We start from the raw sequence: 70174 nt of genomic DNA, 5'->3' as shown, positions 1-70174 counted from the left end.
CTCTTCTCCGCTCCTCTCCGCCCAGCTCCGCGTCAGTGGAAACGCGGCCAAAGTCCAGGGCACGCGCCGGTTGCCGCTGCGTAGGGTGATGTCTCGAAGATCTAACAGGTTAGGCTTTCACATGCTTCATGCATAAAACCATTACACAACCGAAGTGATTCAGAAGTATTTCGCAAATTACATAAAAAATACAATGTTATAATATAACCTAACTTTTACTATAATTCAGATAACTTGGTTTCTGGGTAGCCAAAATTCACCAAATTTTTAGTGAAGCCTTGTTATTATATCCTCTTACAAATAAGGCTACTTTGATTCAGTTAACACCTGGGCCCAGGAACCTATGGAGCCATTCCCTTCTCCTTTACAACTTTTAAATTCATAATAGGATTATGTACCTGCGTTGCGTTATATCAATATGCCAAGCTTTGACGGAACTCAGCTGACAAGTGGACTATGCGCTTGTTTTGTCACACTTATCAAAAGTCAACATTTTGTTAAAATGTTGACGTCCCATCTTGAGCATACTTGCTCAATTTATCATACTTAGTCCAATTTAAACGTCTAGATAAACGATGACTAATTAGGCCCATAATTTACTCTAAATGAGCAAATATCTTTGAATTTCTATGACGCACGGAAGAAAGTTGGACTGAAGTGTCGCGTATGTTTTACAGCCAAACAACACTAAGCACTACATAATGAGATGTCGCCTGACGCATGCACGGTACACACACAAATATTACCTAATACCTAATGAAATCTAGATTCAAAATATGATGATGTAAAAATCGGTCATTTTTTAAGTTGTCGTCCTAAACCTCAAGTGAGGACAAGGTACCTTAAATGCACCAGCGATGTCTTCGAAGAAGTTTTCATTACACGAATACTTAATGCGCACAGTTTACATACGAAATAGGAATAGCACGTAGAATGCTAACATTACCTTACTTGCATGCACGTTGCTACTTTATAGTAGAAACACGCTTTAAATAAAAACAGCTGGGGTTGATAAGATCTGGGGTCTTAAACGGTGACATTGTTATCCTAATGTGACCTGAGAGTGTGGATCAAAAACCTCTAGCCTCGGTGTCGTGGATATAAAACCTAATTGTAGTTTACTGCCTGGTAAAATACTGAAAAGGAATTCGTTTTTGGGAAGTTACCCAACCAAACCATAATGTTTTCTACGTTTACTTCCAAATGTTCTTTTTTCAATTTCAATTTGAGCTAAATGGCAAGGGCTGTAACGGGGGAAATTGGCGGTTCGCTGCAGTGTACTTACATTACCTAACCGCTCGCCGTTTATGGAGGCTATATAACTTATTTCGGTGACTTTACAGATGTCATAGCGTACCTAGGTGCTTGTCTATATTGTTAGCGTTGTGAGAGCAATCACGTGAGATGACACGGCACTATTAGCAAACAACAAGATTATACTTCGCCGCAGTGCCGTTTATGCGGTTATAAGCCTATTTATAACAAGACAATGCACTATAAAATTAACTAAATGTTCTAAACCTTTTATAGAATCATGAAACATTGTTTAGGGCCTTGTACTTGTTATAGGTTTCTAATGATTGTTCATTATGTGGGGGGCACGTATATGGAGTTGTAAGTATCTTCGTTAATAACATGTGTCAGCACGTGGGTTTAGCTTCAGGTGTAGAAGGGACATCATCAGCATAGGTACTTATGTCAGCTCACGTTTTTAGAGCGGAAAATGTACTGAAAACTCATTCACTTTATTTTCTGACCGATATTCGTGGAATTTTCAATAAATCTTCATCTCAGATCGTAAGACGACAATAGCCAGTAAAAACCGAAGAATTTCATCTCATAAATACGCATGCATTATTTTAATCTTGTTGATTTCTCGTTTACTTTAATTTATTACCTGCATGGTAACATAAACGCTCATCAGGATAGGGGTAAGCGTTTTACGATGCTTTAATATATGGCTTATATATTTTAAAAACAAAATACCTATTTGTTTCATGTACAAAGTACAAAGAAGAATTCTATTTTTGTATATACAATGGGATTATGAAGAATTGCGTTGTTTTCTTAATTTTCAAAGACTCTCAAATCTCGTTAGTCTCACGCCTGAGTGAGCCTTGGCCCAAAAATATTGGCTGGTATTCAGGAACTAAATCTCAGCACAATATAAACTGATAAGTTGATAAGCTAAGCCGTGGAAATGACGATTTTCCGTATGACGAAGCACTTTATCAATTTTATCTTAAACCGCAAACAATGGATGGAAAATATCTGGGAAACTTACCGGCGGCGCCATCTACCACGTGAGATGGGCACTACGAAGCAATACGGTAAGAAACCGTGTAACCATTCTACGGCCGCTAACATTCCACGTACCTATTGATCCGATGGAGTGACGCTTTACCTTTATTGGCCGAGCGAGGGCGTACTGAACACCGTAGGAACCGAGTGAGTCAAGCTACTTATATCCACTTATAACTACTATAGCAACTGTTGCTAGGACCGGGGTTAGGACAAAATGAACAAAGCCGCCCGGTACATTTAGTCTGACGTTGCTTTAGGATTAACGATTTAGATACAAGTGCGTACAGAGAGTGAGAGATTGTTTTGATATTACAAATCGCATTATTATCTTGGGGTCATGCGTTTACGCTCAATATCTACTTACAATTAATAATCGACACGCAATTAATAACTTCTAGAATTATACAATATAGTTAGATAATCTTCACGAATAAGAGACTGTTCCATTTATATTAGGTAACCTTAATGGCTTAACACTCATACGTTATTTGCCGATGATGCCAGCCGGTTTTTTAAATTGAGAATAAGCATTACCAAGGTAACAAGAACTTTTTTCTGGAATGACATAATTATGGTATCGGCCGGTTTTTGAATTAAGAATTAACACTTTTTCTATCATACTTAATGGTAGTATTATGCTTAATGCCAGTTTTGAATTGCCAATTATTATTTTTCTTTGAAGTAAGTCGTTGGTCACTTCATCAAAGTATGTTGAAGCGTGATTTTTCTTTTTTAAATCAATGATTGCTCACCTCAGGGAGACAATGATGTTGCAGGCAGTAGTAATCCTGACTGCCGTCATTGTGACACCACGTGCCGTCCGGGAAGTAGGGGTCTTTGCCCTTATCGTTGAGCTCGACTCGCGGCGCGTAGAAACCTCCCCCAGAAGCGCGACGACAGAACACAGCACACCCCATCCACATGCGAGCTGTGAAAATAAATCAATGTGGGTTAATGGGAGAAGATTGGTAAGAATTAAAATGCCTAATTTTGAGGTAGAAAACATAATCCTTATTAAGCTTTTTCGCAATCTGGTAAAATTTGCGTATATTTTTAATTAGCACGCTTAGATATATATTAGCTTCACTTGTAACTAGGTAACTGTGTATCTAAGAAAATCTTGGAATCCTAATTTGACCCACTTCCCGGTCTTCGATTGATAAGCAAAGGTGTGTTCTTTAAGTTTTTTGTTACTTCGTATTTCTTTCCCAACTTTAATATGTGCAAGTTTCTCGTCAGTAACTCACTAGGGTCGTGCGGCGCTTGCAGACCCCCTCCGCGAGAGTCCAGCTCCGGCAGTAGAGCAGCGAACTCAGCGCATTTGCGTGACGCCAACTCACTCGCTCCTACTCGGGTTTTTTTGCCGCAAACCTGTTCATGAAAAAAAATTTGGTATAAGGATTTATTACGTCTAGTAAGTTATGGGTGTCCATAAATATTGCCATAACGTAAAATATATGCCTGAGTGTTTATTTATTTTATATTAAAGTGCCTCTATTTAGACTACATATTATAGTGCAGGTCCAGATCAGTTACGTGTTATATTTCATTTAATATGACAATAGGTTAACAGAAATCATGAATAATTTACGACGCCTGCAATATACCCTGCGAAAATCAAAACTGCTTCTTAGCAGTACATAATGTTCTATACTAATATAATAAAGAGGAAATTTCGCATATGAATGGATAGGAGAACCTTAGTATCATCACACAGGAGCACGTCATAGGCTGATCCCTGGCAGGCGTCGCTCGTGGTGGTACAGACGCGGCGTCGCTCGCGGAAGCCGCGGCTTCGCTCGGAACAGCCGGAGCGACACGAGGCCTCTTGCCACGGGCCCCAGCCGCCCGTATTACCGGCCGAGCTTGGGGGTGGCGCGGGGCTGCTGGCCGGAGAGGCACTCGCGGGTACACACTCGCCTCCTTGACACCACTGAAGTATTAGTTAGATTTTTACTTTTTGTCAGATATTTTAATATACATGTGTGCAAGAATGCAGACTACGTTAACGAGCTCCATAAGTTCGGTCGTTGTGTCGTACTGGTATTCGACGACTCATGTTCGAAAAAAATATTTTAGGAGAACCACGTTGGGCGCCAATATAAAAAAAAATGTTTCCATTCGGCATTAGACAGTGATTTAGACTTAAGAACAAAATAATCGGACCATATTCGTGCCGCAGGAAGTGCCAGGTAACGCGGGCCCAGCGTAGTAGTAACCAGCTCTGTGCGGCGTGCGACACGCCAGCTGAGTGCAGTGTTCGCTCGTAGGCCCGGTTGGAGAAGGCGCAGCGTCAGCATCACGCAGCAGGATCTGACGGACAAGGAAAAAATAGAACTTCAGACGGGTGCCACATCTCGAGGGGTGTGCCATCTCGGTCGGCACATACCGGGTGCCGGGTGCCACCCGATGCTGCGCCGCCACTGTATCAAAGCATAGCGGATAGGTATACCTACTTAATACATGCAGTTCTGTGACACATGATCAAATAATGAAGAACCTCCAGGGGCCCGATTCTCCTAAGTTAATAATGTCAAAATCGAATAGAAATCGAATCGCAATATGATCGCAATAGCAGTTTTAATCATATCGGGCATTCTGCTACTAATATAAGACCAATCGTATTCCAACGACATTCGATTGGTTTGCGATTGGTCTGCTATTTTGGTGATTTTGGTCTATACGGTAGGTTGCTCTACAATCATATTGCAATAGTTAATCATTTGCAGACAAAATGATTCATTATTGAATGACAGAAAAGGATAATAAAAAATCGGTAAAAAAACTTTTAAGTTAAACGGTTTTATATCTTATGTGCACTGAAAAATAAAAAATAAAAAAACAGTTACTTACCTATAAACCTACGTAGGTGGTCCCGGTCATATTAGACTAAAATAAAAACGTGGGGCCCATTCCGTAACTATTGCTGTAATACTTTCTTCTAGCTAGAGGTATAATAGGTGTGGATTGCATCGACTTACTATAATCATAACTGGAGATTTTGACAATCAATAATCAGCCGTAGCGGCTTCATCAGCGAACGCCGAGCTCACGATCTACCAAAGTATAAAGATATGCTTTGCCATAAGTAGGATTTCAGAGGGCCCCACGTTTTTATTTTAGTCTAATATGACCGGGACCACCTACGTAGGTTTATAGGTAAGTAACTGTTTTTTTATTTTTTATTTTTCAGTGCACATAAGATATAAAACCGTTTAACTTAAAAGTTTTTTTACCGATTTTTTATTATCTAGTTTTTAGTATTTAATGAAAATGCCTACCGAATATTCTTCATTCTATACATGGGTCAGCAGCGGTGAGGGAGTGCCAGACTCTTACTGACTAAAAACCGTTCTTTTTCGTCGTAGGCCTTTTATGTACCACGACCACGGTAACTCTTTAGGACAATCCCGCAGCCCAGGCAGGCCTTGGCCCTGTTGGGCCCCGTTGGGGTTGCTGACAGTATTCTACTTGAGTAGCCCTTTCATTTGATACCCATATTGAGGGGGTTGTGGAAAAATATGTAATCCGCCATTTTGTACCGGCGGCCATCTTGGATTTACAATATTATTGATATTACTATATTGTATTGTCATCGGAATTAAAGGTGTGTACCAAATTTCAGATCAATCTGACAACAGGAAGGCACTGAAATTTCAATTTCTAAATTTGACCCAAGAAAGAATGAATAAATAATAAAACAAACGGGGTGAGCTAAATAAAACCGTTTAAAAACGTTTATTTCAACGAAAAAATAGCGGAATGCCACATACGTTTCAATCGTAATCGAGTCGGGATTGGATCGCAGTCGAACGTGAATCGTATGTTGCTTAGGTAAAATTAGGAGAATCGGGCCCCTGAAAATACAACTTTGATTGAAACATAGCTGATTGTATGTTTAAATCATGCTTCTTTTCAATATTATAACTAGCTACATTACACAGTTATCTTAAACTTAAATCATCTCGCGGGTACACCTCTCTAAGGTGAGGTATGTACCTATGTATGAACATAATACTAAATACATCTTGTGTGATTTAGGTCAGCGTATTAGTGTAGACTTCTAATTCGTATCCAATTTGCACTCACTTTCTAAAGTGTATATATTTGTACTTAGTTGTTTCGAAATCTCTTCATGTCGTGACTCACCTCACATTGCTTCTTCGCACTCCAGACGGTGCCGGGAACACCTCCGAACCTCTCGTGTTGAAGTTCTGTAGGAGCGTCCAGGTCATCAGAACCATCGAATAGACAGGTCGCCCATCTACAGAAATAATAAATATAGATGAAGATGAAGTTTGATGAGCTTATCTTCTCTTAGTAGATGCTGTAAATTATTGTTAAATACGTACTGAAATTCCATGAAAATACTGTTCCAATATAGCACAAGTTATCATTAACATTAATTAGTAATTAAACGCAATGAGGAAACATCCATGCCATGCCATATGCATACGAATTCGCTTGTTATACAACTGCCCAAAAATGCTCGTCGTAATAAACGCAACGTTTTCTTATTACTACGACAATCACGTCCGATTAATCAGTTTCAGTGAAAATAAAAATTACGAAACAATATTGTAAGTCTTCAATAAACACTTCAATAAACTGTGTAAAGAGTACTCTTTTGACCCATTCAATACCAAGAGTAGCGTAGCTCGTAGACAGCTAAACCTTGACTTTTTCAAAAATTAATATCAATTAAATACTACATTTCTCAGTGTACTAATAGTAGATCTGCTGATTAGCTATAAGTGTGTTACACTACTGCTATCCGTGAAAACCTGTAATTGGCTTTTTGTCTTTTTATCCATGGTCTATTCTTTTTTTGTATAGCTGTTGGTTTTCCTAAAAAAAAAAAATAAAAAAAAAAGTCACAGTCACAGTCGTTAATCGTCCTTAGGAGATCAACTATTACCCCCATAGACATAATATTAGTAAACAGGACTGCGCATATAAACCCAAAAAACGAGCCGAGTGAAACAGTAAGTACGGAGGCTGTCTGTCCCTTTCTAATAGGGTGACTATGAGATTAAGCTATGTAGACAAATCCGAATTTGCTAAGATTATTAAACGCAGATTGGTATTGAACTTACGCAGTTTGTGACCTTAAGATACTTATAAAGGCTTTTAATAATTAGCGGGAATTAGCAGTATAAAAGCAGGAAGATTCGAAGTGAAGACTGATTTTTTTTGTATTTCTACTTCATATATAGACTGCTGAGCCATTTATGTCGCCTTTCTTCATTTTTTGGGAAGCTATAACAATAGTACAACAGTTTTAAAATCCATCACTCATTACAAGAATTCATGGGCACCCTAGTTGTTTGATTTACGAAAATGTTATTATTAGCTAACCTGTGGAACGATATATTGCAACCACCATAGGATTCACTTTTACAAGTATAAACGCAACACTTTTTCACCATTTAAATAGTTTAAATTTATTTAATACAAAAAATATAAACAAAATTTTAAATGCTGATTACGCGCCAAGAATGTTCAGGGTTACCGCTAGAAAAAAAAAAAAATATTTATGTTGTTTATGTTTTAAGAATAATAATTTATATAAATAATTTATTCGTATAATAAATTAATGCGATTTTTATTAATTTGTTGACTTACAATTGTTAAAATAAGATAAAAATATATGTGATTCAATTGTTTTTTTGGGAAGACAAAACTGTTGATCACAATATTTTTTTATGCTGGCAAGGTGTTAGAAAGAGACAAACGGCCTCCGTTCTAACTATCCCTCTCGGCTCGGATTTGCCTCTGTGTATTATGCAACAAAGGAGATTGGGCAAGAATGTATGAAGTTTGGTCCAAATGTCCACCACGAACGAGACCTATATAATTAAATAGTCCACTTAATTTAGAGTAACTTTTACTAAGAAAATAAAAAAAAAACAATGCCAAAAAAAAGTTATAGCCAAAAATGTATTCTTCATTTTCGGTAGTTTTTTATGTTATCATTATTATTTTTTATTTTATTCCACTTCCATTTCCGCATTTTATCTAAAACTAAGATGAGTAAGACACATTTACATGTAAACAGCCCATATTTTTTTGCCCGATGGATGTACGAATCACTAACCAATAGAGGCGCCAGAAGTGCTTGAATATACTCAGCGGTTCCTGGATCTAAGAAAGTTCGATGTAACTGGTGGTGTCTTCTCTCTAATAATGAACATTTCTATTTGTCAGAAGTTACAGAAGTATGAAAATTAAACATCACGAAAAGTAATTGAAAAAATGAAATTGAAAAAATCTATAAAATGTTTTATTTGATTTTGCTATAACTTTTTTCTGGCATTATATTTTTTTTTACTTTCATAACAAAAAATGTTCTATATTTAATGGGCTATCTAGCCATATACGTCTCGTTCGTGGTGGACATTTGGACCGGAATTGCCCATTGTCCTTTAGTACCTTATTGCGTTGGAATAGAGTTCATTTTCGTAAATATATATTTCGAGCGTGCGCAATCTTCTTTATTATATTACATCTATGATTACCCCTCTCTCTGCGAAAGAGGACTCCGACAGGGACAAACTGATAGAACGAAATAGTTTAGGAGACATTTAAAGTATTCCACTCTGTTATCATGAAACTACTAAGATTGTATAGCTATATAGTTTCTCGCGAACATGACTGACTAAAATGAGAACAGACAGAAGATAAAGGAACTATACTGCAAGTCAGCCACAACGCGAGCACTGCACGTCGACCAGGACGCCTCGCCATTGGTGCCGCGGGAGGGCGACATGATGTAGCCGTCGCGTGCGCAACTGTTGCCCGTGCCGTCGTGGTGCATGCCCAGGCTGGAACAAGTTCACAATCAAATTCAATATAACCATAATCGGTTGAGCAAAAATACAGAGATACTCCTTAACATACAAGTCATTCTACCAAGTAACTTGAGTAAATGAACTTTACATTTTAGCTATCATCACCCGCATAAAAGCAATATGTTTAGGTTAACGACTTCACAAAATGTCAGTGGCCGGTTTTGGTACCCTTGCCAAAGCCTGCTTATGATTAAAATGGACGATGTAAGTATGACATTCCTTGAAGAAAGTATGCACTGATTGATGATGAGGACACAAGGTGTTTTTTTCAGGTAATAAAACGATATAGGGAAAATATGAACAAGCTGTGACCGACTTGTGTCCGATCTCGTGAGCGAGGATATAGACGGAGGTGAAGCCAGCAGACGGGTAGGGTCGTCCCAGCAGGTCGGCCGTGCCAAACTCCGAGACTACGCAGGCATGCGCCGGCAGACACACGCCGCCCACTGGCGCCAAGCCCATTGTCACGCCGTTGCGACGCCCGCCTTCCATAGAGTAGAAGTCCAACCTGAAAACACGACCGCCGATTTAATCCTTACCATTATACTACGAATATACCTAACATACACTGGGGGGTAGCCGTCAAGATCCTGCCGTTGAGTTCCTGTGTCCAATCTTATTAATTTGTACATAACCCTCGACTCCTTGGCGGCGGGGGTAAAAATGAATTATCTTCTGTTAGTAGCCTAAGAGAACATTGCGCAAAAGTGCTCGTACATTGTATACATGCGTTACCTTTGAGCAAAATAAATAATGTTGCCGGAGTCGATCCTTAATGCCAACAACCCAATGGAATGTGATAAATATTTGCCAGGTTAGGAGTTTACTCAAAATCTCACAGGATACAAACAGTTCTTGCATTTAACTGATTATTGCACAATATTTTAGCGGTATGAATCACCAGGCTTTTAGCAATCATTGAATACAAACCAAACCGCAAGAAATTTTAAAACCACGGTTCATATTTGCATTTTTCAGCGATGCGTGCATGTTTGATTCAAGAACATTATTTAAATACAATGGTAGCCTCGACAGTTTTTTTAAGCACTTCATGGTTAGGAAGTAGGCTAACCGATTTTTAAACGGTTTCGAAAAAGGGGGGTCAACAATGTTTACACTTGTGCGATTTGAATAATCATTATTAAAATATTTAGACAAAGCTGAGATGATCATAACTGAGTCATAGTTACCCTGAGAGCAGCAAGGCCATATCCCAATGTTGTGGATCGTCGTCATCGTCTACGTTCAGCGACTTTTGGTATGCGCAGAAGGAGTCCAGCAGCCGGCCGCGCTCCGCATGCGCGGGGAGGCCTGGCGGCTGCGAGCGTAGTAGTGTCAGCCGCACTAGCGACAACTGAATGTGCGTGCCCAGGGAAGAGTGCTGGTACAAGGCTTGCACCTGGAACAGTTACGAAAAATTTGACAGTAGCTATATTTTTAAGCATTATTAAGAAATAAAGAAACTGATTAGTTATGGACAACTATCAATATTAAATAACTTACACCATTTATGTATGCCAAAAGCATATCACGCAGATCCGTCTCGCTATAGTTGAGATAAGGGTAGAAAATTTTGTATGCAGCTTCGTCAAGAAACAACGCTATCTCGATGGTATAGTTGGGCGGGCCTGGCTTGAGGCGCGGCGCGTGAGCACGCGGGCGGCGCACGCGCGGCCGCAGAGGACGTGCATCGTCGCCAGGCGGCGCGGGCGGTGGAGCGCGACGGATCACATGCGCGGTGCGACCGCGACCGTTCTCCGCCCGCCCATTGCCGGTACCCAGGGGACGGACTTCGTACGTAGAGTTGTCCACAACAATCAACCCGTGCTGAAAGGCAGGGACCAAACGTTTATGCATCAGACAACTTATGGAACTTTGATATAAAATTTGCTTATTTCAGTTTCGTATTCTGAGTAAAATAAACCGGTACGTCGTTGCTACGCAAATTACTATCAGTAATGGTTGTACTCACAAGAGCATGATCTCTGCAAGCTGAAAATGCAGCAACTGCATTGGGGCCAGTGTGCTGGAAGTGGCATGAGGGGTCCACAGATGAGAGAGTTGCCTCGTGGCCCACGTCTGACCACACTCGGAATTCAGGGGAAATCAGTCGACGGTTTGGAACCAACTGTAGCTCAAAATTTCTAGAAACAAATTAAAATTAGATACATACACAGAAATTGCGTTCGTGAAACCCCCAAAAGCTATATTCACTTAGTCATCTAATGTCTCAAATGCATTTACATACGCTTTCTCCTGTGCGACATGATTGATCGATCGTATGAGCATTACAAGCCAATTCAACACACTTAAAACAATCAGTTATCTCAAGGTCAGTTGGTTATCCATTCGATCAAACCGGTTTTTCTCTAATAGGCGTCTAGGTTGCCAGCCCGATTTTTTTTCAAGTTCTTAGTCACATTCATGTCTGAGACTGGCTTACGCAGATATAAAACGAAAAAATACAGGAATAAAAAAAGTTATTGGGTAAATATAACAAAGAGAATGTGCTTTTCATATTCATGAATTTGCAATGCTGTTGGACGCGCAATTGGGCATGAAGGAATAAAAAGTCAGCTATCTACATACCTCCCAAAAGCGTCGAAACTGTAGGGGAGCGGCACGTCATCGGCAGGCTTGTCGGAGGAGAGCTGTGCTTCCCTGGGCAGCAGCGCCGGCAGGTACACCACCTGCACGTCCGAACCTTCCTGGACGCGCTCCGGATTCGTCCACCAGCCGTAAAGCGGCAGTAAATCCTGCAGTACAAAGGAAAGCTTTAGCATTATCATCGAGACCCGCTTATCTGCTCATTATTTCGATGATTTTGCCAACTTTTTTTCCCAAGGATCCAAATCTGCAATTCTTGAATACAAGTATAGTCGAGTTCAAAAAAAAACTTGAATTCGAAGTAGTCAATGATGATTAATACAACTACTTGTTGATTGAAAGGCCCAAAGCGCCATATTGAAAGGCCCTACTGGCGGTGCGTTGCTTGTAAAGCTTATTTAGCTTATATTATATTCTCCACTTGTATGCCCCAAGCTAAGCCACAGGCGCCCTAATTCTTAAAGATTTTCTTTGCTAGTTGGGGAATTCAAAATAAAACTATTATTTTCCTCATGTAGAGTAAGCAACTGAATGAGCGAGCGCAATTCATCTACCCGACGTCAACCCACTTCGCATGAATTTTGAAATTGTATTACTTTTATATGTTTTTTTTTCTCTGTTGCCTCCCCCGAGTCTCCCTAGAGGGCAACTCCCTACTCTTTCTAGCAATTGCCTAAATAGCTTATATCCTTATCCAGGTCTGGCTGTTACATCAAATACAAAAATGATACTTATAGCTTTAATATCAAAGAAATTTTAGCGAAGCACGAAAACTACTACTACATTTTTCTCGTAGCACACTGCTACGCAATAAAGTGTGATGGATAGATTATTATGTTCTGCATCAGTTAACTTACATACTTCGTTTGTCTTTGAGGTTTCGGTATTTTAAAGGTGTATTGTCAACACACTTTCAAAGTGTACAGAAAGTTTATTTTTAAAAAGGGTCCTGAACCGAGCGGTACGTAGCAAGCAGGTATATGGAGGTACATATGGTACCTACATATATGTATATGCTAAGTATACTGCTAGCGACCTCCGACATTCTTTCTCGTCTCGCTTGCATGTTTCATTGAAACTACATTCTTTCGCAGATTCAACCGGGTTCAAGCTCAAGTCTGTTTGTTTTTCTTTGTACCTAATAAAAAGATGACAGTCCGATTTTAATTTTAATTGCAACTTGGTCTATGAAACAGCAGGAAAAAAACGTTTAATATAATAAAAACCGACACGTAAGTTTTTTCTTTAATCCCATTGTCTGACTGAGTTTTAAATATTTATGACAAATTCTAGTTAGGTATTACTTTATCTATACATATCTGCAGAAATATAAAATTCTATGCTGAAATAAAAATATTAAAAACTTTTTAGTACCGTAATGAAAAATGCTCGTCGTCGTCGTCGTCGTCGTGAGCAAGACTTCTAATAAATGCTGTTTGGCAGAATATAAAAAAATATGTTCAAGCATGCAAATATGTTCAAGCTTTCCTTTTACAAAATAAATTATTTTTTTAATTATGTTCGTTATTATAATGTCATGTAATGACACCGCATCCACGATATGGGTACTTATGGTTTCAGTCTAAACCATCTCGTACGTTATTTATTGGTTTCTTGTAACTAAATGAGACCTGTAACAAGGTTTCAGCTCGTAGCAGTCGTAGCAGCCTGTAAAATGCCCGAGAATACGAAAATAGTTCATAATATAAAACGAGCATTATAAACCTAAATGCCAAACGAGATGAACAATGACTGACTACCGCAGGGGTCCAGGAGCGATCACTCGCATGAGTGGACAGGCCTCATACTGCCGAGCTTGGCTTCACTAACCGGGTTGTCACAAATAAACACGTGTTATAAATCAATATCTTCCACACGTAAATAATTATAGTACGTGGCTCAAACCATTATAAATAGATAATAACTACTTGTGCTAGCATGGAGGCGATCAACAACTACTTGTTAGTTATGTAATTTGATCATAAAAATAGTAACGATAATCAGTTATTATCTGTTATGGCATAACTTATGCAACAGATATAGGTAAGGTACCTAATTTAAGTGTCTACTGTTATATATTCTACTTAGAATTTTCATCATATAAATTAAGCTAGAATTTAATAATGCTACAAGCATTCTCTGCTCATTATGCAATTTATATGAGCTAAATGTCTGTCGCATAGAGCTATCGATTTTATGCATGCGTCGCGTCGGGAACCCTTCGTAGTCGGGAGAGCACGGTGAACTGTCTGATTCCTTTCGGTCAGGGAAATCAATATTGTTACAGCGAGGTAACTTTACAAATACACCCAACCAACCGAGAGAGAATAGCGCTGCGAGGCATATTGTTGTTAAATTAAATTACATCTACCTATTAACTTCGATGAACTGCAATGACCGTATAAATTGATTCGTAGAATTTGTTATAAGCGAAAACTCTTAATCACCCAAATGAATTCATGCAATTTCTTACAATAAATGATATCTAGGTCCCGCTCGCCGGAATGACTAAAGCTATCATTCATGAAGATTATTCAGCTTCCGTACAATATTTAACAATACAATCAATGTGGGTATCAGGAACATCGAAATAATCCGAACAAGGCGGTGATAAATGTGTCTAATAAAGTAGGACAAGAAGGCGACAAGGAGCGCGTCTGGTGGGCGCGCGGCATTGTCACGGACGTGTCGCCTGCTACACATTCTCACACTACTTTTATTGCTCTCATTAATGCCCAGACCACATACTTTTATTAGCAATAATTGTAACTACCATGCCTCAAACAAAGAACGTGTTTTGCCAGTCTCTACATAGGCCTGCGCCTAAAATATTCTGTCACTCAACTTCAGCAGCTCATGATACGTTATGGTTAATCAGTTACATGGTACTCGTTTTCAATACGTATGTATATTAATCCGGCAGTTCACACTAACTAGGTCAATGATCTCTACTAATGCTATCGTTGACACTTATTGCCTGCGGCTTATGATGACCGCACGAAGATCTTTGTACTAGAAATAATAATGACATTAAATATTTTAACAAAATATCAATATAATATCTGCTTCTTTTTAAACAATTTCCGGATTCCTGACACTACCAGGAAAACATTTTTGTAAGTCACGACAAGATAAGTTATCGGCGAAAAGCTTTTGTGAAGTATTTGATGTTCTGGTTTCATTGTTTTCTCAATTCGAATGATTGATGATCTCGCAGCGGTGTAACAAACGGCCGGCCCAATGAAACTGTAAGTTGTTATTACAGTAGTTCATTGTTGTTGTAATTATGTATATGAAGAGTATTTTAGCATGTCAGTCAAACTGATGGAGAGCAGTGAAAATGAAATCAAGTCCACATGAGTCAGCTAAGTGTAGGCTCTATATTAGCGGATGCGAGCGAAGTAAAGGGGAAAGTAAAATTATTTGTTTTTCCTTTTCTTCTACGCGAGACAATGCGCCTTCCAGTGAATTATTAGCGGCTTTGAATAAGTGCCAGGGCATAATGGAGCCGGTAATTACTTTAATTTTGGCATTCAATTGCGAGTGTTACGTCGGTATGTGCCGATGATGAAAGTTACTGGTATCGATCTCAATTATACGGAGGCTGCGAGCACGTCGCGTCTCCGAGCGCCACAATAAAGCCTCGCTATGATTCATCGAGACCGATTGAAAAACTCTACTTGACGTTAGCGTTGTGTAACTTTGTACGTGATCCAGTACGCGAAACACCTGCATTTTTATTACGTAATTTAATTGTCAAAATAAAATCGTATCGTAAGGCGTTGTTAATGTACTGTAATTTGGTGAAAGTTTAAATAGTTTCGGAAAATGTGCTTTGTAGGTAACCTGTTATCGAATTCATGTTATATAACCCACGTCCAAAAAGTAGCGTAAAAATTATGAGCACAGATTGCGTCCTACATGGACAAATAAGTAAGTAAATCTTACTTATTAAAGAAAAACATTCACTTAACCACTGCTTGTTATGTTAAAAACATTAAGCTTCTTCAGAAATTTATTTACTTACCGGTTTACCAACAAAACAAATATTGATTCCATACGTTATTGGTTCTTCGATATTTTCAGAAATATTAGGAGTATCTATGTTATCCGAATACGTGATCCGAATATGTGTAAAAAACTCGAAATCTCGTGTCGTATAAAGTAATATGAGGTTTCTGCTGTCATATTATGAAGAATTGTAGTCCATTAATCAATTTGAAATCCATTCAGCCCTTACCGGCTTCGCACATATAAATCAAGACCGTATGGCGAACCCGGGGGAATATTAATATTGAGAATTTTCCCTCGTGTGTGTACCTAATAATATTATGTACAAGGTACGGGTTGTTAGGATCAATTTACATCCGTAACACAAAAATAATGAACTTAGTTTATTCTACTGCGAACTGAAAAGGTAGGTTTCCCTTTTTAGTAGATTCTACTACCTTTAGTTGCTGTAATCGGATTAATTACTCTAATTTAATTTATAGCATGGAACTACTTATATCCAGGCACAATACTTCTTACTTTGTGACATCCTAAAACACCCTTTGTATAAAATTGTTTAATGTGTGTTCTTAAGTCTGCGTAGCAAGTCTCAATAAATAAGTTAATCTTGAGAGAGTAATTTAACAAATAAAACTTTATCTTATGACCTATTTAAATAATTTAGGTCACAAATACTATATTAATATATGTACGTAAAGGGAGAGTTTTAACATCAAAAAGGTTCCAAATACATTTAAGTAGTAAGCTCTTAAACAGAATTTATGCGTGCTCTTAACATCCACTCCGCAGTTATTAGTTTTTAATGCCCGTCATTGAAACAATAAAAATACCTATCGATTTTTATTTTAATTCTAAGAAATTTTAACTTCTCAAAGCCGTTTTATTTGCTTTTAGTTGTTCAGATTTGTCAAATACGTAATTGGCTTTCAAGTCAATATGGCTTGGACAACCCAAGGAGGTTTAATAACAAGAACTAACAAAAGCGTGTCAAGCCTCTAACAGACAGACAGTAGGACAGTTATTAGACGGCCACACGCAACTTGTTGTGTATTTCCAAAACTCATATTATTATCTTAGCCCGTAATAATAGTTGAAAGTGACCAGTGTAGCAATTTCTCCAATTTTCACGTGTTACCAACAATCACACATTCGTTTTGGCAAATAAACACTTAACACCATTATTTACAAAATAGAACATACTTTTGTGTTTGTTATTGTAGAGAAAACTTTAATTGTCTTCTATTGTTTATAACTAAACGTAAGTTAAAGTTAGTACTTAGCTGTTTCTTTAAAATACTCTAGACTTCTTTTTTTAGTTTCGAAAAAATATTATTCCCGATATTTTTATTTCATTTCATTGAATATTAAGATTTAAAGTACCTTACTAAGATACCTACCTACCTAAATGAAATAGCAAACAGTTTAAAATAAGTTATCTAAATATTTAATGAGCATAAATATTAAATGTACCTAGCTGCCATAAAATCGTAGCACATTGTCTACGCGTAATCTGCCCTTAAAACCTTTTTGATGTTACGGTCTATTAGCTACTGAAGGTTACTGTGTCTTCATATCATATTACTCTTAAATGATTTTTTAAATACGAATCAAGCACAGTTTTATATTAGGTATTTTATTCACATTTACTTTGTTTAAGTATAGGTATAGGTACCTATTCTATAAATGGGCATGGTACACATTGCACGTAGACGAACGTTAATAAATAAATCAGTAACCCTTTGGAAATTTAATTTATCAAAAAGGCAGAGTGAGCTTGCGCCACTGCACTTTGCTGTTAATTTATTTATTTTTAACTTTATTTACCTTTTTTTATTTTACATTGGAAAATTTTCACCCATTCCATTAACATTATATTTAAAATACTTATATTTATAGAAACACAACTGTATAGATTGCTAGCATCTATATCATACATAATAAAGGAAAAAATAAGTACACAGCAGTGTAATAAATCAATAAATAAGAAATGAACGCGCCGCCCGCCCTAGCAGCGGAGCTTACTCACGGGAAACCGCGCAGGCGCACCGCCGCGGACCACGCACAACAGCGCTACTAGCACTATGTCACTTGTCAGCGCCATGGCCGCCTCACATTGCTGTCCAGACACACCACGACGAGTTACTTGCTAACACTTGCCACACTGTTTATAAAGGCTAACTCGGAAGTCGCATGCAGGTGCTTTGAATATCTGAAGCTGCCGCGATGCACCGTGTGCCGCGAGGGACCGACCGTCGTTGCGCACGATTAGAACGCGTACACTTATGAGGCGCCAGCTACCGAATAAGCATTGCGAGCCCCCGAATGAAGTGAACAGAACACCTTTCGCACCTCCAAGAGAAAGTCGAAGGAAAGTGTAGATTTTGGCTGTCAAGGCACCGCCCACACGCGTCCCCTGAGGAGCATTGTCGCGAGTCATCCATCACTCGACCTCGCCGACAGTCATCGGCTTCTGCTAATCACAACAAATGAACAATATCGAGCGAGGGACGCCGCTAGGCGGTCGTGGCGTGACGCTCGTCGCTGACACTCGCGCCCTTCCGACACTCACTACCATGACACATTGTGCCCATTGATGTCTCACTAACCTATTGCATAGCATGTGCAATGAGTTAATGAGTAGCTACTGTAACTAATAAAATTGTCCTCTCATTATTCAAATAAATGAAAACCAACTTGTCAGTTAATTTCTTAATTTATGTCCTAATTGAAATGTTGTACCGGCTTGTACCCTTAAGTTTAAAACTACATAACATAAGTACTATCTTATCACGGTTTTGCAGATATGTGGGAGACAGACCCGCATTCATATAATCAGAAAGGGTCTTCTGAGTCATGAAATTATTGATTGACGTGTGAGTTCATTCATGTCTGTGCCACAATTAGACCACAATAATAAAGAACAAACTCTATATTGTGTCTGTACCATATCAGTATTTCAAAGAGTTGCAGATTTTTTTTAAACCACTTTTAAATAAAATTTGCTCACTTATTCTTAAATAAATATATGTAATTTATTAACTTGTACATGCAAGATGTTTTTTTTCACCTTTATTCCTTCTCCATAGATATTTTTCTGTCCTCTCTGGACTAGAGCATATTTTATTCTGAACTTATACGCCAGAAGAGTACGAAGTGCCATGCCGGACCCTCGTCTCCGTTATCATCGAGGGCTTGGACGATGCCTACTTGACGTCCAGTGCTCTGCAGTTTAAACTCCTTAGCCTGATAATGGTATTACCTTTAACATAGATCATAATCATGCCACCATAATATCTGCGCACTCTCCTGTACAATGAGTTTGGGTCAGCTACTTTAAACAACAGTAAACTGTCCATTACATTTTTCTCTTCGATGAGAATTTTGAGGTACCTATGTATGCTTCGCAGTTTCTTTGTCAGCTTTACCGACTCTTCATGGAGATATCGACTGTACGTACATGTATGCCTTTAAAGTGGTATGTAACCTTAGCCTATTTAGAACTTGATGTTCTGCTTGAACCTAAATGCTTAACATAGATATTATAGGTAAAGTTCCTGTCCCTTAGGTACATGAAATACCTTATTACTTGTTAATTGTTTAAAGTCATTATGTTGATTAATAAAAACCTTTCATAAAGAATGAATTACAAATTACATTGATGTCCTATTGATGTGGTTGATCATTCATCCGCGCATATAACTAACACCCTCTATCAATCAGCAAATGCCAAGAATATACTTGAGTGTAAGTAGATATGCTCAAGTTAGGAGGAGTGACTCCTCGATGCGGGCGCCGTCGCCGGTAGTTGTTTGCGAACGCAGAATAATAATGAACTTACAGCACGCGCACACAGCCCTTTTACGAGTATTACGTTATTTGCACACTTGGTCGGCGAGAATAACATACGACAAGTTGACGACTTGCTGTGCAGGCTAGTTAGATAAACTTATATTAAGAAATTGTGCGTCGCAGTAAGGGCAAGAAATAGGTACCTCACACCGTTAGCAATTTCGCGCGCCCTAGTGTGGTGCACATGTTCGGACAGCGGTGAATCACTACTGAAAAAAAAAACTGAGGGACGGCGGAGAACGCGGGTGACGCAGCGGCCCCGAGGCGCGAGTCATTGATCCCGATACAGTCCCGGACAGCCGACGCCATGTCGGAGCGCGCGCACTCGGCCGAGCCGCTCCTCCCGCCGCTCGCGCTCGCCGCGTACGTCGCGTGCGTCGCCGGCGCTGCCGCTCTCGCCAACTGCTCGGTGCTCGCTGCGCTCTTCAAAACCTCGCGGACTGGTAAACAAACTTGTTTGATAATACTTTAATAACAGTCCCCTGGTCCGCAGACATGCATATCTTCTCAATAGTGTATGTAGTATTCATTACTTTGATATAATATGACGTTAAGTATTTATTATCCACGAAGTATCTACAAGTTACTGAAGTTACATAGTTAAACAGCTGAAGTAATGGTGGCCCCTCAATTCTATTTCAGTGTCGTTTCTCCAGTTGTCTGTATCTAAATCTTATCATTTGTACTAACAACACCAATGTTTTTACATAGGAATTTAAAACTGCAATTAATTAATACCGTCAATCGGGAATATGAACTCTCTTCCAAGATTATGAAGGTCTTGCAGAAGGTTCAACTATAAGATTTTTTTAATACGCAATAGGTACATAAAGGAAACAAATTAGGTTCCTTTCAGAAAATTTCTAAATATAAGGTACAGAAAAGGATTTTCCCTAAGTATGTGGTATACCATTACTTATTTACATAGGAAATTATATATGGTCTTAGATACTTTCACATGATTATGGGTAACACATTGTTTGACGTTTTATTGTTTTTTTTGTGTTTCAGGTTTGCTTACCATCATTCTACAATTGGCTATAGCTGACTTTATACTCGGAGCATCAATAGGACCTGAGCTATGGTCTTACAATAGCAGATCATGGGACTTCGGTTACCATGGCTGTGTTGCCTATCGAGGACTGAACGTGTTTGCATCGACGGCAGCATCCTATCTAGTAGCAACTATTGCTCTACATTCGCTGGCCACCATAAACATTGAAGAAAAGGCAATTGCAAAACGAATGAAACGAAACGCACAGGATGAAGATGAAGAAATAAGGTGTTCACGCCATAGTTTGGTGACAAGCAGTGACTCTTCAACTCCACCAAGAACTATGAACCTAGATTACAGACTCTCTGATCGTAGAATCTCAGTAACTCAACCATCAGTATTTGTTTGGGTACTGGCTATTTCATTAAGCGTTCCAGAATTTGTATTGGCCACTACAGTGCACCTAGAAAGGGATGCTGTGCTATGCACCATAGTCGACACCAGTCAACGTCTGCATATGTACTCGATGTTAGCTATGTTTAATATTTTTTTACCCCTAATCATTATGGGTACTGCTGCTGTTCTAGTCATCATTAAATTAAAGAATGAAAAAATAATGTCTCGAATTGAATACTTTGAATCTATTGCAGCTCTTAAGTTATCTTTGTGGCTTATTGTCGTTTACATGGTATTGTGTAGTCCTCGGTCGATTGTCACTGCTTTCAATATATACACGAAATCATTGCAAGGTAACGAGACATCCTTGGCTCATACTGCAGACATGACATCTGTAAACGTAGCAGCCAGCAGTACGTACATACTCGCCACATTAGTCCGTCCATTGCTCAGCATAGTGCTACTGCCGCGTGTCAGGAAGTCGTTTTCTTTCGGATCCTATACGAGTGCAGATAATGTGTGATTATGAAAACGTTTCTCAAGTTGCAAACTCTACTGAGGTGATATATTATTCACGGTGTAGTGTACGCAGCATTTAAACAAGGTTGAATTTGAAAGTTTGTGAAATGTAGTGGTATTAAAGGAAACCAAGGATTAACATAACAAACGCTATGTTGCATATGCTTAGTGCGAGTAAAAAGGACTTAGTTGTATAAGTGCCATTGAGTAAAAAAACTACTTAGATCTAAGAACGAACCTTTATAAACCTACCTACTTTACCAAAGTTCACCCTTAGTGCCTGACCTTACGCCTACATATCAAATGTTACCCTATAAGATCCACAGGATACCTATGTCTAAATCAGGAACACTGTTTTTGTAAAATACTTTTTATTTTGTAATAATCAATGCTATTATTAAATTCTGCTTGATAAGGCTTGATTACAGAAAGGAGAATATTTCGATTTTAAAATATACTTATAATGTAGGCTACTTGTATTTTTTTTAAATCTGTCTATTTTATACCGATTTTCAATAAAAATCATAAAAATAAAGTTCTTTACTTTTTTTAAACAGGAGGACCTAAGCTTACTGTGTATGTGTACTATAACCTAAAGGTGCAGTAAGTAGGTAGTATCTACTTCATGTTTTGTATGTAGTATCCAGACAATGTAATGCACTCCGCAAATAAACGCAACTCGAGGTAAACGGGGGTGGGTCTGTCTCGCTCCCCCGAACCACCCCAGACCCGGGTGATGTCATGCAACAAGCACTAATATACCAACTGCTACCAAGTGCCAAATAACTATTTTGGAGTTCACGGTTTTATTGATTTTAATAACCGCAGTATCAACATAGCAACCTGCCTTATAGATTTGCCAGATTATTCGTCAAGGGTTTTACTTAGGGACTTACTGAAATAAACTCGATCATAAGAAATAGACACGGTTCTTTGTAGGCACTTAGGGAAAGAATATAAAACGTTAAAATTAAAAACAGCACTTATAGCAACTATTCAACTATTACTTTGAAAAATTTGCTTATCAAGGGGTCTTTAAAGTACATTATTTCGAGAATGTATTTATGAAAGTATTTATCCAGTTAAACCTTATTCTGTTCCATAAGACCCCATAAAGTTTTGGAAGAATCAAACTTCTAATTGTACCTAAATGAAATTTTAGAGGGAAGGGACATCCATTTATTCTGTAAAAATGCATTCCGATTCTCTCAAAATCCGCAATGGAATCTAAACACTCGTTGACCTAGAACTATGTTTTGCAAATCATTTGCGACGACGTCATTTGTTAAGACTCAGCAGGACGAGCCCGCCCGCTGAGCAACAGCCGCGCGGACACAAGGTAAAGCAACGCTTGACGCGGTTGGTCCGTGAATGAGTGGCCCGTTCCTCGTTATAACCGTTCTTCCTTGTTTCCACAGGCACGTTAAATTGTGGGTCGTAACTGTCTTTTGAAAATCTTTGCCCACTAGCCAGTCTTAGAAAAGGGTTATTAAGCAGGATGTCCCGGTAACTAGGTGGAGGAGGTCGGATAGGCCATGTAGGTAAAGCCCTTGCACATAACTGCATCAATAGAATAACATTCTTGGGAAAAGACTAGGCAGATGATGAAATTGTGTCAAATGATACTAAATCTGTTAAGTGAAAGAAAGAACAGGTTACCTAATCCTAATCCAGGTTTAAAATAAGATGTCCATCAGGATTGAGGAGCCAGTTTTTATATCTTAATGAAATTTTGTACTTATTTAGTAGTAAGTTAAAAAGTATTGTAGGCTCAATCTTGGAATTTGTAGTATAATAGTTCAAAAGTTATATGAACACAAAGGTGGCTCCTCAATCTAAATATTTGGACTGAGGAGCCACGTTGGAACACAGAAAGTATACGATGTACATTCTTGAAAATTTTGTATGATTTAGTAGTAATTGAGCGCAATGCGTACTAAAAATGTAACTCCAGTACCTTTAATATTTAAGAAGATACAATACTTTTAATGTGGCACCTTAACCCATACGATGAAAGTGTGAATTCCCATGAATCGTAAGTGGCAAATTCAAATTACACCCCATAAACATTTAGTAGTAAGTGTGTCTGAATTTGTAGTACATAAACAAAGTAGTAAAATTGAGTGAATTTTGTAAAAATACGTATTTTAAGTGGCTCCTCAATCCTGACGTTTCTGAAATGAGAAAATGCTTGGGTTACCTGAAATCGGAATGGAATTAAAAAAATAAAGACACTAACATTTAGTATATATTTCTACTAAATATACATGCACAAATGAAAATTGTATGTATTCAATATCTGATAAAAAATCATCTTTTCCATTTTCCTTAGGACGTCGCTATTAAGGGTGACCATGTAATGTGAATAAAAATCAGGATAAATAGGTAGGGCGACAGATAAAGGCGAATATCTGTTTCTGTAATGCTGTCATTATTAAAAAAATGCGAAGTATCGAATTTATGGACAATGAAAATCAAATTCATTACCACTACGAAATACTAGGCAGTACGGTCGTAACATTTTAGCCTGCCCTAAGGGCAAAAAAAAAAACCATTGCAGGCGCGTTTTTTGAATTTGGAACATTACATCGCTCCAGCAATGTTGAATGGCAAAGCAAGTTTATTAAATACTTTATTAAGTAAGGTTATTAAATACTTTTGTATTTAATAATATTTTGTCATTCACGAGGCGGAATAGCCATAAATGCGTTTGTCTATAGAGGTTTCATAAAAAATTGGCGTCAAAGCTAAGAACTACCTATTTATCCTGATTTTTATTCACATTACATGGTCACCCTTAATGGCGACGTCCTAAGGAAAATGGAAAAGATGATTTTTTATCAGATATTGAATACATACAATTTTCATTTGTGCATGTATATTTAGTAGAAATTTATACTAAATGTTAGTGTCTTTATTTTTTTAATTCCATTCCGATTTCAGGTAACCCAAGCATTTTCTCATTTCAGAAACGTCAGGATTGAGGAGCCACTTAAAATTCGTATTTTTACAAAATTCACTCAATTTTACTACTTTGTTTATGTACTACAAATTCAGACACACTTACTACTAAATGTTTATGGGGTGTAATTTGAATTTGCCACTTACGATTCATGGGAATTCACACTTTCATCGTATGGGTTAAGGTGCCACATTAAAAGTATTGTATCTTCTTAAATATTAAAGGTACTGGAGTTACATTTTTAGTACGCATTGCGCTCAATTACTACTAAATCATACAAAATTTTCAAGAATGTACATCGTATACTTTCTGTGTTCCAACGTGGCTCCTCAGTCCAAATATTTAGATTGAGGAGCCACCTTTGTGTTCATATAACTTTTGAACTATTATACTACAAATTCCAAGATTGAGCCTACAATACTTTTTAACTTACTACTAAATAAGTACAAAATTTCATTAAGATACAAAAACTGGCTCCTCAATCCTGATGGACATAAAATAAGTACCCACGTATTAGAAATAAGAAATGCAAACCCGCCTACAGTATTCCGATCAAGTTCAAAAACCGATGAAGTGCCACTAGCATAATATTCCCGTAAAGTAAATAAGCACTAGATTTTGCGCATCTCATTAACCGACTCTATTGAACATACATAATATATTGAGTACCTAATACAAGGTGTTCCACGCAGTTTTGCCCGTTTTAAGGGATTTACTCTCCGTGCCCCGTGCCAGGATAAAAGATGAACGCGAATAAACGTTTTGATTTGATTTGATTTCACCAAGTCCCGAGGGCTTTTCCTACCAGCAGCCGTTGCCTATAAATGTAAGCTATAGGTATTACTTACTCTCTACTCCAAGACTATCCACTGTGCCATTTCCAATTCATTTGGGGTCAGCCTTCCTCGGGCATTTATCGGGGATTTCGATTATTGTAATCTCTACCTACATAATGTGATCCGCCCTCATCATAACATTACCATGCCATGTCAGGCTACGAGGCTAGACCAAATGAGATGAGATTTGTTTAGCCTCGTAACTACGCCCAGCCAACGTAACTTTTCAATTCCCGTGATGTACAGCTTTTTTAATAGAGGGATTTATCAAGCGCATTCGGATTTACAAAGAAGCGCAAAGACCTAATGGTTTGCCTTTTGTCTGTACCTGCTTAGAATAGTAGATTGGCAGTCGAGTGATTTTAGTGAAGCCAAAAATGAAATACATCAGTTGAGTGATCTTTTGTACCTATGTGTAAATAAGTAAGTATGCTTTCCTCGAAATCAATTTATATTTGATGTTTCTTGATTTTTATCATATAACATTGAAATAATCTTTCAAAATTTCGCGGGTCTTGTTAGGCTTTTGACACATACAGGGCCACTGTTATACAGGCACCTAGCCTATCCGTGTTTTGGACTCAACCACAATAATTTCTGTCACTCATAGCCAATCTTCAAAAGGTAGAGGAATCAATTCTAGAGTTCTGGGTGCCAAAATAGACCCATGTTGGTTTTATTGGTTCATCTTTAATGGCATGAGTATTGTAGAGCAGTTGCAAAACGTACTGTTATAATTTGGCTGATCATACAAGTCCTCGGATGATTTTTTGCCATACATTTTCTAGGCCAATTGTCTTGTTCAAGCGATTCTGAATCAATGACTATATCGTCAGCTTATGCTGCAGCTTCCGCTACTTTATAGTAGCGTTCAGAGGAAGATGCAGAACTGCCTGTCACATGGTTCATTAGAAGGTTGAAGGTAGGTAGGCCTACCTAGCTGAATGAAGCACAGAGCCTTTGATAGGCACCATGTCGACTTGTCGTAGTAAAGTCAAACAGCTCTCGGAGCTTTTTCAGGGTCGATGAAAACAAAGTAGATCTTTCTACTGCCTATTATCGATCGATAAGTTAATTATTTCCCTAGTTGTAGGTTTTCCGAGAAGCCCCCTGATATTAATACCCACTTCGGCAAACCCGCGACAGACAACAGCAGTCGCCCCACATGTGTGTAGGTACCTATCAGAAGTACCGGTGTACAGCCTTACGGACGGTAGCTATATACAAGGGCTTTCGAGATCCATTCTTTTTGGATAATTCTATTAGATTTCATTTATATTCATTTTATAACTTATTTATTCATTAAAATTTAAGTAATTAAAAATTTTGTATTTTCTTTATATAATATGTAGAGTTATCCCATTGTCAGTTATTTTCTTGCGTTTTAGGGTCATGAATATCACTAGTTCTCTTAGTAACTTTACACAAACATCTTTGGGGTATTAGGTGGCGTTTTATTTAAATATTGGTTCTAAAACTAAAAATTGTATTTAATACAAAAGTTTATTGGTGAAAACATGAAAAATATAATAGATTAATGGCTGATAAAATGCAGCAGAAATGTTACAATATTGGCCATCACAAAAACTATTTTGCTAATAAATGCCTGAAAATTCAGAATGCTATTATAATTAGGTATTGGTGATGGGCACAACAAAATGGTTAATGTCAACAATTAAAAGTTCCTTTGGTAATATTCAAAATGTTAGAAGACATCACAAAAACCACGAAAGACACTAACAAGTTTTTTGTGCCCTTAATTTGGTACAGCCATTATACAGGTTGATTTATTATTTGATGAAAATTTTTGATTTCATTGGGTCAGTTTTGGGCGTACTTTAACAAATTTTAAATAACGAATAGCATAATTTTTAAACATTCACCATCATGATCTCCATTTCACTGCGGACATGCGGCGAAAGGAATGTTAATTTGGGGCCGACCAGGCTGTTATGTTTTTAGTTTATATTGAAAGGAAAACACTTTTAACTTAAGAAACCGTAATTTTAATAACTTAAGTTATAAATATTTATATTCATCGGGTCAGCTCGATATCTGTAATCCAGTGTAAATACAGAAATACAAAACCGTCAAAGATGACACATAACATTTAATTTTAGACGGAACGTGAAGGTCCGCTGCGAACGACATTTTTAACATTTTTTTACAAGCGACGGCTCGCATCAGCGGCGGTGGACCCGCGCCGCGCGGCGTTCTCGAATGTTACTCGTTTTCTTATAAAACACCAATGAGAACAAATGCGTGTGCTGGGAGTGAGCGCGGCGCGAGATTAGTTGTCGCCGCCCTCGGCGGGCTCGTCGCCATCGCCTTGCGTGTCTGACGTCCACAGCGTCAGGTTGTCTCGCAGCAACTGCATGATCAGTGTCGAGTCTTTGTACGAGTCTTCATTGAGTGTGTCTAATTCGGCAATCGCATCATCGAACGCCTGGAAGAACACAAATCTTCATTAGTATTTGACCTCAAGTGTTACAGTAATGAGACATCAATAATAAATTTAATATCATTCCCTTTGTGGGATGATTAACTAACTCTTTAAGAGTTTAGAATAAACACTCTGATGCTGGCTGGATCGAGGATTAAGGGTTAATTGCTTTTCACACGGCCATGCTAATATATAATTATTAGTTCTTTAATCTATGAGATTACTTCTAATTTTGAAACGAATTTTATTTTTTTTAATGTTCATGCAAACTGAACAAGAAGAATGCACTAGCAAGAACTTTCCAGTTAGTATATTATAATACTTTGGTCTTTCACACACTAATTTTCTTTTTTATGAAAAAAACCTGTTTAGCTAAGTGGCACGCTCGCGCAGGGGAGTTGATTATCTCGTAATAAAACACGGAAAAGTTGAGCGCAAGGCCGAGCCTGATGGGGTGGGTCGGTTGCATTTTGGCTTTAGCAATGTCGAACGCTTCTTGGTAGGCCTTCTGCGAGTCCTCCACGACGGCTGGGGACAAGCGAGTACATTAATATGCCTAGCCTGCACATCCCTCTCGTGCCAGCCAGCACAGAGCCTATGCGTAACTGACACAAATAATGACCTGTTTGGCGAGCTGACACGCTTTGTCTGGTGAATTTAATATCTCATAATAGAAGACGGAGAAATTTAACGCCAGACCCAGCCTTATTGGGTGTGTGGGCTGCATTTTCGCCTTGCTGATCTCGAAAGCGTCTTGGTATGCTTTCTGTGAATCCTCTACAACAGCTGTAATGTAAAGTGATGTTAACTTACTGCATAATAAAACAGGTACATTAGACCTATAAATCATTCGAGTATATATACAACTTGTGATTGGTTTTATACTTACAATTTCTGGTTTCTCCTGTGGCCACTTCTGCAAGGTACCTATAGTAATCACCCTTCATTTTAAGGTAAAATACTTTACTTTCTGGATTACTAGCTTTAGGAATAAGGTGCTTGTCAAGTAAACCCTGAAACAAAAATAAAGTAAAAATTGAATGTTGCTTTTTGTTAAAATCCTTAGTTGTTTAATGTTTGTGTTGAGACTAGCAAAAAAATTGAACTTTAATTAATACATAATATAGTTTAGAGTCAGGGCAACGAACGAAAATGGGATAGCAGCGCGCGCAATGACGCGGCGCAATACGTCACCCCACCCTCCCGGTCCGCGAAAACTCCGCACCGCGCCCTGTATGCTCTCACGTGCTACCCAACATTATAACGCCCATGATTAACAAAAACGTTATGACTGCGGAGGAAATGACCACGGCAACGATCGCTTGCATCACCCCTCAAATTGGCGAGGCGCAAATATCATGACGTCATTCGTGTAGGATGGCAGCAACTGACGTTAATCTTACTAACTTTGGGATAAATTCCGAAGTGAATTGATAACCACGCTGACGAAGAAGTTACCTATCCTAAAGAGGAACAATCTGAAATAATACATAATGAATGAAACTTACCAAAACATCGTAGCAGATTTCTCTGAGCTCTTTTTCTACTTTAACCCTATATTCTTTTGCCATCTGTTGTTTTCTTTCCGAGCCTTCGGTTTTCTGTTCAATGGAGGAGATAACGCGCCATGACGATCGTCGAGCGCCCACGACATTTTTGTAAGCAACGGAAAGCAGGTTCCTTTCCTCATTGCTCAGCTCGACGCCGGTTTCCGTGACTTCTTTCATCGCGGCCGCCATGTCGTCATATCGTTCAGCCTGCTCCGCCAGCTTGGCGCGTTGCACCAGTTCCTCCTTGTCGACGGACATCGTGGACGATGGGAGAGGATTAATTCACTGATGCCCCTGCAATTAAGTATGAACCACGAATAAACAATTTGACTCGAAAACAAATGGCGGATCGCAATTACCTAGGGTTTATCAGAAAGACTAATCGTTTGGGCGTCACTTTCACCGAAGCGAATCGCTTATAGGGTATGTGTCATCATGGATGGATGGAAGTCGCACCTTGGGTAGAGGCTCGCGGGCGCACTAGCGCAATATGAAAATTCAACGAAGCTCAAAGAGCACCTTTCACGCCAAACGCGACATCGACGCGGCGTCCGCTCGGTTTGACAGCATCTCACAGACTCAAGCTACTAGCAGGCTAGGCACGCGCCGTGTCGCCGCGCCGCCGCTTGGTCACCGCCACTGCGCCAACAGTATTGATCCGGCGACGCGGGATAAACACTCCAGACGAAATACGACTAGCGCGACGATTGCACACACCCCTCACCCCCACCGTACGCCCCTCGTGCACCGCGCCCGTCCGCCCGGCGCCTACCTCACGCTACCCCTATCTACCTACCTATAGCTTTTTACGCAAGGCTCTAGTATTACTATCTATAATATTTAAGTTGTTTGGTTTTATTATTTCATCAAAAATTTGAATAATGAATAATACTGTTAACACTTCAAAAATATAAAAGCAATTTACAATAAAAATCAATAATATTTATTAAAAATGATTTTGCTTAAGTTAGACCCACAAGATACAGTAGTAATATCTATAGTCCTTATTAACCAACTTCAAAAAATAGGAGGAGCTTCTCAATTCAATTATATTTTTTGGCAGATGACTCATGAAAAGACATCAATCTACAGAGATGAAAGGATTGAGTAATAAAGGAGGAATGTTTTGTACAGGTAGCCAAATTGTTTAGAGGGAGGTATTTCAAATGTAATGCAAAAGCTGATGTAATACAGAACAGTTCAGGAGCTAATACAATAAAAAAACCTGATTCAAGTTCCTAAGGGCTAATTTTTACACAAACATGATATCAAACCCATTTGTGATGTTATCCGGCTATTGAAACAAAATTTCATCACTTTGTAAAAATAGCTTTAAACTGAATGCATCAGTATTTCTATCAAGAAAAAAAAACAATTATGCTACATTTACCCACATAAATCTTAAACAAATCATTATTAATGTATACCTAGAGATGCCAGTCTATTAGTCTTCTAATAAAATGTAGGTAGGTATGTATCAGTCATTACTTAGCATGATGTCAATCTTTGAAGGGCAATGTGTCATAACAAATGTAGCAGTTACAACTGAGAACTTTAGATTTATTCATTTTTTCAAGTAGATACTTTATTACAAATTTAGAGTTGGCATGGGGTAATATCACAAGAGAACCGAGCCCCGTACTTTAGCCATAGATAAAACATTAATTATTGCTAGGATGCCAAGTTATGTCCAAGTCTAGCCAAATGTTTTACTCGGGTATAGATTCTATCAAGCATTAGGAAGAACTTTATATTTTTTACCATCAACCAATGGTATTTATGACCCACTTGGTTGATAAAATTGTCCAAACTCACTACCTCGTTTACAGTGCTTGTAGAATGTCAACCGCATTGTATTTGATTCTGTATGAAAATTTGCTAATACCTATCCTTTGTGATAGATTAAAACATAAAAACATGCAGAGATGTATATAATCTACTAAATAACCAACAAATTACTTGTGCAAGTCAATGATGGAATAGAAATCTTCTGAAAGAGCCCTACCTATGTATAGATCTCATATTATGTGAAACGAATATGAGGAAAACTATTCACTAACTTATTAACATAGGTAAGCCTTGTTATAATAATATACAATATAATTATCCAGTATCACAAACACGAGAGCATTGTGCTGTCGACTCAATGTCACGCACGTGCCTAGGTAGGTATCTGAAAAGCGATGTAAGTTAATCGAAGCTAATGACACTAACGTTAGATCAAATATTGAATGTGTCTAACAGTTACAGCCTAGGTATACCAAATTACCTACACAACGTAATTAACGTTAACTTTCGTGGAATGTCATCGAAGTTAAGTAGATAGTAATTACCTTTTAATATGTACTGGCACTACCTCCAATGACATTACACAGTTATTGAATTGACCAAGATAACGGCATGACTACGCACGGCGAAATTACGACGCACTAGTGTGATCGCTAGCTGCCTCTATGAATACGCCAACGTTCAAGATACCCACGCACTACTAACGGATCTAAATGAATTAACGAATAAAATATAAATCACATCGTTAGTTTACAATCAATCTGCATGTTCCTGATGAATTGTCCAAAAATATAATTCAGTCACGTATCATGAAGAAAATGAAATAAGAGCTAAAAATCCAACTTACGCGGCGATCTCGTCGTATGCAAACTCTTATTATAACTAACGTATAAACTACAACGTACTTAATAAATGTAAATCCTTTGAGAAGGACATAAATCCCGATTACAAAAATTTAGAATTATATCTAACCGCACCGCGAAATCGTGTCGCCGGCTCGGGCAAAATGGCTGCTGCAAAGGGGCACTCCTTCTATGCGTCACAGTCACAGATTTGTGAGAAAACGAATTTTAAACATAGACACTTCGAGATAAACACATAAAATTACATCCACTTAGTATAATTTTAATACACTTACTTGTTGGAAGGGAAATAAAGTAATTAAACCAGCAAATTACAACACAATATCGGTTTTTGTCTTGCGGTGAACGATATACTACACTGACGGCAGCGGGGCCAGAGGGGAAACAAAAACGGAACAGGGTTCACATTACGAGTCGGCCATCTTGGATTACTACGATGGAAGCGTAGTTCAGTGCTACGTATTCACATTGAGTACGTATTTCGAATGTATTGCGCACTCATTCTAATACACGGGGATACAAAAGAGATAACAAGTAGTGAACAGTAATCATGGTACATAATAGGTATCTTCGTTTTGTAACAGGAAGTGATGATAAAAACGCGCAACTTTTGAATGACTTGTTAAATATGCCTTGATCTCAAAGTAAAATCTCAGGTGTTACGCGCATGCTATGGTTTTTGATTCCTTCGCTAAAATATGAAAATGTATTTATGATATTTTATAAGATTATGAGGTTATATATTTTTAGACTTAGATGGTTATTTTATTTACATATAAATTTACAATAAATATCAAAAACTATCCTAGTAAAACAAACAACTAAAGCGTTTTATAAGATAGGGTGTAGTTTAACGGTGGTGAATGCTAACCCGTGACAAAGATCCACCCCTTCGAAGACGATCTCAGAGAAGCATGTCTCAGATGATATCGCCATCACCATGTAATGAATAAATCTGAAAAGCATATGACTGGGCAAATGTCTATGAACACCCAAACACTGGCCTTACTTTTTGCACCCCCAAATCAATCATTCAACAGGTTAGAAGTGTCGGGCGAAGAATGACTAAATATCACGGGGTACGAGATGTAGCGTGATGACAGACAGCGAAGTCTTTGTAATAGGGTCCCGTTTGTCTTTTTGGGTACGGGAACTAAATACTATATCCACTTCTCGAACATTCTTGCATAAAACAACACAGTGTCAGGAGTTCTTGATAACATGATCAAAATGAGTTCGTCTTAAATTCGTTCTTTACTAAAGAAGTATGAGGAATATCAGAAAACTATTATTTTTTTCTGTGTTTACATCGCTTCGTTATTATTATCATATTTTGAACACAAAAGAAGACGGATCACAATCCATACAAAATTGCCCCACGTCCTATAACAATGTGACGTATCTCAAAAAAAAGATGAAAATGTTTAAAAAAATATGACATACTCTCTAATTCATTTTTTTTACACCTTCATACGAAAAAAATGCTTTAAAAATTGTTCAGGCGCTGTTATGAAAACATCGTTCATAGGACTATTTATGGACTATTTTATTAAAATATTTTTTTGTTTGATAGGGTATACCTCACAGGTGGTCCCATAATCATCAGGCCAGGATCTCATGATGGAAACCCTGAGAAAGCCAGGGCAACTTTTGAAAGTTGTAGGCATGCGCAGGAAAAAACTTGACTATAAGGTGTATGTCTTACAACAATATGCAACAGTAAAGGTTTGGAGCTGACCTGATGATGGAGACGAAAGAAGGTCGAGGGAACTCGACAACCGAATATGTAAACTACCTCGTGTTTGGGCTCATATTATTTGTATTGAATAGACCTTTGCAACAGTGAAGGTTTGAAGCTGACTTGATGATGGAGACCAGAGAAGGGCGAGGGAACTCGACAAGAAAATATTTAAACTACCTCAGAAGTCGGTGTCTAAAGGATGTACCTAAGTTTATTTCCCCACCGACTTCTAGGCCGATGCTCCTAAGACTATTTTTTTTTGCTTTTCAGTGTTTTTGGAAGTTTTTTTATTGTAAAAAGTTTTTATTTTTATTTTTGGCTTTTCAGTGACAAGCACAGTTGTCACTATCCGCATAAGTGGAAAGTTCTTATCAATACGAATAATATAAGCCCAAACACGAGGCAGTTCACATATTCAGTTGTCTGGTCTCCATCATCAAGTCAGCTTCAAACCTTCACTGTTGCAAAGGTCTATTCAATACAAATAATATGAGCCCAAACACGAGGTAGTTTACATATTCGGTTGTCGAGTTCCCTCGACCTTCTTTCGTCTCCATCATCAGGTCAGCTCCAAACTTTCACTGTTGCATATTGTTATAAGACATACACCTTATAGTCAAGTTTTTATCCTGCGCATGCCTACAACTTTCAAAAGTTGCCCTGTATTTCTCAGGGTTTCCATCATCAGATCCTGACCTGATGATTATGGGACCACCTGTGAGGTATACCCTATCAAACAAAAAAATATTTTAATGAAATAGTCCATAAATAGTCCTATGAACGATGTTTTCATAACAGCGCCTGAACAATTTTTAAAGCATTTTTTTCGTATGAAGGTGTAAAAAAAATGAATTAGAGAGTATGTCATATTTTTTTAAACATTTTTATCTTTTTTTTGAGATACGTCACATTGTTATAGGACGTGGGGCAATTTTGATCCATCGTCTTTCTAAGGTACTGAAGATTTAGTCGATTCGCAAAGAAAAGATTACAATAAAAGACAATAATTTTGTCGAAGTGACTATTGTCACTGTCATATTTTTAACGTCATTTGTCAATAAGACGACATACTTGACATTTGTCGAGCGAGCATGTTTCTATTCTGAGGCATGTTTGCTTCTTTCATAGAATTTTGAGGTTAGATTGTATGTGTTCGATCTAATTATTTAAACCATATTTTAGTTAATCGTAATAGTAATAATAAAAAATTGGTCATTTAAGAAGTCTCTAGCATTATATAACAAAGGTGCAGTAAATATTACAACCAAAAATGCCGAAATCAAAAAGGGATAAGAAAGGTAAGATAATGTAGTAGTTACGTGTATTTTATTTCTGCAACTCTTGAATACAAAAGTTATAAATATTTGGTTGGTTGATCACCTTAGGGGTGGAATTCATTTACTCTACTATATTTTTAGTGTATTATTTTACTCACATGTCAATCAACATTTTATATTTCAGTTTCACTAACAAAAACAAACAAAAAAGGATTATTATTAAAACAGAAAATAATAGAAGAAATAAGGAATTCCCTGTCTAAATATGAACATATATTTCTGTTTACTGTTGATAACATGCGCAACACAAAGTTAAAAGACTTGCGCAATGAGTGGAAAGACTCAAGATTCTTCTTTGGTAAAAATAAAGTCATGGCTGTGGCACTAGGAAGGACTAAAAGTGATGAAGCCGAAGACCAATTGAACCTGGTGAGTTGTGATATCTCAGATAAACCTGTGAAAATTTTTATATGGAGCAAAGCGAGTTCCATATTTGAAGTAAATTTTTTTCCCCTATTTTGTTTCTCAGATCATCTTTTATTGATAATTTCTTTTTTTTAATTCTGAAACTTTTTCAGTTGTCCAAGAGACTTAAGGGTCAATGTGGTTTATTGATGACAAATAAGGATGTACCTGAAGTTCTGCAATGGTTCAAAGACTTCCGTGATGCTGAATATGCACGTGCAGGGTTTGTCGCTACAAAAGATGTTATTCTCCCACAAGGCCCTCTTGCTGACTTCTCACACACAATAGAACCACACTTAAGACGACTTGGGCTACCTACGTCACTAGAAAGAGGTGTTATAAACCTCATTAAAGAATATCAGGTAAGATTTTTATTGTAAACATGCTGGTTATATCTGCTTCTTTGTCTGTACAACCTTATCATCTTGAGAGTATTGCTGGTCTTCATGCTAAATTCCATATCAATAAATTCAGCTGCTTTACTCTGACAATGGATCAAGCACATCAAATACACTCACTATAACTTTTATTAGGGTTCCCACTCTCACTTGGCCAGTTTTAAATGTGAGGTTAGGGAAATAGCTATAAATATAAACAATTAAACTTAATTATTATGTTTTTTTTAGGTTTGTAAAAAAGGAGTTCCTCTAACACCAGAGCAAGCAAGCATATTAAAACTCCTGGGGATACAAATGGCAAAGTTTAAAGTTGTGATAAAGTGCCACTGGACTAAAGGCAAAGGATTCCATAAAGATTTAGATGTAGCCAGTGATGATGATGAAGAAGAAGATGATGAGGATGCTGAGGACGGAGATGCCATGGAGGAGGATGAAACATAGCAAAGGAGTTCTACAAAAGAATAATATTGTTTTACGTACTACCTTCCTGTTTTATTTAGACTGTTCCTCACGTTTTCATCTACATTCAGTACCAGATAGTTCTTTCTAGTCAATTCTTTGTTTAGTCAGTTGAGTTTTTATAAAATTCTCGTCGAAACAAACGATTTTTAATTATCTGGAACAGTGAAGCAACCAAACCAGTGAAGTGGGAATCGGGCCGATTTTTATTTGGGCTGTCTGACAAGGATTTTCTGACCAACTTTTCGTAGGATGTGCGCCTTACACTATCGCTATCAAAGTTTTTTAGGGTGCGTCCATATCTGGCGAATGTGTCGCGAATGTGCAGCTCGCGAGCCATTTGCGACCTGCCCGCGAGCTGCGCGCGTGCATTTTTGTTCGTGCGCCGCCCGCGCGTAGTTCGCGCGCGACCTAAGCGCCGTACGCGATCAGCGCGCAGGCGGCGCGCGACGCGCTAGTTATCTTCGATAGTACTGAGCCAGTAAATGGAACTGTAAGGGCGAGAACTGAGTGCGCGCAGATCGCGTGCCGCTCACGCGCTCTATACGAGCCTTGCATGAGTTGCGCTAAAGAGGCGAACCAAACTATTGCAATTCCTGCATGCGCGCAGCTCGCAGGCAGCTCGCAATCGGCTGGCGTGCTGCACATTTGCAGCACGCCGCAGATGTGGACGCACCCTTATGTTTCTCCTTCAAAAAAATCTGTCACCCATGATTGGATGTGAATGGGCAGCCCTAATGTGTTCGCACCCCTGGCCTTATAATGCAATATATCAAAAAAAATCAAATAATTCAAAGATTGACTCCCTGAAAAATAATTAGGGCCAATTGTGCGAGACCGGAGATATGTCCTTTTATTCTGTCGGCTTCATACAAATTTTTGAATAAAAATTTCTCAATGAGCCGTTTATGAGTCTATACTATAATGGTACAATTTTAAAGTATGTATGTGGTCTTCCGACAGATATTCAGGCATAAAAGTCATCACTTTCGAGGTTACTAATCGGATGTCTATGAAACCCGAAATCCATGCCACAGTGTGTCGTGCTTTTCTAGCTATTCTCTAAAATAGGTGTTCTGGTTTTGAGGGGATGTTCACTGACAGATGGCTGACGCAACAAGTTGTAGGCATATCGTTATACTCTTATCCTTGATACGAGAAGTAATTCCTTTTGGACGCAGGTGAAACTGCGGGGAACAGCAAGAAAATGAGTTTTCAAGTCGCTCCCCATCTCTCCTTTCCGTATAGGAATTTTACTACAATATTTCTACATAGATACACTGGGATTTGAAATCACGTGCAGCTTTAATAACGAAACAATAAGAGTCTCCACTATCATTATTTCTTATAATTAAAGAAAGCCCATAGACAAAACATAATTGACCCAGCCAGGATCACGTACCTGAACCTTGCGCTCGCTAATCATTAGCACCGATAAGTCTACGATAAACATATGACATCTAATTATTGGCAACGATAATAATAGTATCGAACGAGGAAAATACAAAACAATATTTCGTTATTTCTGAAAATATTTATTGAAACAATCACAGAAACAACAATAAATTATTTTAAAAAATATACCAAATTCTAATTAGACATAATATTAACTAAATCAAAGTTTCAAAATCATTAAAGAGGTATTGATTACAAAGAATATAATAAATCTATCAGAAGCTAGGCCTCTGCATTTTACGAATGTGTATTGCTTTAACACAAATATAACTTAGCACGTACAAATAGGTAATCACAGTATAAAAATAAAGCATCGTAATCAGTCGACGACATCACAGCTTACATAATCGACGAAACCAAAACTTAACTTGATTCCTTTGTAACCTAATCTGCAAATCATTTACTATCATGCATTCACAGTCTTCGCAGAGAATAAATTGTAAATAATATTAACACCCTCATCAAAAGTACATATACGCTACTGCAGAAAGTAGACTTACGAAAATAATCCGCTAGACACATCACAGAACATCTATCGAACTTACGTAACACACACGATATACTACAAGTTAAGCATTTTATATTGTTTTTGGTATTCACTACATACAATTCAGTTATCATTATATTTCAACTAACGACATAAGAAACTAAACATCCTAAATCTAAAGCAGCCCAAATGAAACTATAATTCCAGCTATGTCTACGTGTTTCGAAACTAGTTAATTAATAACCTAGTTTTAATTGTCTTTCCATTTTAACTGTAGATTAAGCCAAGCAGAGTTTAGGCACATTGCTATAGTTCAATCTTATGTAATAAAAAGCGAGATAGTTTTTGGATAAGATATAGGTGTATAGAAAGTGGGTAGTAAAGTGATTAATGATGTTTGGGCGGCGGTGGGCATGCGGGGGGCAGTTCGACGTCGGGGAGCGGCTCCCTCCAGAACACGGTCTGCGAGAACTCGTCGCTGGGCTCGCACTGCGCCGGCGGGAACACCTGGTCCACCAGCACCGACATGTGGGGGTACCTGACGACGACAATCACAATTAATATTACATACACAGTATGATATTGTTTACCTTATTGATAATAAACATCACAACAGACATTTTCCAAAACGAATGAGCCGACTCGACAATGCAACATTGTGATGTGTCCCAATATTTCATGTCTGTATGTGAATTAAAGTATATTTATGCTCTCGCTAATTTCAGTGTGCTAAGTATTAACCATCTCCCGTCTTTTACGACAGTTAATCTTTATGTTAGCATTGATCTGCTTTTTACAGTTTTAATATATGCAGTTTGTTTTGACATGCTCATATTCATTGTCCATTCACAGGTGCCACATAGATTTTATAAAGACATTAGTAGACTTGAATCATGAGTAAACGATTCTCGAATAGTAAATGCATAGTTATTTAGAATTGAATAGTTATTTTACGGGTACGAGCATGTTGCTGTTAATCATTCAACTGAAAAAGTCATTCATGAGATCCTTGTTGTGATTTAAATTTCATGTAAGTGTTTTGGTGATGATTAAACATAAAATAAAACTGAAGAGTTGTGTGCATCAGGAAAATGAACGAAAATAAATTGACCTGAAGTATAGCTTTACGGTCAATATGTTAAAGTAATACAAACACCACTAAACATAAAACCAATACAGATATAAAGACAGAACAGATGACATGTCGATGATTGCAAGTTATTTGTCAGTATTTTTTTAGTATCCAGCTAGTTATGGCGTTACAGAAAATTTTGGTTACATGGTATTATTATTTGTTTTTGAAAATGAATGATTGTGCAGCCGCAAACGTGATCAAGCCTTACAAGTCATCTCATTCGGCTTACCGGCTTATTATCGTGTGTTCGCGAAATTTTCAATAACTAAAGTTATATAATTTTGACACCTAAACCTCGCGCTAGCTAACTATTATTTCAGTTGACTGTGGTGGGAAGAAATCATCGACCATGTCACTTTGCACGTGGTAACTGAAATAAAAATATAATACTCAGTACAGTGAGTAAAATATGGTGTTAGTGACTACGCAACGTGAAACAGAACGTGACGGAAAGCTTACTAAAAAGGCGGAAAGCGGCATTACTTACGTGGATTGGAATGTTTGAGTCAGTTCGTGTTTTAGTTCTCCCTTGTAATTGATTGTGAAAATTCTCACGATCGGAATGCCAACTGCTTGATATGCGCATACATCCTGTAGATCGAAAAAGGTTTTAGTTGGATCATAAACTCATAATTATTAAAAAAAAAACTTAAAAAAATATTTGAATACTAACATTGACTCTATTGCCATAGCCCGCATAGAAAGGATTCGAGCCCTGCGGGAACAGCGCCTTGATATCGGCGAGGCACTGGATCTTGAACTCTTCAGGCTTCTTCTCAATGACTTCCCGATGGAAGGCGCGGAGTAACGACGTGGGGTTCAGTAGTAGAGGCCCGTCGGGCAAAGAAAGCTCGCCTTGTCTGATTGAGCGAAGGTACTCGCGTGTCACCTGATGAAGTTAATGAAACCATTGTTAAAAAAAAAGTTGTATGGGTAAAGTCAGAAGTAGTTAGCTAGTCTTTACTTGGGAAGACAGTAATAGCTAGCTAGTCTTTGCTGTCTTCTCCTCTTTCGGCCTTTGGGTCGGCTCTGTCTCATTGAATACAGTAACAAGATGCAAGTAGAAAACTATACTTTGTTTTACCCCAGGAAATGCTTAGAATTAATTGAAAATATACACTAAAGTAAAAAAAAGGGAAAAGGCTACCTTTTTTAAAGTGTTTAAAAATAGATTTGCACGGCGTGTGTCTATTACTTACTCTGGCTTGTCCAATAGCTCTTGCTGACAAGTACAATAACTGGTATCCATTATTCTTGATCTTAGTGAATAGCTGCGCCACTCCAGCCTGCGCCCAATCTTTGCCGACTAACGGGAAAATGTGGCCCAAAACATCAGACCTAAAAATGATTCATTTATAAAAATAATTATAATTATCTAATCAGTCGTATTTATACCAAGAAGTAAAGTTATTTTTGTTTTTAATTCGTTATTAGAATGATTCATACTTGGTGATAGTGCCGTCGATATCTGAGATGACAATTTTGTCGTCATATCTCCACCGGAAGACGTTACATTTGCACCGCGTGGTGCCTTGGTAAGCCGTGGTCACACTGAACACCATTTCATTCATACCTTCGCGGAGATTTAGATTTTTCTGCAAGAAAATAAAATAATGTTAAAATTCTATTTTTAAATATTTGTTTTGATGTATGTTGATAGGTAAAGATCTTACAATTTGTTCAGAAGATAATCGAAGAGTTTTTCTGAAGGATGAATGTCTGCGATTAGGCCTCTTGACTTGTCCGTCTTGATCTGAGTCGGACGAGCTGTGGTCGTGTCGATCTACTGAGTAAACAAATAAATATAAATAAAACAATACACATTGTATATACTCTTAAAATATAATGTTTAAAGACAAGAACACAAATTACCTTGATCTTGATTTTCGACAATCTGTGGTAGTTGTTGGCTGTCCTCTAGGAAATCCATGGGCTTCATGTCTTCAACGATGTCTACTTCCCTCGCTTCCTCAGGTTTTTCTTCGACGGAATTCTGTTTCTCCTCGTGAGGTTCCCGCACAGTCACGGTCTTAGGCTCTGAGGCCACTTCAATTTGGGCTACAGTTTCTTTTGTCATGTCATCTTTGGGTGGAGATGCTTCAGGGCTGGAAATGTAATATAGGGATAAAGAAAATATCAATCTGTGGCAAAAATTTGGTTCGCAATGAAGATGATAGTGTGGTGTACGTTGTTGCTTACCGCTTGGAGTCAGCAGTGGACCGCCGCCAGCTCCACCAGGAGTAGCCGCGCGGCTTGGCGGTGCTGTCCGACGGACCCGACGGACGCGACTGAGACTCGTCCTTCTCGTTCTTCTCTAGAGATTCTAATACCAGCTGAAACAAACAATTCCTTGTTAATGTCATTGTACACAGATTTTTTTCAATTGCCCTTAAATTTTGTGGATTAAATTTTGTTAAGGTTTGCGGGATTAGGCAGAACTCCATGCACGTATACCTGCCCCTAGCACACACATGTACTTACAGAGGGCAGCGGGCGGCGGTACGCCAGCAGCGACAGCAGCAGCGGGCCGGCGGAGCGCCAGGGCATGGCGCGGTCGCCCACGCGCACCACGAGGCGGCCCTCCGCCGCCGCGCAGAACTCCATGCACGTATACCTGCCCCTAGCACACACATGTACTTACAGAGGGCAGCGGGCGGCGGTACGCCAGCAGCGACAGCAGCAGCGGGCCGGCGGAGCGCCAGGGCATGGCGCGGTCGCCCACGCGCACCACGAGGCGGCCCTCCGCCGCCAGCGCGCCGGCGCGCAGGCAGAACTCCATGAACGACAGCTCCCGGGACCCGTCCGCCTCCTGCACGTACACGCCCACCTGGCCCCTAACACACATCTACTGTTAAGAGAATCAAGGCAAAGTTTGCCAGACTAGCAGACCTATTGCTCTATTTCATATACCTACTTGAACATAATTTCAGTTTTATGTACATTCTTAAAATGTTTCAATCATTATGTAGAATGTCATATTTTATCCTTACTTGGCAAGAAGTTTCTCATCATCATCGGAGTCGAGTGCAGGTGGTTCTAGCGAGGCGGGCGACTGTGGCAGCGAGGGCCCGTTACCAGACTCGTACTCCTCTTCCGTGGGGCCAGAGCTCGGGTGAGAACCACTTCTCGCACCTACATAAACAATATAACATTAAAGATACTACTTACTCCACTTTGTCTGGAATTGTCTGGAATTGTGAAAACTGTTATGCGAATTATCGCAGCTCAGGTCATGAAGTCCAAAAGTCATTGTTTGGCTGTCTTTGTTTAGTTCATTTTTTACAAAAAAGTACAAGCCAAAAATGGCCTTGGCACTGCTTGCACCGAGCCACAGATTTAGAACTTACAAATGATCTCACCAGATCGATATCTGTCTGCGTGGTGCTTCGGGAAATAGAGATCAGGGTCGACCTGGCCTCGGTCCAGATCGTCTAGGTAGACGCCCTCGGCGGGCACGTCGTCGCGCGGGGACATGAAGCGGAACATGCCGCTGAGCACGCCGCGCCGGCTGGGCCGCTCCTCGTCCGAGCTGAGCGGCTCGGCCGGGGACGCGGGCGACGCGGGCGAGTCGGCCGAGGCGGCCGCGGCCGCGGGGTCGGCGCGCACGGGCGGCTCGGGCAGCTCGCCCCAACGCCACGACTGCGACGCCTTGTCGCCCTGCCTGCCGCCCAGCTCCACCTCCGTGTCTGACTGCACCGGCGTGCCGCTACGCGAACCTCTGTTGTGACACAACGTACGAATTCTTACAGGCAGCTCGTGCAACTAAACTAACCTCGCTTTCGTGATTGCAATACACATTTAGGAAACGTGCCGGATGTTAAGGCAAAAATTGGGTTTAGTTTTGTTTTCATTAAGATCAGATTTCGCTTTGGAATTCATCTGTAAATTGGGCAAGCTTCGCTGGATGTTAATAATGTAAAATCACGTAAGTGCAAAACGAGGTCATTCAGTGATTAAATAATAATTTCAAATTGCATACAATTATCATGTACGGGATTAAACTTCAGACTTTGAAATACCCAATTAATACGAAGTGTCAGTGACTCAAATAATCATGAGTCATAACATAATTTAGATCCCTGATATCTGGCTTATTAAAATAATGCGATGAAAATTTATTCTTTATTGCAATGGCTTAGGGTAGATAATCGTCGGTAATATCTTAAAAGGATTTAAAATAATAATTTATGATCACAAATAAGTCGAACATACCCATTTTTTGGGGATCTATCTACTCAACTAAATACTATAAAAAATATTGATTAATTTAATGTGATTAGATGCTTAAAGTCTACTTAGGTGGAAAGAAAGCACGACTCGACAAGTACGAACAAATTTTAGTTAGACAGGGATGCACTACGGAAACTATCAGGGTATAGCAAACAAAATTATAAATAACTTAAAATTATTTACACTACGGCATTTACTCTGTGCTCTAATGGATGGCTCTCCGTTAAGGTATCAACAGGAACTAGCAATACGATTAATTAGGTCGTGCTTATTGCAAGCGAGTGAATGAACGGATGTTACTGATTATAGATTATTACGCGTGTCTGGAGGCGGCGTGCACCTCAAACGCAGTGTCGGACAACGCCAGGGGGATGCGGTTGTCGCCGTTCAGCTTGAGGTTGGACATCTCTTCACTGAAATGAGGCGAGTCGCTCAACAACAGGCACAGAACACTCTTTACTGGACACTCAAACAATGTCAACTATTAGGGGTCGTCACACGCATCACAAGGGAGTACTCGGTGAGGTATTTACCTGAGGGTGGCAGCATGCACCTCGGTGTCGCTGTAGAAGTTGATGTCAGTCACGTTGGGAATGGGCGCCGGCTGCGTGGCGCGCTGCTCAGAACCCGCGCGGTCCGACTGACTCGAAATTGAACTTGTCGAGGACTTTCTTTGATGCTTCTTCGAACTCGCTTTTCTTGTTTTCTTCTTCTTCTTCCCGTTACCGCCGTTTGGTTTGACGTCGTCCTGGTTTGATGGCACGGCTTCGATAGGCCTGAAGTCGTTGTGAGCGCTGATCTTCTGGATCACCTGGTGCGCTTCGCTCTCTGCGCCGCCGAGCTGGGTAGCCGCGAAGGTTCTGGGCGCTAAACCCTCAACTTTGTCAGTGGCCTCGTCGAGACCATCCATTTCAAATAGAGCATCAGTGTCGTCATGAGTGGTATCCTCTTTGGTAGTTTTTTTAGTTATCTTACTTAAGTCTGGTTTCTGCATAGATTGTCCGTCGGCAGTGTATCTGTTTGATGAAAGGAAAGTTTCCAAATTATCATAAGAACATAATAATATACAGTTTATTTACTTTTTACGATAATTTAATAGAGACAATTCAAAAGTGGAACGGATAAGTGTAATTTGATAGAATAGTTACAATTATCATAATCACTAGTGTGAATAATGCAAATGTGTTGGGAAATTCGCTTTCGAGCAGTTTGCACGCAATGTAATTGTGATATTTAACAAACTGTCACTTTCCATTCCTAACCATAGCATGTATATGTTGTCGTTCAAACAAATTATAATATGCTGTGTTATAAAATGAGTACAATATTATTTAGAGATAAGTTTCACACTGGCATTTACCTTCTCTTAGTATAATCAGAGGCCTGTCCATGATCAGGCTCGACCACAGAGAGCGAGTTTCTCCGTCGAGGCTCGTACAGATCTTCGAAGCGGGCAGCCGGGATGGGCGAGGTGGCCAGGTGCGCTGAACACTCTGCCTCATCTTCTCCCACTTCTTCGACAAAAAATGCTTCGCCGGACTCTCCGAGCTTCATGTGAATGTCCAGCGGCTCTCCATTCAGTTCGAGATCCACCTGTTCAAAAAAATCTTGGTTATATTCTACGATTACCACATTAACTAAATACGAAGGGTGTTAAATGTTATGTTCTCACGTTCTTAAGTTCATACATGAGGTTTTTTATATTACAGGAAAAAGTTTCCATTCGTCATTTGAATTGTGAAGCGGTTCAAGATACCATTTACCGTTTAAAATAATTGGCTTCTACCGGTGCATCATTAGAATGATCACAGATGTTTTATTCGCTTTAAAACATTTTGATTTTCTTTTAAAATATATTTTAGTAATATGAATGAAAATAATGATTCCAGAGCACAGTGCGTGAGACAATTGCTACCTATTTTCCATTTAAATATTAACAGGTGTCCGGATGAAAGAAAATATTTGTGCCAAATCTTCACAGTCTTGGTAAGAATTGTATCCTACTTTGGCATTATTCCAATTTTCACCCGAAGCGAATAAGACGCAGATTCTTAAGCTCATTTTGGCAATGTACACTAATATACTAAACAATGTACTAAAAATATTATTTAGAAATGAATAATGATGGTAGGTATCTACTAATGGTTATCGATCTGCTATTATCTAGTTTTATCTTGTGTAGAAAACGAGTCATTATTTATACATAAATCGAAGGAACATTAGATTACTTTATCTTACAGCTTAATGCATTTTTTCACTTACGTATCACTGAATGTGTTATGAATCTTATTGACTAACGTATTATTTTTAAACAGATACGTATTTATTGCTGCAAAAGGTTGTACGTGTAATATCAGCGAATGATCTAGACGCGTGCATGGAGCGTAAACTGCGAGAGCATCGAGAAAGAATGTGGGGGAGCTCGTCTACATAGCTTGATAAAATAAAATTAGTACATTAAAACGTGGACGTTAAGTGACTGCTGTGTCGGACTCACGAAAGCTGAAACTATCATCATGTCTTACAGCTATGAATTTATAGTGGCGATTGAGTGCCAAACTATAGTGATGCGATAGCTGGCAATTTGCAATAGGTACTACAACACTAATGTTGACTTAAATCAATGTGCAAACAATCAAAAAAATATTATAATATGTTTTTGACCCCACTTGGTGGGGAGTACATAATGTCAGTAAGTATCATTTTGGAGAATTGTTTTTAGAATGTCACCACTCAAAGATGTTACCTACATCATGTGTATTCAATCATTTAAAATAATATTTGCTCAACATCTCATAACATGACCGATGACTACGGAGATCATTTGGCTAAGAACTTTTTGCTGCGAATTTCAACAGCACCTACCTACTCGCAAAAAATTGTACTGTCATTCTGAGTTATTCTTACTTACTCGTTTAGGGAAGTACCCATAGCTGGTAAACTTTAACTAGAATCATTTTTAGAAATGAACTCGGCTAAAACCTACAGCTTCTTGCGGAAAACACATAAACTTACATAAACTAGATAATAAATACATAGCCTTATATAAATGCAAATGGGATTGAAATAACCAACGACATATTGCAAAAAAACATTCGTAACGTGTCGTATATGAAAAGAATAAACAGATACAGAGGTGTGGCTGTCGCTAGGTGTCGCAAGTATAGATGTTTTAGTTGGATGACTGATTCGAAGGCCAAACAAGTCTGCTCTTCGCGTGGGCATTTATATTCAATGTACGGCTTCCCTTTTCCACTGTGACGCAAATAACGATCCAAATAGTTTTCACTCAAGACTGAAACTGCTTATTAATTATAGCAGCGTAAGATATGACTAATAATAACCATAATCGTCGTGGATAAAGCATTTAAAATGAAGCAAAATATTTTTAATATAAAGCAACAGTAAAATCAAAAAGCACAATTCATTGACGTCCGCGATGTTTAGTTATTTACGATAATTACCATCGCGACACATTCTTGCGAACTCCACTTGGGTCAATAAGATCTTTAACCGAAATAATATGCGTCTGCGGACGCAGACACTGTTCAAGTATTCAAAAGAACGAGTATTACATAAACATCTTCTTGCGTCTTTGGTACTAAACGAATTAAGTAAAGAACATATTCCACAAAATTTCCGAGGTTATTGCAGATAGGTCTAGTTCTAAAAAGAGAAAAGTTAAAATATCTTACCACTTTGAATCTGGAGCGCAGTACGCCGAGCTTCCCAAAGCGGACATGGAAGGGCGAGCACGTGAAGCTGCCATCAGGCTGCTCGACTACCACCACGTCGATGGCGCCCGTCAGCGTCGCACCATTGATCTCATTGTAAAAATCGCGAAAGTTCGCAATGAACTTGCCAATATAGTTCATAGAATACATGGCTGCTGATTTGTCAGTCTCTCGTTCAACTATATTTTTCACTTCACTAAACACAATATTCTAAATTACTTATTGTCTTATAAATTACCCCATCTTGGGGTTGAGATCAAAAACATTAGGTTTCCTGAAACAAAAGAAACGATACTTGATTATTTTGCTTTAAGAGTAGCAAAAAGGAAATGTAAAAGATAACTACATTTATATAATCAAGAATAAGGATAATGACTCGTCGTACTTCCAAGTAAGTAAGATGGATTAAAATCCTTATCCGGTTAACAATACGTAAATACAGATAATCTATTTATGCGTAATATTATATTTATTTAAATCACCTTCTGTTGTAGATAGAAAGTGACTTATACGATTGTAGAACAAACAACAGCAATCGTAATAGTTCTTTTATAGTCCAACAATCTAAACACTACGCACATTCTGGAATTAGATCTCATGGAGACTAAAGTTTTCGTCCCAGTTCTTCGAACATTACATCTCAATGCAGCTGTAATGGTTTATAACGAAGTTGGTACAAACATGGACATAAATAGCGCAAGTGTTCATTACTACAGATATCGCGCGGGTTGGGTTCATGCACTATAACTAGGCATCAGTGCACACGCAGGATATTGCTCAATATTGTACAGTCCTCAAGATACAAAATAATCTGCTAGTTCACTAACGATTCGTAGAAATTATTGAGGTCGCTGACTGACACGGTATATTCTTAGTTTATCGAGGCAGTTATTTTGCATCTATTTGAGTATGGACTTGATAAAGATGAAGCTGGTTTCAGTCGCAATTTCAGTTACCAACGCGACGCGTTTATTAACGGCAGTACCGTTTTTTATATAAGAGTTAGATTTGTATTTTCATTAGCAACGTCACGCGCTGACAGCGTGCTGACCGAGAGCGTGCTCGGCGACCACGCACCGGGGACTCTGCCCCCAGTATCTACTTACAATGACTAATTCTCAAGAATAGCGAGTCAAATAGTCATATCTCATAATAGGTAATACATAATGATGTAGAAGTGCTGAAGGATTGTTGGGAGAAAATGTTACACATTGCATCTCATCGTGTAATCAATTAGTGTTCAGAAGTCAGACAAATAATGAAAGATATCAACGGAAGGTATGCAAATGGTAATAAGTATTGTAAAGTCAAACGGATATATTTGATAACACAGCTGTAACGTCTGCGGACTTTGCCCATCGTGCACACTCAATGAGGATAATGTGACTATCAGATGATACCCGGTTGGTCGAAATTATTTTAGTGACGCTAGCAGACAGTGAAGGTTAGATTACCGGATGCTGAAAATAGTAGGGAATAGCTCCGGTCGCCTTAAGGTTAGAGGAAGCTAACAATACGTGATGAGTTAACCTAAAAAGGTAGCACTTCAATTAACTTCCTTATAGTGATGGAAATTTACGGCAGAATGATTGTTTCCCTAACCATTACCCGGTTAATATTAAAATGTGTAAGGAGCCTGTATGTACAGTATCTGTAAAAGCGTATGTGTAGTGTATCCCCAACATGTACAGCATTTAAATTCATCAAATATTGTTCCGAACAAGGAAACCGAAAATACATTTTACAGTGTTACACTACAGCAACTAACGCTTGAGACGAAGTGGCAGGTGTCCAAGTAGACCTGAATGGCAGCCGAACGTATTTTAGTTCCAAGGGCTTCAAGTTCAATGTCTACCGATATAAAAACCAGCCATGTCGTTAGGGTCACGCACCTTTACGCGGAAAACGGAACTCGGTACCCGGCCGCTTTGTCGGTTGGAACCGTTGAATTTATTGAAACTCCGACTGAAACTGTTTGGCATACTTATTGCAATCATTAAATATTCATACTTACTCACAAAGGTCATTGTTTGACCAAGTGTATTGACCCGAGTATTAATAACTAGCACATCATTTGGCAAATTTAGGTAATAATTAATGAATGTTTTAGTTATCTAAGCTATTTGCTCTTTCTGGATTATGTAGTAAGACAATGGGAAGTACCTTATTTACAATTGGATAGCGTATATTATGCCTTAGGTTGTTCCTGTTCCTGAACCGATGTTCTAAAGAAGATCAATATTCTATTAGAAGAAATAACGAGTCTGAGAACTGTTTAGCTTAATAATGGCTATAGTATGTCTTCCTCGTATTCCGGTTGTTAAATAAACCAAAGAGCCTTTGTCATGTCCAAAATGGCTTCATTACCTGGGACACTGGTTTGTTATTTATAACTTATGCAAATAAATCGCAAAAATAACTTCCAAAATATTATTTACTTAATTGTGTGTAGAATGGCTTCGTATCTGTGTATAAACAGCCATATGACCGCCACCACTACAAGGTTGGACTTATTTAATTCTTTATTGAACACCTCATGAAAATAATTTATGCAAAACAAGTTAAAAATTGAAAATACGGACGACATTAATATTAGCGAACGAGCTAGTTCCACATGTTTTTTTTTTTTTACATTTGACTGTTATCATAGTTTATTGGGTTACGTGGAACCACTGTCGCCACAGAGCACTTCCTGAATAGTCACTAGTACAAATTCATAACAATATGCGTACAATTTATCTTTATCAATACTGAAAACTGGAACTGAACTACTTTTGAGGCAATACGGCTTTGGCAAGAAATTAATCTATCTTGCTAAGTCTATTCGAACGTCATTCACGGGCACGGGTTATTCAAACTGACCTATAGTTCAGTGAGTTACAACCTAATAACGCATATCACACGTACGCGCGTGGAAAACTGATCCAACAACACGACTCAGGAACAAACAACTGTTTATGAAACCTTATCTGTTAGCCGGTCGAACAAACCGCAACTCTTCACGTGTACAGACACCACACTCGTGTTTATTCATCAGGACCGCTTACAAGTTGAAATATATAGCTCATTATATAACCACAATAAACTTCTTTACCGTTTAATGTTAACGTCAGTTGAGAAACCTATTGATCATTCGACGCCGTAAGCTACGTTTAGCAACCGATTTAATGACTGTGAGTGTTATCGTATCAGAATAGTGTTTCTGACTAACGTATTTAAGATAGCGGTGTGTCAAAATAGCATTAGCTGATATATAGGTAAATGTGTTTTTGGTGTGAATATCTTTTGGTGCCCATGATATAATAAGCACGCCACAAGGCCATCGTGTCAAGATAGTAGAGACGGTGACAGACTAGAACATTTCGTGGAATCTCAAGGGAGATACAATTATTGAACTAACTATATTGGCTTTTTGACTAAAATACCATAATCTTTGATTCAACTAAATAACAGATGATGACATAATGATGTACCTAGAGTTTAATAAATCGATTCCATGAAATCATAATACTCGTTTGCAGTGCAATGTTAGATCCATTACACACACATTCAAGCGTGCATGTAAAATGGAAACTTTGCCTTATTTGCATTTTCTTTTAAATTGAAAGCACAAATAAAGACAAAAACCAAATGCCGAATGGAAAGGTAGAGAATTAAAGATATAAAGTACTTCGAATATTTATCACAACAGCGATAATTTAATTTATCGATATACGTAACGACATACGTCTTAATATGACCTGATCAAATCTACAAATTAGTATTATATTACGTAATGCATGATAATAAGAAATCTAGAACCTAACCGAGTACGTTTTAGAAATAAAATTGATGTAAAGCATAACAAAAACAAAGTTAAAGAAATGCGCTAGTTAGTTTTCAGTATTCCAAAAAAATACTGGTAGAAAGGAGGTCAGTCATGCGAGGTATCGGAGTGTAAGGAAACGAGTTTCATTTCAAAGACAAGATCATCAAGGTGAAGGATCGATATGCGCACTGTTTGTGCTGCTTGGACAACGGATAATCCTTTCCTTCTAGTAACTATTCCATTCTAGGTATTATTTAATGACTCACATACATATAAACAACCATATAAATAAACCATATGTATGTCGCGTTGAGTAAACACCACGTCGTTTAAAACAACAATAATGATTATCTGATCAGTTATTCGATTTCAATAAACAAGTTAATCGCTTTGTTTGCTAAAACTATTAAGTTGTTTTGACTTTTAAATTATCAGTAGCATAGTAAATAACTGAAAGATAAGTTGTATTTAAACTAATTACTGAAAGGTAAGGTAAATTAGATAGACACTAAAGTATTTAAAGTGAAAACTGCCTAATTTCTCATCCGGTCCATTCAGGCAAAGTGAAAACATGAACATTATAAAAGCATGAAGGCCTGTGTGGAAATGAAATAAACATTGCAAAACTAACAGTGCGTTGAATAAACGTGTAGTGCAACAACATCAAGGCATTTTAACTAAGCCCACAAAACATCCCGAATAAATTGGATACAGTGACAGATCAACATTTTTGCCAACCGAAAAAATTACAATAAAATTAGGACTTATCAATAGCTAGAATACTGTTTCTGAAAGGACTTTCTTAAGCACTTATGTAATGGTAATTTTATTAATCAAAACAAACCAAGATGGTACACATAGGTCTTACACGCTTACAATGAAATGGCATAGTAACGTTCATCATAAAACTATACACTTACAAACAATAAAATGTTGAAAAGCAAAATCGTATTAATTGTTACCTTAGGAACGGTTGAGGAGATAAAGTTACACTGTGATGTCTCCAAGGCACAAAATGTTTTATACAAACAAAATTACAGTCAGCTGTAATTATCGTACACAATTCCGAACACAGGTAAGATTTCGACACGTGTTGGCCGCGCCGACTCTACCAGTAAACTGCCTGTGAGTGGCTGATGTGGGTGGGACGATGCGAGAACGTCCAAGTGCCGTCCATGGTCTGACGTCGCGTGACGTAGCTCAGTTGTTGATATGATACCGCAAAATATCAGTCATACAACTCACACCACTAACCATGTGGTTCGAACATTTGCTTTGTTTCTTTACTGAAATCCGTTCTCGCACTCGCGCGGTCGCCGGCATGCGGCACTGCATGTACTAATAAGCTGGGTCGATCGCGCGACATGGCGTGATGTCGCGCCATGCTGTTACGAAAGTAACTTTACCACGAGTTTAAGAACACGCAATGTAAAAAGTTAACTATGGATATTGCCGTCATGGACAAGGCGCCTAATATGGAAGAGCGTAATGAGATTGCCATTCACATAATATCTGATGGGAATGTTATGTCATAGCTTGACGATCTTTGTAGATTTATCACAAAACGATTCTCTTCAGTTAATACAAAACAAAGTACTTATTTCAGCGTAGGCCATACGTATAAAAACAGGTACCCATTCTTTTTTAACAGTGTCTGCAAAAACATCTCGGTATGTAAACAACAACAACAAGCCAACGAGACGTACTATCATGGCAGTTACATTTGTATCTGTATTATTGTGCTCAGTCGAGGTGTTAGTCACACATGTGACCAAAATGTCGTAAACAAAACAATGCTTGTTTATCCGCGTATCGGCGACGTAGCGCACTAGGTTAGCCAAGACGAACCTATCACAAAAACAAGTACGCTGTACACTCTATGTATGTAGGTATGTAGATACTGTATTTTGTTAACAGGTGCTTTCAGCAGATATTCTACTTCCCATTCAATAAGGTTCAGATTGCAAAAGAGGTTGCATGGATTCCAAAAAGGATTGTCAAAATTCTCCATAGAAACCTGCTTAAGAAATCTTCTGGAAAAGTTTCACAATGAGGAAATATGTATAAATTCGATATAGAATCTATTTTACCATATTTCTGTGTTGACCGTAATAAATAATTAAATATTCATAATAGGAACAATTTGTTATCCTCACTGGCGATGGCGTGATCATTATTTGACTTAACTTCTGGGATTAAAATTATCGTTATTTAGAACGCAGAATGCAGTATAATCGCATTGATTTATCGCAGAAAATTACTTTAGCTTGAATTATCTTCACTCATTACTACAACCATTTACAGATTATCTACATATTCTGTCGAATGATTCATATTTTGGAAATAAGGTACAAAGGCGTGTTTATTTCTAAAGCTTTACAGAAATTGATTGAATTATTGCATAATAATGCTCAGTAGCACCATAAAAGGTTGCAATAAGCACACAGGTGCAGCAAAAGCACGCAGTATCTTTAGAATCAAAGGGGGTGTGTCCGATTTATGTTTATCTATGCTCTTTAACTAAACTACGCTCTACGCTAAACATGCGCATTTAAAAACGATGATTAACATTTAAGACAAGATCAAATTATAATGAAGACATCAACAGGTAATATTATAATACCGGCGCAACAAAATACAGGCACCTTATTAGTCTAGGAATGGGTGTGTCATGACGTATATTTACGCCTAGCCGAGAGGACCGATGTGGCGCCATACGATGCCTGTTGCGTATTATTTAAACCACGAAGGTCAGGCTTAACAAGCAGTTTGAAAAACACTATCTCATGCAAGGTACTTTCAACCGTATATATAGTACTCTAAATAATAAATTCGAATTCGCAAATTTGCGAAAACGGCATTCACGCACAAACATTATCGCGCCGATGGCCTTCGACTTCTTAATACGCATGCCAGTGATATTGTGAGGCGTAATATGCGGAAAAACATTTATTTTTTGAAATCCTCTAATCAAGATGCGATAAAGAGCCCCCTAGTGTTTTTATATCAAAATTCAAACATTATGCAACAATTTCTTCGTGCTACTTAAGACAAAGACTAACAATAATAGGCCTGGTGCAGAGCCTTGGAGTATACTTTTACTCATTAGAAAACCATTAAACATATTTTGCCTTTCTTTCTTTTACTGCTTTGTCAAAGACATGTAAGTGACAATGTTTAAAAAGATTGCAGCATATTATATGTTACTAAACTACATAGCAATTAGTTTAAATAACAGGGCAAAAAGTAAAAACAGCTAAGCTTGTCAAAAGCCAAATATAAATCTGGAGGGTGAAGGTGTCCCTCAAGGGTCAATACTAGGGCTATTATGAAATAAAGTAAATTCAAACTTTTTTGAAAAGCAATAAAATCATTTATAGGTCCTACGCTAATCCAAATATACATGAATGCATAATAAAAATCAGTATAAAATACCTAAATTGTCCAAGGCCTGAAAAATATTTCTCATGACAAAAAAAGTCCTTTGTTTGAAGTAAATACATACTCGTTATGCTGGTACTTGTAGATTGCTGGAGAATAGGTAATTGTGGATGGACTGATTGAATTTTTATACTTACAAGGTTTTCACTCTAAAGTGTTGATTTCAAAAAATTACAAGGACTTTAGAATTCACTATCAGGTCCCAGTTTTTTCAGGGGAAAATTTACAAGAGCATGGTCAGGCCTGCTGTCTTGTATGGATCAGAGTGCTGGCCCACAAAAGCGACGAATGAAAGACAATTGCATGCGGCAGAGATGAGAATGTTAAGAGGTATGTGTGGAGTTACGCGAATGGATAGAGTGAGGAATGAATATATAAGAGGAAGTTTGAAAGTAGCGCCGGTATCAGAAAAACTGCGTGGAAACCGGCTGTCGTGGTATGGGCATGTGATGCGAAGGAATGAGAGTCATGTTGTGAGGAAGGTGATGAGTATGAACGTGGACGGATATAGTGGAAGAGGAAGACCAAAGAAACGATGGATGGATTGTGTGAAAGTAGACATGGTAAGAAAGAATGTTACTTGTGAGATGACGGCAGATAGAAGAGTATGGAAAAAGAAAACATGCTGCGCCGACCCCAAATAAAATTGGGATAAGGGCAGGAGGATGATGATAGCAGGTCCCAGTTTGCTGCCTTATTAAGATCATGAAGTTAAAGTGACCAAAATATTTCTTACGACTCCTTTTCACTGCACTCAGTGTAAATGGTCATTTAATGAGATCCCACATACAACTTTCTCTTATCTAATAATCATATATATAGTAGACTACTACAAAATAAAATAAAAAGCTATTAATAATGAAATAAACAGAATGTACAATTTGAAGAGCTATATTAAAATTATTCTATAAAAAAATTAAACATGAACCACCTTATTATAAAACATGGTTTTAAGAAGTATCCGCTTAAGTAATAGCTTTCATCATCATCATCATCATAGCTTAGTTAGCATCATCATAGCTTAATAGCTTTACTTCACTGATTTTGTTTGGGACGGTGGTATAAGAGCCTTATTTAAACCACGTTTTATAATAAGGTGGATAGTTTCTATTAATCAATTCACACTCATTCTTTTTTTGTAAGAACTAGCTACATCCCATGGTTACACTACACTTGTTTCAATAGGAACTATTCTACTCTGGACCAGACAAAAGATACCCTATGTAACACAGGGACATCGTAGTTTCCCAGCCCAGTGATCAAATTTTTAAATTGTTTCAGTAGTTTTGGAGTATTTAAAGTAAACAACAATTAATATTTTTTATTTATCATATTATAATTCATAAGTATTTACAGTCATCACTGTGGAATTCTAGAAAAATTAAACATCAAGGAAAACATAATTGTTTCTTTGTTCTACTCATATTACTGGGGAGGATGCAAAACTTTGAAGTTATATGCATTGTTATGTAACGTAAATGTGTTTTTGTTTTCAATAATTCTTTGTTTTTGTCTAGTAGACCAAAACAAAATTATAATTTAGAAACAAATGTTAACATCTGACTGAAACTTTAATTTAGAATATTTACTCAGGTCAGGAAGAATAAATTGTTCATGTCATACTTTCAGCTGTGTTCATACACCATGTCTAAGAAGCTGTTACTAGAAGTGAAAGTTGGTAAACATTGATTTAATAATTATTCAGCACAATATCATACACTGTTTATAATAAAAGTATTTAATTATTTTTTTAAATAAATAAATCAATGAAAAAAGTTAAACTGCCCATTCAATTCGAATCTCCAAGATCTTTTTATAAGGAAATTTATTTGAGTAGATCAGCTCCAGACAGGGGTATGTTTATGATTTCAGCAATAACTGGAAATTATTACTTTGTTCTTAAGTTTGAGGTTTGGTTTATGTTTGAGTTGACTCGGTAATTAAAAAGAAATGCAAATTAATTATGGGTAAACCGCAAAAATTACTGATCCTTTGTTCCTTTGAATTATTACTTACACTGTATTTTTGTTAAACAAATGGTATGTGGCGAAATAACGATAATAATTAAAGCACACGTACCTATATATTTCGTTTGATAATAACACACTTGTTGTAGATCGCTAAACAGCAGGCGTAAGACATGAGAATTTCGCAATTTGTAATTATGTTTTCACTAAGAACTTGAACATCTTGTTGTACACAGAATTATATCTAGGAAATTATACTATGAAATAAAGCACTTACCAAAATCGTCCAATATCAAGACGTCGTACAATATAAGGATCAATAACACAACGTACTGCAGAGAAAATAAATTATTTTCAAAGTACAACCATAAGCTCAAATAGAATAGCAAAGCACAAACAAAAGATACCTACAATCGAATGCTTATTTCCCCGTAATGACATTTGTGATTTGATGGATTGGCATTAGAGCTGCCCATTTGAAATTTAGGCGATTACGCTAACTTCATCAAGTGCGTTAAATTAAAAAAAGGATGCTGATGATGATATTGAGGAAAACTACAAATGAAATTAAAATTTTAAGTTTTGAAGCACTTGTCCAGGGAGGAGAACGCAATCGATAAGAAGGGTCAATGAAAGGAGTTGGTCGTTTTTACAAGTAATGGTGGCCCCTCATTTAAGGTATTTTTTACGAGCATGTCGCTCTAGTTTTCGAATTGACAACATTTCATATTTTTAACCTACATGTATTATTACGTTACATAAAAGTAAATTAAAAAATAAGGCACCCATATTTTTCAATTTTTCGAAAATATGTACTTTTCATTCATAATTTCAGCATTGAAATTCGGTGTATTCTAAAAAGACGTAAGCACCAAATGACGTCATACATACGGTGGAATAGCGATAAAACCTTTGCTTCGCCGTGACCCGTAAAAAAATGGTAGATGTCAATTGCATTGTCAGTTTGACAAACTTGTTGGCGGTTCGCGTATAAACTTGTGGTGTTGGTTTTCAATTGAGTTCATAACACAATTTTTACCTCATTCTGTTTTTATTAAATCGACATGAAGGTTTCGGAAGGATTTGTAGTGGCCGATAGCAGAAACTTGCCGAAAGTGGACTATTTAATGCTATTGCAATATATGCACGAAAATGAATGCTACAATATTGCAGAAACACGTAGTGCCAAGGCATTACTAGCATCACGTGAAGCATATGTTGACACAGCTGTAGGATATGTAGAAGTCAAGCGAGAAGGTAACTCATGCACCGTTAAATGCAGGGTAACACCCGAACATAGAGTGAAATCTAAGTTATATCAGGTTACAGCTGTTATCGATGAATCTGTTGAGAAGATTGTCACAGTTCAATGCAACGACTGTGCAGCTTCTGCAGGAGGCTGCAAACACGCCATATGCTTTGCAATTTGGCTCATAAAACGGTCAGACGAACCATCAACTACGTCAACTATGTGTTATTGGAGTAAACCAAAACTTGCTGGAGCTGTAGGTGACCAGAAATTCATCTTAGCAAAAAACATTGGCAAAATGAAAAGAGCTCCAGATAATGTTGACATGACTGTAAATATCGCTATGTTTTCCGAAGAATGCAAGAGACGTAAAGTCACAACGGGATTGATTTTAAATTACTGTGGAAATCAACAGCCCCAGTTGAACGACTTCAGTGTTTTTAATTTAGTGCTGAATTTTATACACCAAGCAGCTGATCACTGCTATGACAATTTTAAATCATTTTCTGCAACAACTATTACCGAAGATGTAGTTAAATCTATTGCTGAAGCTACAAAAGCTCAGGCAAACTCTACACTATGGCATTCTATGCGTCAAGGGAGAGTCACAGGGTCTAGGATCTATGAAGCCATTCACTGTAAAACCGAGAATGGTGCCTTAGTACAAAGCATTCTTGGAGGTTACAAGGTGCCAGAAACAAAGGCTATTAAAAGGGGCAAAACTTTAGAAAAAGAAGTTCTCAAGGAGTTAGAACAGGAATTAGGAGCAATTCAACACACAGGGTTGATTTTAATATCCCCTATAATAGGGGTTTCACCCGATGGAATTTGTAAAGACTTTGTGATTGAAATAAAATGCCCCATAAGTGATAAGACAATGAAAAGTTATGTGAGAGACGGTGAACTGTATGAAAAATATAAAGCTCAGATAATGTTACAGATGCATGCAGCAAAAAAATTAAAAGGACTGTTTTGTATTGCTGATCCTAGTTTTGAACAGACAAAACTCCTACATAAGTACTGGATTGACTATGATGAAAAACATGTGACATATTTATTAGGTGCAGCTGAAGAATTTTGGAAACAATTTATTTTTAATTCTGTTTTAGAAAGTGCAAAATAAAACCAATTTACATAGTATTTGTCTTTTGTTTTATTCATTCTTAATAATAGAACCTTGTAGATTTATCAACCCACATGCCACAATAACAGCATCATCTGCATGTTGAATTAATTTATTATTTATTACAGAGTGTGGTTTCAACAATTTATATAGCCTAACTCTTCTTATTACCCTCTCAACGTGGATGCGCAGACTGGCAATGACTTTGCTTTTGATAGCATCCCGCTTTGACAATTTTTGATCTTTTGCAACACTGGGTGGCCGAAGTAGTTTATTCTGATTTCTACTTAGTAAAGTATCAACATGTTTAAATCCTCTGTCTGCCAATACAGTACACTTTGGTGGCAGCACATCCAAAAAACCACTTTTTTCTACAATATTGGCATCAGATATACGTCCCCCAAAACCAGCAGATACAAAGTTGACAAAACCATCCGGTGTTGTAGCTATCAAGTATTTTAATGTATTGGCATTTTTATACTGAGACCATGATAGAGACTGGAAAATAGGATTTGAGGGTTTTTCAATTTCTATCTCAAAACAGTCAATAATGCAAAACACATTTGAATATTCTTTATTGGTATTGAAGGAGGCTGGCAATTTTCTTTTGACATCATATACTTGAGGGGAATAAATCAATTGTTTGAAGAACTTGGATAGAACACACAAAGTTCTGAAAAATATTCTCCATAATGTGGTTAATGATACCTCAAACAAATCTGAGATTTGGTAGAATGGGGTATTATTTTTAATTTTATACAAAGTTACTATTATATCAAAAGATTTTACATTTAGATTACTTTCTAAATAATTAATTAACCAATAATAATTCTTTGGTAAGCCTATATAATTTTGTGTTTTTTTTTTAATAAGGTCAAGCATAAAGCTTCTGTGGCTCTGCATTACAGTTTTAGTGTAGATTTCTGATGAGACTTCTGACATTTCAACAGAGGTAGAACTTCCTTGTGTTGAAGGCAACAACACTTCTTCCATCTCATCATCTTCTTGAAGCAAAGGTTTTTTTGTCTTCTTTTTGTAAATGGCACAAAAAGTAGTTCTATCCGCTGTTCGTGGTTTTACTTGTACTCCTTTGCTGACTTTTGTAGTGACTGGACTTTCATAGTGAAATGAGGAGGAAGCTGTTGAAGATGTGCTAGGTCTAGGTTCAATAATTTCTTGATGAAAAGTTGACATTGGTGTCCTCCTGAGAGAATGTGGTAATCGAGACTTCAATTTTGGCCGTACTTTCATAGTTATCCAATACCGGTAGTTCTCCACATCTTCCTGCAACTAAAAGTTAAATTATAATTTATATTTGCCCCGAAAACAACCTATATCATAAGTTAAAATCATTATGATTATATGTATATAAAACAATTTATAAGATTGTTTCTGAGATATATTTTATAATTGAGTCGAGTGTTTCTTCTATCCAAGAATAAACAACATTCGATATCTATATTTACAATGTTATTTTATATTATTTTTAATCACATTTTTATCCAAAATTCAAGTGACAAATCTCATGCCAAAAACCTGTGACACCACATGAACAATGCATTGTTGTGGTGTGGTTGTGGCATCAGGTTTATAAAAAAACATTTTAGTTTAGGTACTTACATTGAGATGATCTTCGCATATATATATAACACGTTTAGGACATGCTATACCCACAGCATGGCACCACTCTTGTTTTGCTGAGCTAGGCACCGCAAAAAATGCTTTTTGAGTATCTCTAGAACTGTTTTTGCAGGCTGGTACAAAACAATATTTTGGTTCCTTCATTGGCGTATATGTTTGACTGGGATCCATTTCCGTGACGAAATAATTTCAATCAACAGTTGATAGTGATAACAGTAAGCGGTGTTGATAGGAAAATGTTTGTAGCTTCTGCCAGCGGTTTCACCCACATCCCGTGGGAACCTCTGCACTAACCCGGATAAAAAGTAGCCTATAGCCTTCCTCGATAAATTTATTTATTTATTTAACTTTATGCAATCATACAATTACAAAGGCGGACTTAAAAATGGGCTATCTAACACTGAAACAATTTTTGAACTCGGATCTAAGATTAGCGCGTTCAAGCAAACAAACTTCAGCTTTGTAATATTCTATTCTATTCTATTCTATTTTTGTATATGGCAATCCGTGTCGATGTCAATTTCGACGATTCTGCCAATGACAAGTGGGATGAGAAGCAAGAAGTGCTTTTAATTAAAATAAATTTAAAAATATATATATATTGATTTAAGATGGTGCTGTGGCCGATCTTGTGTAACTTAATGTGTTAGTAGGACGGCACTGAAACAAACAGAAATATATTTACATATATAAAAACAACAACAAAATGTTAGTAACACATAACATATAATATATACCACAACCATACAAACTGTGGCCTAAATATAGGCCACAATTTATAATTTAATATTGTTTTGATTAATGAACATCAACAGCATCTGGAGCAGTTCTGGACAGGAGTGGGATAGGAGGGAACGGAAGTTAGTCGGGAGAGGAATTTTAAGTTTTTGGAGACGACCATATAAATCAAAGGATGAGTTGATAGGACAGTCAAAAAATATATGGTCCAGGGTACCTTCATCCAGTCCACACTCGCAGAGGGATGAATCCTGCACCCGAATTTTGCGCAGAAAGACCGGTGTACAGCAGTGACCTAACCGAATTCTGCACATGACTGAAATTACCCGTTTAGGGTATCTTTTGAAATTTGAAAACCACGGTTTTGGTTTTACAACCGGTTGAATGGCGAAATAAGAGCTACCCTTCCTTTTGCCTGAGATGTTCCACCATTCCTGCCACGAGGTCTCAAGACTCAATTTAGGGAGGTTTAGCAGGTCATGCCCTTGAAGGGAGAAGTGTGCAAGATCAGCGGACTCAGATGAACACGCATCTTTGGCCAATGCATCGGCACATTCATTGCCCGCTATACCGCAGTGGCTAGGGATCCAGACTAAGAGTACTTCTTTCTCTTGCCTAGTGCAGGAGAAAAGGGACTTTTTAATATCCAGGACAATAGGACAATGGAGTTTAGTTCTAAAGGGATTCTGGGATATGGCTTGGAGACAGCTAAGGGAGTCAGTAAAGATAACTCCACAGCTAATCTCATGGGACTCTATAAAACGACAAGCTTCCAATAGTGCCACACACTCGCCTGTAAATACTGAAGACTCCTTCGGACATCTGAATTTCAAAATTATTTTAGAGTTCTGATAGTAAACCGCGGCTCCAGTACAGCCACCATTTGATTTGGAAGCATCCGTGAAGAACTTTTGAAACCCAATCCATCGTTCACCCAAAACCGCATTAAAGGCCGAATTTGCAGATGGGGAGTTTTTGGATATGCCAATGTTATAGAATATTTTAGGGGTGAAGCAAAGTACTTCATAAGGGTAATTAAATAAAGGAAGTCTGGGATGTGGAGCAATGGGGGATTCTAAATTTTGAAAAAACCGATATGCTTTTAGGAATAGGGGGATTTCTTTGTGTTCCCAATATTTGGAGCTGTGACAAAGAGTGTCAAGCTCTCTGAGTTTTGGGATGAGGGGGTGAGATGACTTGGGAATAACCCTGGATAGGAAACGGGAAGCGAGGTACTGACGTCTCAGGGCTAAAGGAGGTTCAGCGCATTCGACCTGCAAGGCGTTAATAGGCGACGACTTCATGCAACCTGAGATGATTCGAAGGCATTGAGACTGAATCCTATCTAAACCGGCCAAGGCACCTTTGTTGCTTGGAATCACCAAGTGTGACCCATAGTCCAGGATACTGCGGACTAAGGCATTGTAGACCAGTTTCATAGTGAAGGGATGGGCCCCCCACCAGACACCAGCGAGAGCTTTTAGGATGGAGATTGCTCTTTCGCATCTTTTGATCAAATAATTAAAGTGGTGAATCCCGGATAATTTTGAGTCTAAGAAAACGCCTAAAAATTTTGATTTGTTACCTATGGGAATATCTTGTCCTTGAATGTTAACTGAGACCTGAGGGATCAGTCGTTTTCGGGAAAAAATCACTACCGAGCTTTTTGGGGCGGATAACGAGAGACCATGGTCCAAAAGCCATGTGTGCAGAGAGTCCAGGGAGAGACAGAGAGATGAGGCAGCGTCCGTAATAGATGGATTAACTACATACAACACTAGATCGTCAGCGTATTGTAAAAGGTGGCAGTCAGCATTAAGGCAGGAGCCAATGTCTGCTGTATACAGGTTGTATAGTAGGGGGCTTAGAACTGAGCCTTGGGGAAGGCCCTTCCACGTCTGTCTCACCTCAAATACCTCCCCCTGCACTCTGAGCATCAAAGAGCGAGACATGAGGAGTGCGCATATACATTGTACCATCTTACCCGGAATCCTCAGCTGTTGCAATTTTTGCCTGAGAACTGGAAGAAGGACGCTGTCGTATGCGGAAGAGATGTCAAGGAAAGTGGCTACAGCGGATTCATTTTTGGAAAAGGCTGTACGGATATCAGTAACCAAAATTGCCACACTGTCCATGGTGCTAAGCCCCTTTCTAAAGCCAAACTGACTACTCGGCAGTAGATCCCTAGACTCCACCAACCACTCAAGTCTATTTTTAATTAAATGTTCCAATATCTTGGCCAACACTGAGGACAAAGCAATTGGTCTAAGGCCATTCGGATCATCAGCAGTCTTGCCGGGCTTCAAAAGGGGAATTACTATCTGAGCTTTCCACTGTTCAGGAACCCAACCAAATTGATAGCAATAATTTATTATTCCTAAAAAATATTTTTTTGCTTCAAAACCAAAATGAACTGCAAATGAGTACGGTATGCCGTCTATGCCTGGGGCGGAATCCCTAACATGACGTAATACCGTATCAAGTTCCTCTAACGAAAATGGTTCATTCATAGGATCATCCACAATATTTACAGGCGGGAGCAGAAGTTCTGAGGAAGAAGGAACATAGGCTGGAGCTATTTTGTCAAAAAAGGATTCAGCAGTTTCTCTCGAGATAGGGGAAGAGATAGATGGGGAGCAGCCTCGCCTGAAACGATTAATGCTCTTCCAAACTGCTGAAATGGGAGTGGAAGGGGATAGAGAAGTGCAAAACTTAACCCAACCGCGGCGTTTCTTCTTGCGAAGAAGCCGCCGAGATTGAGCTAACACTCGTCTGTACCGTATAAGATTGTCGCTATTCATCGCATCATTGTACTGTTTTTCGGCCTCTTTTCTTTCTTTAATAACCGATGTGCATTCTTGATCCCACCACGGGGGTGACGGGATTTTATTTCTGGCACAGTTGCGCAACGGAAAGGTAGAGTCTGCGCTTGAGGTAATGGCCGAGATAAAGCCATCGTAGCAGCTCTTAGCATGGCAGTGACCAGAAGAATCTTGAAAACTTGAAGTTAAATTTGGAAGCATACTAATTTTCTCCTCCAGTAAAGATGCAAACCTCGACCAATCAGGTTTGGACAAGTTGTACTTCAATAGTGGAGGAGACGTTTTCTCTAAAAAGGTTTTATTAATTAAAGTTACAACAATGGGGTAATGGTCGCTACCATGCGTCAGAGTAGTACATTCCCAATGAATTGATGCCGCCAACTCTACTGAACAGAATGTGAGGTCTACACAACTCTTTTGCTGTCCTGGAAGGGATCTACGAGTAGGGCTACCATCATTTAAGATGCAAAGGTCAAAATCATCCAAGATTTCTACTAAACCTTCCCCAAACGAATCACAACGATTGGAACCCCATCTAAAGTGGTGACAGTTGAAGTCACCCATGACGAGCACAGGTCCCACTATGTTATTCAAAATGTCCCTAATGGTGGTTAAAAACCTACGCTGAGGATGGGAAATATACACGGATAAAACAGTGATACCCTCAATTCTACACGCAACTATATTCATATCACCATCCAGAACCGGAAGAGTCAAGGTGGAGAGGGGGACACGATTATTAACAAGGAGAGCCGACCCTCCATAGCCATCAGATCTGTCACATCTGAGAATATTAAATAGTGGTATATTAAAACTGAGACTCGGGGTGAGCCAAGTCTCAGCTACAGAGCAAGCCAGAGGCTTGAATTTATTGAGGAGGAATATGAGGTCGTGCTTTTTATGCCACACGCTCCTCACATTCCATTGAAGGAATACTTGGCGAGGCGCCATTTCTAATATTTGATAAAAGGTTAGTTAGTTGGTAGGCAACGTTGGACGGTAATTGGGTATTATTGGTGGATAGAATTGTAGAAAGAAGTTTAATAAGTATATCTATTATTGAGGAAACATTACTATCAATGAATGGGTTATTCAGAGCGCAGCCATCAGGCTGTGAAGGTGCAGGGGAGTTAATAATCTGCTGATGGGCAGCTTTATCATAAGAGGGAGATAGAGGGGCATGGGTCTTTGGCTTAAGGAAAACAGTTTTGCGGTATGACTGAGTGGGGACGGGAATAGCTTTTGCAGCATTAGCATAATTGCGAGAAGTAAGTGGGACAGATTTGCTAGCTTCAGCATATGAAAGGGACTTCTCAGCCATAACCGTCTTAATGGCCTTCTGTCTACCCAACTCGGGGCATGATTTGCTATTTGCAAAATGATTCCCCGAGCAGAGCACACAGAATGCCTCCGCCTCAGAAGTGCTGCAACCATCACCAGGGTGATCATGGCCGCACTTACTGCAGCGAGGCTTGGACCGACACACTAGTTCCACATGACCAAACCTGCAGCACTTACGGCACTGGATGGTGGGATAAACATATTGCTGAACCGGAAGGGAGGTGTAACAACAAAATACTCTTTGAGGTAATACTTGGCCATCAAAGGTAAGTACACATGTCTCTGTTGCCTTGAATACAGTCACTCCATCAATAACTACTTTCCTGCTTATGCGACGAACTTTCAGGATTTCACCACAACCTGAAGGGACCTGCAAGTATTTTTGGGCTTCCTCTTCATTTAAATCTGTGGGAACACCAGTCACAACACCCATCCTAGTTATATTAAAAGTGGGGATAGAGGCAACATAGCAGTTCTTATGTAAAATGCTGTTGATAATAAATGAGTTTGCATCCTGAGGGGATTTAAACTCTACAGACACACGGTTCCTACCAACTTTTTTAACACCATCACGGACAACATTGGTAATGTTATGTTTTTGTAGGAATATTCCGAAAGTAACAGGGTGTAGAGAGGAACCGGCGTTAGGCTGGGGCTCCAATCGAGAGACATGAACGATAAAAGGTGCCTTATCAGTAGCAGAGTACCTGCTGCGGCCAACTAGGTTTCTTTGTTGTTTTGATGGCGGGGTTGACACGCCAATGTTGGCATCATCTCCGGAGCGTTTCCTGGTATTCGAGGTTGATAGGGTCTGGGAGTCCGCGATGCTGCAAGCAACATCAGCGAGTTGGGAAAGCGGATAGTTGGGGGAAAGTGGAGCATATGCAGAGATGTCGGGAGGATCGGGATCGGGGGGTTTATTTTGATCCATTATGCTTGTAAAAAACTGGTTAGTTACCGAAATAACAACACACCACTGGTAACAAACAAAAAGACAACACACAAACACAAAACTAAGTCACAAAAGTTCACCAAAACACTTAAAACAGCTGAAAATTCTAGGCACACGTGCTAACCAAAGACACTCTGTGGCGAGAATCTCGCTTTGTAATATTATTATAGTATAGATAGGTACTTCATGCCATAAGTGACATTGACAGTGACACTTGATGTTTTCTTCACATTGAAATGCCTAGGCTAAGGTAACTACTTCATTCTACCGTATATGTGACGTCATCAAGTGTTTTTTGATTTTTATTTTTTTCCTCAGAAAAAAAGGAATAAAAAAATATTAAAAAAATATATTTGAACTCAGGATACGAAAATAAAGAAATGGTATTTTTGTTTAAAGGTCGTGTAAATTTTGAAATGTTGTCAATTGTACCACTAGCTCTTTTATTACGAACTAGCCGTTTTCTCGCGTCCCGTGGTAACTACTGCCCGTACCGGGATAAAATATAGCCGTAAATATGTTACTCGTGGATAATGTAGCTTCCGAATGGTGAAAGAATTTTAAAAAATGGTTCAGTAGTTTTTGAGCCTATTCATTACAACCTAACAAACAAACAAAGTTTTCCTCTTTATAATATTAGTATAGAAGTATAGATATATTTTAGGAAAACCTTCGCGTGAGTGAGAATAACAGCCAAGTATGGGTTTCAGGTTAATTTAAATAAATTGATCTAATAATAACATAATTATGCTCTTTTATTCACATACTTAAAAACATTGTTACATATATCTCAGTATATTAAGGTTTGCAAAAATAAGCGTTGTGCTGATATGTTATGGTAAATGGGTTTGTGAACGGTCGGAAGCACTTTCTGTCGAGTCAGCTGCCCCATTAGTGATGGGTTCTGGTGTATCTGACGCTGCTCTAGATGTTATTACATTCTGACATTTGTTGCGCAACTCAAACACCTGTGTGATAGCATCTCTGAAGCACAGGAAGTTGTAGTCAATCACACCTGAAAATAAAATTAAATATTTATTAGGCAGTATAATGTGTAAAATATTAAAGTAAATGGTAAAAATCTAGTATAAAGTAGTAAAAATGTCTCTAGAACATAAAAATGTCCTAGAACACAGAATTCTTTCATAATAACTTAATTCCATTCAAAATAAATCTAGTTGTAGAATTTTAGAGAAACTAGTTAGGTACCTTGTTTTTGGAAGTTTTCTTCACGGAGAATACAGACAAGTGCAAGGAATTTGTTGACCTCCCGCAAATACAAAACAGTGCCATTGTTCAGCTTTATTAAACTTGAGCTTTGACTGTTGAATGTGTTCACTTCCGTTTCATCCACCATGCTTAACAAAAAAAAAAAAAACAGTCTATAAATTAAACATTCATATACATCGAACAATACATAACAATACACTGTATGGTTACCTACTAATGGACATTTTTATTAAAATATACCATTCAAGATTTAGCATAAGCTTATTTATGCAGTGTGATTCAAAGTTGATAAGCATATTTTTATCTACTTGTCTAAGCTTTAAACTACAGAATTTGCTTACCCATATATACAAGAAATATCAATAACAACATCAATCATATCACAGCATAACTCATAACTTTGCATATCCACCGGGGAGCTGTCTGTTGCTATGTAGATTTTCGACACTACATCAAAAAGGAATGCTTTCTCAATGCCAGAGTTCTAGAAAAAGATAAAATAAATAAATAAAGACCATCTTAAGAACAATTTGATTAAAGAAAACCTGACAGCTAATATACTCACAGATATGAGGATATTCAGCAGGTTTTCTAAAGTTGGTAGCTGTGGAATCAACTTTTGTACTACTTTACTGAATGCTTCAAATATGGAGTGGTCATAAATGGAGGTCAGGTGAAATGATAAGTGCACATGTTCTAGTCCAGCTTCTGCCAGATCTTCAGTTGCTCGATGGTGTATGTCTCTTTGAGATTCCATCTTGTAATCGTCATTGAGGCCGTCAACCTGGAAATGGACAATATAAACTGTACTCTGTGTTTTTGCAGTCTATATTATTTTATTGTTGTTTCTATGAATGTTGAATGAATTTGTAGAAGTCCCAAACATAGACCATATTACATCTGCATGTAAGAGGACAACATAGACTGATTTTCACAGTGAGAACTATACAGAATCAATGATTAACATTTCACTCCAAAAAGTCAGTTTGCTATGGAAACTAAAGAATGCTATTGAATTTATGTAGTTCACCAAATATTTTCAAATTAGAATAACAAAACAGATATCTATTCTAACAAATGAGTCATGCCTAATCAATTAGTTGTCCCAGATATTTGTAATATAAATACATCTGACATCAAGCTTGTGTAAATGAAGTTATCAAATATTGGTACTTACTTTATGTATAAATACTTCAAATTTGATGTTGCTGTTCACTCGGTATGCTTTGGTGACTGTCAACTGCAACTTATCTAGGGCATCTTGGTAGTCATCCTGGAAAAGATAATGTTAGCATGTATCTTTGCCATTTGTTTCCCTTATTTCATTTATAGGTATAATTAGAATAATATAATCATTTACCTGAGCATCAATAACAAACACCAAGGCTCCACATCCACCAAATATTGTGTCAGAATCAAAGGTTGCATCAAAGAAATCAATCTGTCCAGGAAAATCCCAGATTTGAAACTGTACAAAACTACTGTTATTTATGTCATCTTTAACTATTTTATTTGTTGACTCCAAGAATAATGTTTCATTTGGTGACATTTTGTGAAAGACCACCTTCTGGATAGATGACTTTCCAGATCTGAAATCATAATTCACTTTAATAAAAAATTGCTCAGCTGGTACTTTACTGTAGATGAATTTCTTGATGTCAAGTAGAGAGAAGTTCTTGCATACACTTTGTCCATAACGTACAAATTACTAGTCAAGTTGTTCAGTTTACTGCAAAGGTCATACACAGCCTTTTGAAGAAAGCAAACATCAAGTATAAATATTAATCTAATAGACTGTCGAATGATACTTTTAAGAAATTCTAATTAGGTATTCATGTTGTGCAAGAACGCACAATATAAATTACCTTCTCAGACCCATTAGAAGAATTCGAGGCTTGTGATCTTCTTGTAATGAAGTATTGTCACAATCTCCATTTTGTTCGAAAGGCCCATAGCTGAAGTCCTTGGGGAACGAACCAACATAACAACTGGGATCGTCTTGATAACTCTGAATCATAAAGTTGATAAAAGCTATTTTGTATCATTGTTATTTCAATGGTGATATTGAAGAAATCTAAACTGAACTTACCATTTTAGTATTTATATTACAGATTTATATACAGTCTATAAATAATTATAGTCTAATTTTAAGTTTATTATACTTTTAACATTTTATAAAACACTGCGTATTTATAATGAACAAAACATGAATAGGTGGCCAATACCTACACATACACAGTGAAACAGAATCAGCAGAAGATTGACAAGACAGTGACATTGACAATTAAAATCATGACAGCTCTGACATAAAACTGGCAACTTACGAAAAAAGGACACGCCTCCTTAGTGAGGCCCCTTCGTGAGACTAAATCTCACGAAGGGGCCTCACTAAAACAACCGCTTTAACCGGAACTCCTTTCCAAGGTACAGCGACATACGATTATAATTCTAAGCTCGATGCATACGATTGATATCCAACTAATATTCAATCACGACTCAATTACGATT

General features: G+C 38.1%; 8 protein-coding genes across 19 annotated transcripts in view; 3 read left to right on the top strand and 5 right to left on the bottom strand.

Annotated features, from left to right (window-relative positions):
• LOC124642635 (A disintegrin and metalloproteinase with thrombospondin motifs adt-2-like) overlaps positions 1-18526 on the bottom strand; it is a 31165-nt gene extending 12639 nt beyond the window's left edge. Inside the window, exons 1-12 of the mRNA XM_047181203.1 lie at positions 17800-18526; positions 11745-11911; positions 11128-11299; positions 10659-10982; positions 10346-10554; positions 9472-9663; positions 9000-9128; positions 6454-6568; positions 4471-4617; positions 4004-4237; positions 3552-3675; positions 3057-3232 (exon numbers count right to left, since the gene is read on the bottom strand). Of these exons, the coding sequence (XP_047037159.1) occupies positions 3057-3232; positions 3552-3675; positions 4004-4237; positions 4471-4617; positions 6454-6568; positions 9000-9128; positions 9472-9663; positions 10346-10554; positions 10659-10982; positions 11128-11299; positions 11745-11911; positions 17800-17874 (2064 nt within the window). The 5' untranslated portion in view covers positions 17875-18526. The remainder of the gene's footprint in view (positions 1-3056; positions 3233-3551; positions 3676-4003; positions 4238-4470; positions 4618-6453; positions 6569-8999; positions 9129-9471; positions 9664-10345; positions 10555-10658; positions 10983-11127; positions 11300-11744; positions 11912-17799) is intronic.
• A 357-nt stretch (positions 18527-18883) lies between these two features.
• On the top strand, positions 18884-22066 carry LOC124642685. Its single transcript, XM_047181313.1, has 2 exons — positions 18884-20065; positions 20634-22066. The coding sequence occupies exons 1-2, from the start codon at positions 19930-19932 to the stop codon at positions 21533-21535; spliced, it is 1038 nt and encodes a 345-aa protein (XP_047037269.1). The 5' UTR covers positions 18884-19929; the 3' UTR covers positions 21536-22066.
• Positions 22067-26813: 4747 nt separating this feature from the next.
• Positions 26814-32405, bottom strand: LOC124642755 (14-3-3 protein zeta). 4 transcript variants are annotated; one of them, XM_047181647.1, is made up of 5 exons: positions 31958-32116; positions 29281-29616; positions 28662-28785; positions 28137-28300; positions 26814-27775 (listed from the first exon to the last, which is right to left on the bottom strand). In XM_047181647.1, the coding sequence occupies exons 2-5, from the start codon at positions 29578-29580 to the stop codon at positions 27620-27622; spliced, it is 744 nt and encodes a 247-aa protein (XP_047037603.1). In that variant the 5' UTR covers positions 29581-29616; positions 31958-32116; the 3' UTR covers positions 26814-27619. The 4 variants fall into 4 exon arrangements, with proteins under 4 accessions (XP_047037603.1, XP_047037376.1, XP_047037549.1 ...); XM_047181420.1 differs by lacking the exons at positions 28137-28300; positions 31958-32116 and adding exons at positions 28395-28558; positions 32249-32405 and having other exon boundaries at positions 27313-27775; XM_047181593.1 differs by lacking the exon at positions 31958-32116 and adding an exon at positions 32249-32405 and having other exon boundaries at positions 27313-27775.
• A 2390-nt stretch (positions 32406-34795) lies between these two features.
• Positions 34796-36336, top strand: LOC124634042 (mRNA turnover protein 4 homolog). The gene is made up of 4 exons (XM_047169447.1): positions 34796-35012; positions 35176-35420; positions 35570-35818; positions 36083-36336. The coding sequence occupies exons 1-4, from the start codon at positions 34985-34987 to the stop codon at positions 36293-36295; spliced, it is 735 nt and encodes a 244-aa protein (XP_047025403.1). The 5' UTR covers positions 34796-34984; the 3' UTR covers positions 36296-36336.
• Positions 36337-37827: 1491 nt separating this feature from the next.
• On the bottom strand, positions 37828-56998 carry LOC124644440 (phosphatidate phosphatase LPIN2). Of its 9 annotated transcripts, XR_006986108.1 has the most exons (18): positions 52125-52300; positions 47316-47628; positions 44981-45213; positions 44154-44636; positions 43938-44033; positions 42738-43108; positions 42381-42522; positions 42119-42224; positions 41872-41958; positions 41590-41723; positions 41263-41495; positions 41064-41176; positions 40837-40985; positions 40590-40728; positions 40064-40279; positions 39878-39981; positions 39620-39760; positions 38597-38793 (listed from the first exon to the last, which is right to left on the bottom strand). XR_006986108.1 is itself a non-coding variant. In XM_047183990.1 (17 exons), exons 2-17 carry the CDS (start codon positions 47502-47504, stop codon positions 38643-38645), a joined length of 2946 nt encoding a protein of 981 aa, XP_047039946.1. In that variant the 5' UTR covers positions 47505-47628; positions 56848-56998; the 3' UTR covers positions 37828-38642. The 9 variants fall into 9 exon arrangements, 7 of the variants coding, with proteins under 7 accessions (XP_047039946.1, XP_047039787.1, XP_047040025.1 ...); XR_006986112.1 differs by lacking the exon at positions 41872-41958 and having other exon boundaries at positions 37828-38793; positions 42032-42224; positions 42750-43108; XM_047183990.1 differs by lacking the exons at positions 39620-39760; positions 52125-52300 and adding an exon at positions 56848-56998 and having other exon boundaries at positions 37828-38793.
• A 523-nt stretch (positions 56999-57521) lies between these two features.
• LOC124633051 lies at positions 57522-58959 on the top strand. The gene has a single exon (XM_047168149.1). The coding sequence runs from the start codon at positions 57635-57637 to the stop codon at positions 58940-58942; it is 1308 nt and encodes a 435-aa protein (XP_047024105.1). The 5' UTR covers positions 57522-57634; the 3' UTR covers positions 58943-58959.
• On the bottom strand, positions 58955-60947 carry LOC124633042. The gene is made up of 2 exons (XM_047168136.1): positions 60563-60947; positions 58955-60232 (listed from the first exon to the last, which is right to left on the bottom strand). Exons 1-2 carry the CDS (start codon positions 60752-60754, stop codon positions 58973-58975), a joined length of 1452 nt encoding a protein of 483 aa, XP_047024092.1. The 5' UTR covers positions 60755-60947; the 3' UTR covers positions 58955-58972.
• A 6220-nt stretch (positions 60948-67167) lies between these two features.
• LOC124633903 (ras-related GTP-binding protein C) lies at positions 67168-69916 on the bottom strand. Its single transcript, XM_047169276.1, has 8 exons — positions 69756-69916; positions 69532-69674; positions 69027-69255; positions 68844-68939; positions 68232-68450; positions 68008-68150; positions 67646-67794; positions 67168-67451 (listed from the first exon to the last, which is right to left on the bottom strand). The coding sequence occupies exons 1-8, from the start codon at positions 69756-69758 to the stop codon at positions 67270-67272; spliced, it is 1164 nt and encodes a 387-aa protein (XP_047025232.1). The 5' UTR covers positions 69759-69916; the 3' UTR covers positions 67168-67269.
• Positions 69917-70174: the final 258 nt, after the last annotated feature.

This window comes from Helicoverpa zea, chromosome 1, assembly GCF_022581195.2.
Source record: "Helicoverpa zea isolate HzStark_Cry1AcR chromosome 1, ilHelZeax1.1, whole genome shotgun sequence".
Classification (NCBI taxonomy): Eukaryota; Metazoa; Arthropoda; class Insecta; order Lepidoptera; family Noctuidae; genus Helicoverpa; species Helicoverpa zea.
This window is presented reverse-complemented; position numbering and strand designations above follow the sequence as displayed.

What these genes read in the sequence shown, in the direction of transcription:
- LOC124633042 (XM_047168136.1), bottom strand. Translation starts at nt 60,754, where the DNA reads ATGGATCCCAGTCAAACATATACGCCAATGAAGGAACCAAAATATTGT. An exon ending in TATGCGAAGATCATCTCAAT is followed by an intron (nt 60,233 to 60,562) that starts GTAAGTACCTAA and finishes TTTAACTTTTAG; the next exon opens with TTGCAGGAAGATGTGGAGAA.
- LOC124642685 (XM_047181313.1), top strand. Translation starts at nt 19,930, where the DNA reads ATGTCGGAGCGCGCGCACTCGGCCGAGCCGCTCCTCCCGCCGCTCGCG. An exon ending in CTTCAAAACCTCGCGGACTG is followed by an intron (nt 20,066 to 20,633) that starts GTAAACAAACTT and finishes TTTGTGTTTCAG; the next exon opens with GTTTGCTTACCATCATTCTA.
- LOC124634042 (XM_047169447.1), top strand. Translation starts at nt 34,985, where the DNA reads ATGCCGAAATCAAAAAGGGATAAGAAAG. An exon ending in CCGAAGACCAATTGAACCTG is followed by an intron (nt 35,421 to 35,569) that starts GTGAGTTGTGAT and finishes AAACTTTTTCAG; the next exon opens with TTGTCCAAGAGACTTAAGGG. An exon ending in ACCTCATTAAAGAATATCAG is followed by an intron (nt 35,819 to 36,082) that starts GTAAGATTTTTA and finishes TGTTTTTTTTAG; the next exon opens with GTTTGTAAAAAAGGAGTTCC.
- LOC124633903 (XM_047169276.1), bottom strand. An exon ending in TGTTTGTTATTGATGCTCAG is followed by an intron (nt 68,940 to 69,026) that starts GTAAATGATTAT and finishes TATCTTTTCCAG; the next exon opens with GATGACTACCAAGATGCCCT. An exon ending in TTGAAGTATTTATACATAAA is followed by an intron (nt 68,451 to 68,843) that starts GTAAGTACCAAT and finishes GTCCATTTCCAG; the next exon opens with GTTGACGGCCTCAATGACGA.
- LOC124644440 (XM_047183990.1), bottom strand. Translation starts at nt 47,504, where the DNA reads ATGTATTCTATGAACTATATTGGCAAGTTCATTGCGAACTTTCGCGAT. An exon ending in TCCACTGCTGACTCCAAGCG is followed by an intron (nt 41,496 to 41,589) that starts GTAAGCAACAAC and finishes TTACATTTCCAG; the next exon opens with CCCTGAAGCATCTCCACCCA. An exon ending in ATCGACGGCACTATCACCAA is followed by an intron (nt 40,729 to 40,836) that starts GTATGAATCATT and finishes AATCATTTTTAG; the next exon opens with GTCTGATGTTTTGGGCCACA.
- LOC124642755 (XM_047181420.1), bottom strand. Translation starts at nt 29,580, where the DNA reads ATGTCCGTCGACAAGGAGGAACTGGTGCAACGCGCCAAGCTGGCGGAG. An exon ending in AAATCTGCTACGATGTTTTG is followed by an intron (nt 28,786 to 29,280) that starts GTAAGTTTCATT and finishes TTTTTGTTTCAG; the next exon opens with GGTTTACTTGACAAGCACCT. An exon ending in CGTGTCAGCTCGCCAAACAG is followed by an intron (nt 27,776 to 28,394) that starts GTCATTATTTGT and finishes GTGTTCTTCCAG; the next exon opens with GCGTTCGATGATGCGATTGC.
- LOC124633051 (XM_047168149.1), top strand. Translation starts at nt 57,635, where the DNA reads ATGAAGGTTTCGGAAGGATTTGTAGTGGCCGATAGCAGAAACTTGCCG.